The sequence below is a fragment of the Equus quagga genome, chromosome 13 (genome assembly GCF_021613505.1).
Source record: "Equus quagga isolate Etosha38 chromosome 13, UCLA_HA_Equagga_1.0, whole genome shotgun sequence".
In the NCBI taxonomy this organism is placed as follows: domain Eukaryota; kingdom Metazoa; phylum Chordata; class Mammalia; order Perissodactyla; family Equidae; genus Equus; species Equus quagga.
This window is the reverse complement of record NC_060279.1, coordinates 17,225,594-17,297,682: the sequence shown is the minus strand read 5'-3', so window position 1 is coordinate 17,297,682 and position 72,089 is coordinate 17,225,594. Positions and strand designations below refer to the sequence as shown.

At 38.3% G+C, this 72,089-nt stretch overlaps 1 protein-coding gene across 1 annotated transcript; it reads left to right on the top strand.

The window, feature by feature from the left end:
• Positions 1–38,957: 38,957 nt before the first annotated feature.
• Positions 38,958–71,870, top strand: SHCBP1L (SHC binding and spindle associated 1 like). The gene is made up of 10 exons (XM_046680526.1): positions 38,958–39,385; positions 41,414–41,563; positions 50,103–50,317; positions 51,634–51,720; positions 51,792–52,010; positions 57,724–57,829; positions 66,473–66,626; positions 67,835–68,085; positions 69,130–69,252; positions 70,121–71,870. The coding sequence occupies exons 1-10, from the start codon at positions 38,975–38,977 to the stop codon at positions 70,370–70,372; spliced, it is 1,968 nt and encodes a 655-aa protein (XP_046536482.1). The 5' UTR covers positions 38,958–38,974; the 3' UTR covers positions 70,373–71,870.
• Positions 71,871–72,089: the final 219 nt, after the last annotated feature.

Sequence of the window (72,089 nt, the reverse complement as noted above, 5' to 3'; positions counted from 1 at the left end):
AGCTCTGCTGGTTTAGAAGTCTTAGTGCCCAGAAAGGAAATGTTTCCACCAATGCTTCCATTGAATGGGACCTTGAGATTCCCACCTGGCCATTTTAGCCTCTTCATGCCACTGGACTACAAACAGGGGAATTAACATATTGGCTGAGGTGACTGATTATGATTATCACACACTGGGCCAAGGAAAAGTATGTTTAGAACTCAGAGAATCCTCTGGAACACCTCCTGTTACTGCTATGTCTAGTGCTAAAACTTAATGGGAAACCCAGCAACTCAATGCAGGCAGGACTGCCAAAGGTTCAGACACCTCAACAATAAAGTTTTAAGTCACCCTACCAGATGAAAGCCCTCTACCAGCTGAGGGGCTAATTTAGGTCAAAAGGAACATGGATTCTATTTTGGAATAAGGTGGTAATGAATACTAAGTATTCTTCATGATCAGTTACAGAAACTGGACAGCACTCGCTATGCATATTTTCTTCTGTTATGGATATTCTTATAAATAAGGACCAATTTTCCTTTTCCCCCTTTTTCTTTCCTCTGCTATTTTATCTAGAGTGTGTTGGTAGTGGTGAGTTTATTTAGTCCTCATGTCACAGTTTATCAAAAGAGGATTGTGACTGAACTAGAGGAGCAAAGAGCATCACCTAGAGATGGATGCAGTGACCGAGATTTGAGTCTCTTCTTTGGAAAGAGGATAAGGATGATTTCATTTGTACGAAGTGTAGTTGCATTGTGTTAAGTGGGAATGTGTTGTTGTTGGAAGTTTAAGTACAGGAAGAAGAGTGTGTATAGATATTGGGTATCCAAGAAGACTATCGGACATACTATAGAATGGTTTGCACGACACCTATGTCCCCCTAGTCCCAGAATGCCTTCCTATAATGCAGAGGTGGGAAAGCTGAAAGCCGTTCATCCCAGAATTGAGATTTAACTTGCAGCTAAGTTTACAGATTCAGATTAATTGGATTGGGCCAAGCAGATGCATTCTGAAAGAACTTGATTTGGAGCTGAATTACGTGAGAGTAGAGACGGGTTGAGACCGTGGAGAGGAGATCTGTTTCTAGAGCTGGCAGCGATGGCTGTGGCATTCTGATTCCCAGGGATCCTCTGGAGTTAGCAGGAAGCTTTTAGATTCAGCAACTTTGATGTGGCAGAGGTGGCCTGGTCCTGATGCCAGCCATTGAGGAAGCAGCTTCCTGATTCAGCAGCTTCCTGATCACGACAGTCAGCCACTACCTTGTTCTATGACTGATTTTGGGAGAGGTCCTGGAAGCTCGGCCTAGAAATTCTTCCTTCAGCTCTTTCGATGATTGTATAAGTCAAATAAATTTCTTTGGGCTTAACCCAGCTAGACTATATTCTCTAGACTGTTAAGAGTCTACAACAATACCCGTGGGAGCTAGAAAACAGGAGATCTGCTCCAGGAGAATGATAAAGAAATGTTCCACCTTAACAACTACACACCATGCCTAGAGGGCAATTGGTTCATATTAGGGTAGGAGAATGGTGGACTTTGAGACAAAAGTATCCAGCAAAATAAAAATGGAACTCATAGATTATCTGACGTGATTGAGCATTTGGAAAAATAAGTGCTAGGTGTATTAGAAAAACAAATGGTAGGAGCATTTGGAAAAAACTTAGAACTAAGGTACAGAAAAAGCTTAAGCAAATAAAAAAAGGAGGCAATTATCACTTGCAGGAAAACCAGAAAGGATTAGGGAGAGGGCACATAACCAAAGAACATTGTTTGGCTCAATAGTGAACAATATTTATATCATCAGAACAATATATGCATTGGCTGTTGCTTTAACTTTTTTTGAGAATGGAAGAACAGAAGTATGGAGGTAAATCCTCCACTACCATAATAGGTAATCTATAGATTCTGTAAAATTGATAAATCAAGAAACAGCAGGAGCCAGCCCTGTGGCCTAGTGGTTAAGTTCAGCAGGCACTGCTTTGGCGGCCGGGTTCAGTTCCCAGGCATGGATCTACACCACTTGTCAGCTGTGCTGTGGCAGCAACCCACATATAAAGTGGAGGAAGATTGGCACAGGGCTAATATTCCTCAGCCAAAAAAAAGAAATAGCAACATAAGTGTAATTTTAGAACGATAGAGATGAATAGCAGAAGACACAGCTAAAAGAACTGAAAATGGCTAGCCCTAGTGAGTTATATTTGGTGGCACAAAGAGGAGAGACTGCTATTTCTTTCTTTTCTTTTTTTGCTGAGGAAGATTCACCCTGAGTTGTCATCTGTGCCGATCTTCCTCACTTTACATGTGGATTGCTGCCACAGCATGGCTGATGAGTGGCATAGGTCTGCACCCAGGATCCGAACCTGTAAACCCAGGCCGCCGAAGCGGAGTACGCCAAACTTTTAAGCACTAAGCCATGGGCCTAGCCCCTCAGACTGCTATTCTTTGATATAAGTCTTTAGTACTACTTGATAATTTATCTATTTGTATATATTACTTTGATGAAAGTTTTTTAAAATTTTAAATAAAATACAAGCATTAAGTATTCCACTCAAGAAGTTAGAGGAAAATGTAACAAAATATATCCAAATAAGTAGAAAGAAATAATTAATAAGAACAAAGAAATGAGCTGATATATAAGAACTCCAAACCAAAAGTAAAAATGTAATCCATTTTTTTTTAAAGATTGGCACCTGAGCTAACAACTGTTGCCAATCTTCTTTTCTTTTTTTTTCCTGCTTTTTTCTCCCCAAATCCCCCCAGTACATAGTTGTATATTTTAGGTGTGGGTCCTTCCAGTTGTGGCATGTGGGACACCGCCTCAACATGGCCTAATGAGTGGTGCCATGTCTACACCCAGGATCCGAACCCTGGGCCACCAAAGTGAAGCACGCGAACTTAACCACTCGGCCACAGGGCTGACCCCTAAAAATGTAGTCTTAATTGAGAAAACCAAAAGCTGCTTTATTGAAAACACCAATAAGATAGAAAAATCTTTGGTAAAAGACTAATTGAGGGGAAAAAAATTAATAGAAATCATTAAACATCATTAAAAATAAGAATGGGACAAACCGCATGTAGCCAGACTAGACATTCTTAGTTAACATCGTTAATGATTATACAAAATTAATTTGACAAACTATTTGAAATGGATGATTTTCTATGAAAATAGAATATGAATGTTACTTTTGACTTAAGAGGGGGTAGAAACAACAAATACATTAAAACCTTAGAAGAAATTGGAGTCTGTCAAAGAACTACTCCAAAAAAATTAACTAGTTTTATACAATTTCTTGATGTAGTTTCAACAATTTTTGTATTGTAGAAACTGTTCAAGAACATGTGTTTAAGAAAATCTTTCTAACCCATTCTGTGAATCTGATATAAACATGGTTTTAGTTCAAAAATACAATTATAGCACACCAAAAAGAAAATTATAGGCAGTCTCACTAATGAACAAAGATACAAAAATGCTAATTAAATACTAGCAAATTAGATCCTTCAGTGTATTAAGAGATGAATATTTTGCCTAATTAGGTTTATCACAGGGATATAAAGATGCATCAGCTTTACAGAATCTAAGTACATAATTCACTATGTTAATAGATTAAAGTTGGGGCCGGCCCTGTGGCCAAGCAGTTAAGTTCAGCAGGCTGTGCTTTGGTGGCCCAGGGTTTCACTGGTTTGGATCCTGGGTGTGGACATGGCACTGCTCATCAGGCCATGTTGAGGCAGCATCCCACATGCCACAGCTAGAAGGACCCACAACTAAAAAATATATACAAGTATGTACTGGGGGGATTCAGGGAGAAAGGACAAAAAAAAAATTGTTTTTAATTAAAAAATAATTAGATTAAAATTAAACAAAAGTGATAATCTCAAAAGATGACAAAAATGAATTCAATGAGGGGGCCAGCCCTGTGGCCGAGTGGTTAAGTTCACATGCTCCACTTCAGCGGCCCAGGGTTTCATTAGTTCGAATCCTGGCCACAGACATGGCACTGCTCATCAAGCCATGCTGAGGTGGCATCCCACATGCCACAACTGGAAGGACCCACAATTAAAAATACACAACTATGTACTAGGGGGCTTTGGAGAGAAAAAGGAAAAATAAAATATTTTTTAAAAAAAGAATTCAATGAAAATTCCACATCTGTAAACATCCTTAGTGAACTAGGAATAAATCTTGATAAAAGTGATCTACCAGACTCTGTGGCAAACATCATACTTAATTGTAAAACATTAAATGCAATTCCAATGAAATTAGGAAAAAGCAAAGATTAATAGTATTGACATTGTACTAGAGGTGCTAAGCACTGCAATGAGATAAGAAAAAAATTAAGTATAAATTTTGAAATGGGATACACAAATAGTCATTATTTGTAGCAATGTGGACCAGTAATAATCACTTACAAAATGTAATGAAAAAAACAAACAGAGGCAAAACAAATAAACACATAAAAATTCATATAATGCTGAAGATTAAATCTATTAAGACATGAACAAGACACAAGTGAAGACAAATTTTTACTCAAAAACACAAAAGACAATCTGACACATGGAGAGATAGATCATATTCCTGGATAGGAAGACTAAATATTGTGATGGTGTTCATTCGTTCCTTCAAAAAAGTAACCTGCAAATTCTATCAAAGGATATTTAATTTGTTTCCAATATTTCATACATATTTGTGAACATCTGGAATAATCCACTACCAGTCTGATTACTTTTCCTTTGTAGACAAATATTTTTTCCTTTGTAGATAAATATTTTTCTTTCTTGAACTATATAAAATTTCTTTACCTTTGGGGCTGGCCCCATGGCCAAGTGGTTAAGTTTGTGTGCTCCACTTTGGCAGCCCAGGGTTTGCCGGTTTGGATCCTGGGCGCCGACATGGCATCGCTCATCAGTCCATGCTGAGGTGGCATCCCACATGCCATAACTAGAAGGACCCACAACTAAAAACACACAACTATGTATTGAGGGGCTTTGGGGAGAAAAAAGAAAAATAAAATCTTTAAAATTTCTTTATCTTTGAAATTAGTAAGTTTTTAAAAACTTTTATTTATTTATTTATTTGGTGAGGAAGATTTGCCCTGAGCTAACATCTGCGTCAATCTTCCTCTGCTTTCTATGTGGGATGCCTCCACAGCATGGCTGATGAGTGGAGTAGGTCTGCACCCCAGATCCAAACCAGGGAACCGTGGGTTGCCGAAGGGGAATGTGTTGAACTTAAACCACTCGTCCACAGGGCCAGCCCCCTGAAATTAGTAAATTTTATCAGAATATATCTAGGTGTATATCTCTTTTTCAGTGATCCTGACTGCATATCTATTTACAAATTTCTTTTTGTTGTTTTCTTTATTTTTACTTCTCTTCCTTTTTTGCTTTCTGCCACTCATTTAAAAAAATTAGATTGCTTACATCTGGTTTTACCTTTTATCTGATAATTGCTATTGACCTTTTGCTCTCCATTATGGGATAACTGACCAACACTTAATTCACACATTTAATTTTTTATAATTTGGTGCTCATTCAGTCATAATCTGTCTTAACTGGATTTGTTTAAAGAATATTTCTCATTCTTATTCTCAGGTTGCTTCCTTTGAGCAGGAGCAGAGCATTCAGCTACACAGATTGCAATCTCCCCGGAGCCGTTTCCAAGCAGGCTTCCTCTTTGCTGAGTGGTTTTGAAAGCAGGGCCAGGCACAACTTTCCCTGGGGGCAAACCTGTAAAGAGGATTCCTCCAGGGTGGGAGGCTAACAAATATTTGTGAACCAGCCAGTTCTCCTAGAATACGAGTCAAAGCCATTTTCCCTCTCTTTCCCTAGAGAGAATGGGTAAAGCTAACTGTGGACAGGTCGGTGCTCCTCTTTCCTGCTTATGTTAGCTCAGTGAAAATTCCTTTAGTCTTGAGATGTATAGGTAGGACAGGTCTTTATTTTCCAGGGTTAAGCAAAATATATCCATTTCATACTTGCTAGACTATTTCAGTAGATGTTTAGAAAGGAAGGTTATCAAATACATGTGTTTATGTTACTATTTTAGCGTCATCCCAGTAAGAATTTGCCTATCATATAATGTTAATTGGAAAGGTAAGAAAGGAGGATGTACAGTTAGAAAAATAGTAACTATAATTTGTTTTTACCTTTTTTGTTGAAGTATATTATACATGCCAGCCCTGCTGGTCTAGCAGTTAAGATTCAGTGCTCTCACCTCTGCAGTCCAGGGTCTGGGTTCATTTCCCAGTCAGGGAACCACACCCCCCATGTGTTAATTGTCATACTGTGGTGGCTGCATATTGCTATGATGCTGAAAGCTATACCACTGGTATTTCAAATACCAGCAGGGTCACCCATGGTGGACAGGTTTCAGCAGAGCTTGCAGACTAAGACAAACTAGGAAGTACCTGGCCACCCACTTCTGAAAAAATTGGCCATGAAAACCCTATGAATAGCAGCAAGGCATGGTCTGATACAGTGCCAGAAGATGAGAGGATGGTGCAAAAAGACCAGGCAGGGTTCCACTCTGCTGTACACAGGGTCACTAGGAGTCAGAATTGACTTGATGGTAGTAACAACAAAAATGTCATATATACTCTAATATACATAAAATCTTAAGTATATAGCCTGATTAAAATTTTTCTTTTGAGGAAGATTGCCAATCGTTCTCTTTTTGCTGTGGAAGATTGGCCCTGAGCTAACATCCGTGCCCATCTTCCTCTACTTTATATGTGGGATGCCTGCCACAGCACAGCCTGCAAAGCGGTGCCATGTCCACACCTTGGATCCAAACCGGCGAACCCTGGGACGCTGAAGTGGAATGTGTGCACTTAACCACTGTGCCACTGGGCCAACCCCTTAGCCTGATTAATTTTTTACAAATTGAATACACCTTTGCAACCACCAGCCAGGTAAAGAAGCCTTTAAGAGCCCTAGCTGCTGCTTCTGTTGCTCTGGGAATCCAGCCATCAGGCTGAAGGAAGGTTGGGCTAGATTCTTAATGATAAGACACCATGTAGAGAGAGAGGGTACTGCATGGAGAAACACAGAGGAGCCAGACAGTGAGTGAAGCTTTCTTAGAACTTCTAGCCCAACCTCTAGCTGAATGCAGCTGAGTGAATGACCCCAGCCTTTGCTACCTGGAACACAAAAACTGCCCGGCTGAGTCCTGCCTGAATTCCTGACCCAGAGAATTGTGAGAGAGTTCCATTCCTTTTCTTTGTATACATCATATTATTTTCATATCATCTCAAACTTAGAGAAAAGTTGCAAATACCCTACAAAGAAATTTTTCCTAAATCATTTGAGTTGCTGACTTGATGCCCTAACACTAGGAATACTTTATCAATTCATAACCACAATACAACCACCAAAATCAGGAAATTAACACTTATGATCTCCTTGAAACAGATTCAATCCAGAATGACCTACTGCATTTACTTGTGATGTCTTTTTAGACTCCTTCAGTACCGAACAGTTCCTTAGTCTTTCCTTGACTTTCATGACCTTGATATTTTTGAGAATTGCTGGCAAGTTATTTTGTAGGATGCCCTTCAACCTGGATTTGTTTGCGATTTCTTTACAATTCCAGTTATTGCTTCTTTGTCAGGAACATCACAGAAGTAATGCTCTGTTTTTCTCATTCCATCCAATCCAGGGGCACAGAATTTTGATTTGCTCCATTTAACTCTGATCATTTGATTAAGGTGATGTCAGCCAACATCACCTCTGCTTTACAGTTATTATTTTGCCCTTTGTCATTAATAAATATTTTGAAAAGCGGTACTTTGACCACTACGTAAAGTTTCACCAAACCTTCAATTATTTATTTATTAATTTATGTTAGTATGGACTCGTGGATTCATAACCTGTTACAAGCATTATTTTCTTGCTCAAATAGCCCCCATTTTGGCCAGTAGGAACTCTCTTCAAAGTGACTTCTGTGTCCTCTTGACGTTTCTCCATCATTCTTGGAGTATTCCCTTTCTGTCTGGCACAATAAAATATTTCAGGCTCATTTTTTACTTTCCCTGCATCAATTCTGAAATCAGCTGTTTTTATAACGATTCCTTTTAGTGGAGAATGATATTTAGAAGCCAAATTCTGGATAGTTGGTGTGCTCATTGCTATTGGGGGCAGGGGAGCAGTTGCTGCTCTGGGCCAGAATTAGGGAATGTATGTATGTTATATCTATATTAATTTCCAGTTCCAGCTATGTACACTGAAATCCACAATTTCACAACTATACCTCTAATTCCAATCCAATGCAGTGTTGGTTCTAGTTTTCTCCTTTTCCAAATGTGTAACCTCCTTCTCCAAAAAATCAGGAACTGGCATCCATCATCATTAATATATTTTGTTATTTTTGTGCATTATATTTTTATTCTATGTATTATATTTTTATATATTATTTCCCATTGCTTCTGCCATGCTTAACTTGTTCAAGGAATAGCAATAAGTCCAGTATAGCAGGAATGAGGGGGAGCAAAAGGAATGCGATAGAAGCTGAAATCAGCATTATATCACTAGGATCCTAATAGTGAATCTGCATTCTGATTCCATAATAAAACAGAATAGGTATTATATAAGTGTTAGTGGAATTTAACTTAAGTGAAATGTGATCTTATACATGGACTTCATCTTCAGTCATGTACATTTTTTTCTTCCTCTTTTTGTCTTTTGAGTTATTTTTATCTTATTCATCTTTGTATGCTTCATAATATTTACCTAGCATATAGCTGGTGTCCCATATATTTTTTATTATTTAATTTAAATTTTAAAATTTAACAAATTTAAATTTGTTTTTAAAAATATAGTTGAATATTTTTATTTTCTTAATAAGTATTGACTGAATTTTTTTCATAAAGGAAATAATGATTTGCAGTATTTCAGAGGAAACTGGCTTATTTTTATATCTTCTTAAGGTTTCCTTTTTTTTAAGCATTCTATTGTTTTAAATATGTAGCTTAGACTCTACAAAATAACATTTCCTTCCCTTAAATACTAATGTATTTATTTTTTCCTATTTGGCAAACATTGATGTGGGGCTTCTAAGGTTTATAATAGAATGAAAATCAACCCACACCCTTCTCAAGAATGAAAATTAACACACACCTTATTGCATTCCTCTTGTTGGATCTCTTTTCAGAACAACTACATAACATCTTCTTAATGCTATACCTTGGTGAGCAGATGTTTTTTGTAGAGTATAATAATAGGGTCCAGGCACGAAATGGAAACCACCCTAAGATCTATGAACAAAGGGACTTTAATAAAAAGAATTGGTTATGTAGATGACAGAGGCACTGTGAAGCCTCATAAGGATAGGGTGGCAGCCCAGGTATTAGCAGCAGCAATGAGATGGGGGCTCTTACCAGACCCTAGAGGTCAGGGCCAAAAAGCAGGGGGACAGAACTACAGTAGGGAGTGCCCAGTGGGTGCTAGGACCTCAGAGGAGAGGGGTGTCCAGTACGAGCTGCAGCCACAGAGAAGGCACGGTAACTGCTGGAGATGTCACTTGAAGCAGAATGAGAAAGAGAAAAATGCCTTGGCTTCTCCCTTCCTTCCTACCTTCCAATCTTTTGCCTCTGCCTCCCATTTGGATGAACCTGACAGGAGCAGTTAGCACGGGAGCCTGGGAAATGTAATTCCCTGTGCTACAGAGCAGAGCAGGGGAACAAAGGAAAATGGATGTGAGAACAGGAAGCATGTGTGGCACAGAGTGGGTTTCTTAGCTTTTATTTTCAGGAAAATAAATCAATAGTGACTTTATGAAACAATAATAGCGCATCATGAAATTTAAAAATATACCTAGAATTAAAGCACATAATGATAGCAGCACATAAGGCAGTAAGAAGTAAAATGAAGAGCAAGTGTTCTAAGGCCCTTCCATCATCTGGGAAGAAGCAAAAGTTGTGATTTGTATTAGTAACTTTAAAAGGTCAACAAAGGCTCAACATCACTAATCACTAGGGAGATGTTAATCAAAACCAGAGTGGGAACTCACTTCACACCCACTAGGATGGCTGTTACCAAAAAAACAGAAAATAACAAGTCTTGATAGGCTGTGGAGAAATTGGAACGCTGTGCATTGTTGGTGGAAATGTGAAATGGTGCAGCCACTGTGGAAACAGGATGAAGTTTTTCCAAAAAGTGAAAGATAGAATTACTATATGATCCAGCAATTCCACTTCTGGGTGTATACCCAAAGGAATTGAAAACAGAGTTGAAGAGAGATTTGTACACTGATGTTCATAGCAGCATTATTCAGAATAGCCAAAAGGTGGAAGGAACCCAAATGTACATCAACAGATGAACGGATAAACAAAATGTGATATACGCACAAAATGAAATTATTCAGCCCTAAAAAGGGAGGAAATTCTGACACATGCTACAACATGGATGAACTTTGAATATATTAAGTGAAATAAGCCAGACACAAAAGGACAAATATTGTATGCTTGCACTTATATGAGGTACCTAGAGTAGTCAAATTCACAGAAATGGAAAGTAGAATGGTGGTTCCTAAGGACCAAGGGGAGGAAGGAATGGAGTTATTATTTTAGTGGGCACAGAGTTTCAGTTTTGGAAGATAAAAAAGTTCTGGAGGTGGACGGTGGTGATAGTTGCACAGCATTGTGAATGTACTTAATGCCAGTGAATGGTACACTTAAAAATGATTAAAATGGAGTCCGGCGCCACAGTCAAGTTCAGTTAAGTTCACACGCTCCACTTCACCACCCCGGGTTTCAGTGGTTCACATCCTAGGCACAGACTTAGATGCTGCTCATCAAGCCATGATGTGGCAGCATCCCACATAGAAGAACTAGAGTGACCTACAGCTAGGATATATACAACTATGTACTAGGGCTTTGGAGAATTAAAAAAAAGAGGAAGATTGGTAACAGATGTTATCTCAGTGCCCATCTTCCTCACCAAAAAAAAAAAAGATGGCAAGCATTTTTAAAAAAAGATTAATATGGTAAATTTTATGCTATGTATATTGTACTAGAATAAAAAAAATTTTTAAGTCAACAATACATGTTTCAATCCCTAGGACCACCACTGGAAGAATAGTAAAAGAATATAGGACCAGCAAGCTATTTGAGGGGAAAAACAAAAAAAATCCAAAAACATTAATCCAAAAGAAGGTAAGAGAGGAGAGAAAAAGGAACACAAAATAGGTGGGGGAAATTGAAAACAAGTAATAAGATGGTATATTTAAACCCAAATGTAAGAATATTAAATGTAAATTGACTAAATCCTCCGACTACATGGCAAAGATTCACATACTGGATTTTTGAAAAAGTGTAATTACATGCTCCTTATAAGAGACACACCTTAACTATATATGGAATGGTGGAAAGTAAAAGGATGTTAAAAGATAAACCATACACTAACCAAAAGAAAGCTTATGTAGCTATTTTAATATTACACAAAGTACACTTTAAGGCAAGAAATATTACTGCAAATAAAGAGAAACATTTTGTAAAGATAAAAGAAGAAATCCACCCAAAAGATAATACAATTCTAAATAGGAATGTAACTAACACCAGAGCCTCAACATGTAAAAAGCAAAATTTGGGGTAAATAAAAAGAGGAACAGACAAGTCTTCAATTATAATGGGCTATTTTGATGCAGCTCTCTCAGTAACTGGTAGAACAAGCAGGAAAAAAATCAGAGAACGTTTGAACAACACAGCTAACACATTTGACAGAATTGATATTTATAGAGCAGTTTACCCAACAGCTGCAAAATACATTCTTTTCAAGTGCACAGGGAACATTTACCAAAATTGACTATACACTAGGCCATAAAGCAAATCTCAATAAATTTCAAAACTCTGAAATTACACAGTATGTTTTCTGACCATAGTGAAATAATGCTAAAAAATCAATTCCGTTAAGGTAACTAAAAAATTTCCAAATAATTAGAAATTAAGCAATACACTTCTAATTAACTCATGGGTTAAACAAATAAATCACGGTTGAAATGACAAAATACCTAGAACAAACAGTAATAAAAATACCATATATCAAACCTACAGAATATAGCTAAATCCGCGCATGGAGAAAATTTTATATGAGTAAAAGCATACATTGGAAATGAAGAAAAACTGAGAGTTAATTATTTGAGTAAATATGTCCAAAAAACTTTTAAAGTACAGCAAATTAAACCCCCCCAAAATTAACAGGAATAAAATAATAAAGATAAGAGCAAAACTTAGAGAAATAAAAAATAACACAGAGTAGAGAGGGATCAGTAGAGCCAAAGCTGGTTCTTTAACACAATGAATAAAACTGATAAATCTCAGCAAAACTGATAAAGAAAAAAGACGAAAAAGCAAAAATTACCAAGACTGGAAAATGAAGAAGGGATACCAGTATAGATGCTACAGACATTAAAAACGTAATGAGAGAATATTAAGAACAATTTTATGATGATAAAATTTTCACTGTAGATGAAATGAATAAATTCCTAGAAAAACACAACTTAAAATGGTAGTAAAGAAAAGTTGAATTCTTAATTTTTTGGAGTACATTTCTCATTTTAATTATTTAAAAATTCAAAGGCAATGAATGCTCTTGTAAAAATTCAGAAAATATGGAAAGGTAAAAGTTCCCTTTTACTTTACTACTGAAATTCTTCTGACAAGAGATTTTCACATATTGAGGTACATGGGGTAACTATTCAAGTTCAAAACTGATTCGGCTTGAACTAAAAAACCTGATTTACGGCCTATCAAACATATACTGTACCGTTGCTTAACCATCAGAGTAAAGAATGAACTCTCTTAGGAATGCATACTTCCCCTCCTACACCCTATTGGTCACTCTCTATTGGTAACACTCGGATCAGTTTCTTTCCAGACACCACGGTCATGTTGACCTGCTAATTTGTGACTGAATACCGCTTTGAAATTTTAATGAAAATGTAGCCTGGGTGTGTTTATTGTATGTTCTTTGTTCTAAAAAGATATAAGACTGTACTGAAACCCACGCTTCTCCAGAACACCTGGGGTATAACCCTCACTCTGGCTCATAATAAACTCACCCCAATTTTGATTTATAGGCTGGTTATGGGTTATTTGTGTGGATACTTCTCTCTTTTCTATAAGAAGCCACTTTAATTTTCTATGTAGTGGGGAAAGAACAGCATTTTCAGTAAATGATCCTAGGACAGTATAATTTAGGAAAAAGTAAATATTGACTTGTACATTGGATATATACAAAATTAATTCTAGGTGGATTAAAAGTTTAAATATGAAAGGTGAAACAATAAAGTTTCAAGAAAATAACTTAGAAGAATATTTTCATAATCTTAAAGAAATAGTTATTGATTGGGACACAAAATGCACTAACCATAAAAGGAGACCATACATAACTCGGAATGCATTAAAATTAGAAACCTGTCTTCATCGAAAGACAGCATTAAGATGTGGGGGTGGAGAGAGGCAGGCCACAAAATGGGAGGTGATATTTGCAACAGATATACCAACTTGTATCCAGAATATATGAAGAACTACACATCAATTAGAAAGAGAAAGAACCCCAAAGAAAAATTGGAAAGCGATTTAGGACTTCAAAATGACAGCATTCAAATAGCCAATAAACACATGAAAAAGTGCTCAACACTATTAATCAAATCAGGGAAATGCAAATTAAAACCACAATCAAATATCACCATCACCTATCAGAATATCTAAAATTAAAAGGATTGACAATACCAAGAGTTGGGTGAGGATGTAGTGCAACTGAGACTCTCATACGCTACTTACGGTAGAGTAAATTAGTACTACTACTTTGTAAACTTTTTTGCACTGTCTACCAAGGTTAAACATACCCTATGACCTAGCAAATCCGCTCCTAGATAGATATCCAACAGAGATAAATACATATGTACAGCAAAAGACAACGATAAGAATATTTATAGCACCATTATTCTTATTAGCTCTAATCTGTAAACAACCGAGACGTCCACAAAGATTATAATAAATTGTAGTTTAGTCACAGAATAGGATACTATGTACAATTAAAATGAACCAACTATTTCTAGATGCAGCAGCGTAGGTGAAACAAACAATACTGACTAAAAGAAGCCAGGGACAGAAGAAAACTTTCTGTTTAATTCTATTTACATAAAATTTAAAAACAGACAAACAATCTATGGCTTTAGAAGGCAGGACAGTGATTCCTTTTAAGAGAAAAAGGCATTAGCAATTGTGGGCAAAGAGGGGAGGAGGCACATTTGGATTCTAGGCTGTTGTTACTGTTCTTCCTCTGGGTGGCGGTACTGGATGTGCTCACTTTGTAACAATTCATTTATACATGTCTATGTATAATGTAATAAAAAAACCACTGGTAGAAATATATTCAGATGAAAATCTAGGGGCCAGCCCGGTGGTCAAGTGGTTAAGTTCATGGGCTCCGCTTCGGCCGCCCAGGGTTTCACCGGTTCAGATCCTGGGCGCGGACATGGCACTGCTCATCGAGCCATGCTGAGGCAGCATCCCACATGCCACAACTAGAAGGACCCACAACTAAAAATATACAACTGTGTACTCAAGGGCTTTGGGGAGAAAAAGGAAAAATTTAAAAATCTTCAAAAAAAACTACTGAAAATGTTCACTGAAAGTAAAAGTTGTGTTAGGGCATTGAAATTGTGGGTGATTTTTTGGCCTCAGTTTTTCAAATTTCTGTACTACACATATCAGTTTATAATATACTGGTTTGTCATAAAACCACCTCCATCATTTAAAAAATTATCCTTATAAAAGTGACTTACTTTTTCAAATAGAAATCAGATCTGAGATATTTGTGAAACAATTTTTAAAAGAACCACTAACGGAAGCCATAAATTCTATTAATTTAGGAATATTTCAAAACAGAATATCTCTGTTTCTCCTAATCATGCTTTGGTATATGCTCCATTATAGCAAGTTGTACTTAGGAATTTTATTTTATTTTATTTATTTATTTTTTTAAGATTGGCACCTGAGCTAACAACTGTTGCCAATCCTTTTTTTCTTCTTTTCTTTTTCTCCCCAAATCCCCCCAGTACATAGTTGTATATTTTAGTTGTGGGTCCTTCTAGTTGTGGCACATGGGACGCCGCCTCAACATTGCCATGCTCAGGATCCGGAACTGGCAAAACCCTGGGCCACCAAAGCGAAGCACGCAAACTTAACCACTGGGCCACGGGGCCAGCCCCTACTTACACATTTTAGACAAAAAGTAGGTAAAAAGTAGGTAACTCATCTGGGTGATTTACTCATAATACGTTCACTTCCTACAAAAGCTTAACCAATATCTGATCAGTACACATTAATTTCCTACAAAAGCTTAACCAATATCTGATCAGTACTTGGATAAAAATTCAGTCTGTGCATAAACAGGTTGGGTACAAAAGGACAATTTCCTGTCTTGTCTAGTATGAATTCTCTGTTCGTTTTTAGTTGTAACACAAATGTTCAGTTTGTTCCAGAACAAATCCTACTCCGTAAAAAAGCATGTTGTTAATTCTCTTCTAAAGACTGAAAATAACAATGAGCCATGATAGATGATTTAAAGCGTAGCATTTTGTAGCCTTTTTTTCCCTTCTCAATCTAATTCCTTTCTTTTCTAACAATATGTTTTCATTGCGCTGTAAAAAACAGAGCCTTCTTTTACTTGCCCAATCACTTATCAAGATTTATTTTGATGCTATAGTAATTCAAACTAAGAACCATAGGTAAAGAGACAATAGGTCAATGAAACAGAATAGAAAAACCAAAAACAGATTAATGAATATTTGAGAACTTGGTATGGGGTGGAAACAGCTATGTAAACTAATGGAGAAATGATGGACTATATAATAAATGACCTTGGGACAACTAGATAATTCACATTTTAAAAAAAGCTATTATGGAAAGGAAAAATAAAAAAATAAAACAAAAATTAAAAAAAAATTTAAAAAGCTATTAGATCTGTACTTCAAATCTTACACAAAAATCAGTTCCAGATGGATTAAGAGTTTAAATATGAAAGGTGAAATCTTAAAGCTTTTAGAAGAAAACATAGGAAAAATCTTTATGAGCTTGGGAGGGGAAAGTTTTCTGAAACAAGATATGAAAACCATAAATCGTAAAGGAAAATATCAATAAATTTGATTATATAAAAATTAAAAACATCTATATGACAAAAGACACCATAAAGAAAGTTAAAATACAAGTGAAGCCTCAGAGAAGATATTGGCAACACATATGACCAATACAGGATAATTATTCAGAATATTTGAAAACAAACCACCAAATAGAAAATTAGGCAAAATATGTGAGTAGCCAAATCACAAAAAAAGAAACTAAATGGTTAATAATAAAGATGATCAACCTCACTCTCAATTAGGGAAATGAAAATTAAAGTGATAACTCCAACATTCTCTGAGCCGGGTGGGCCAAGGAACCCTTCACCTAATTCCCTGTATTTGGTGTACCCCACCCTCGCGGGGGTCTTGTGTCCCCAAGTCCAGAATTCTGTTGTTGTTTCTTTCCCGTTATCTTTTGTACTTGTGGATTTATGACTTTAAAGTTCATGCGTGTGTGTATACTTCTCTATCACTCTAGTTTGTTTGAGAGGAAGTAGCTGTCAAAGTGCATTCAATTGGCTTTTTTTGGTAAAGATTGGCACCTGACCTAACAACTATTGCCAATCTTCCTTTTTTTCCTGCTTTTTCTCCCCAAATCCCTCCAGTACATAGTTGCATATTTTAGTTGTGGGTCCTTCTAGTTGTGGCAAGTGGGACACCACCTCAGCATGGCCCAATGAGCGGTGCCATGTCTTCACCCAGGATTCGAACTGGTGAAACCCTGGGCCACTGAAGTGGAGCACACAAACTTAACCACTCAGCTACGGGGCTGGCCCCTCAATTAACTATTTTAACTAAATGTTTCTTTTCTCTTTTTAATCCAATTTAGCTCCTTTTTACAACAAATTTTACCCCCAAACCAAGCTTAGTTTAAAATAAAATTAATTTTTACTATAACCACAATACCTTTATCACATATAAAAATACTTAATAATTTCCTAATATCCTAAGTATCTAGTCAGTATTCAAATTTCCAATTGTCTCCTACAGTTCTTAGAGAAGTTTGTTTGTTTGAATCAAAATCCAAATAAGGTCCACATATTGGGATTGCTTGAGATATCTTTTAAGTCTCTTTGAATCTATAGGTTCCTCCTTCATCTCTCATTTTTCCTTTGCTGGTTTATAGTTGTTCTTTTTTTTTTTTTTTTTTTGAGGAAGATTAGCCCTGAGCTAACTACTGCCAGTCCTCCTCTTTTTTTGCTGAGGAAGCCTGGCCCTGAGCTAACATGCGTGCCCATCTTCCTCCACTTTACATGTGGGATGCCTACCACAGCATGGCGTACCAAGGAGTGCCATGTCCGCACCCGGGATCTGACCCGGCGAACCCCGGCCGCCGAGAAGCGGAACTTGCGAACTTAACCGCTGCACTGTTGGACTGGCCCCTGTAATTGTTTTGATTGTTGTTGAAAAAAACCAAGTTGTTTGTCTTTGAGAATTTTCCACAGTGTGGGTTTTGCAGATTGCATCCCTGTGGTGCGGTTTACAATATTCCTCTGTCCTCTGCATTTCCTGCAAATCGGCAGTTGGATCTAGAGGCTTGATCATAGATTCAGGTTTGATTTCCTTTGGCTAGACGTCACAGCTGGTTGTGTTCTTCCCCCAGGAGGCACGTAAGGTCTGATTCTCTCTCTGTGATGTTAGCAGCAGTTGACAAGCAATGCCTAAATCAATTAATTGATTACAGATTGCAAAATGATTATATTTTTTCCTATTTCTTCTTTATTTATTGTCTGGAATAATATAGGGAGAAACTTCCCTTATTTGCTATTTATATAACCAATACTAATAGTTTATATAAGAAAAGTAGATAAGCATATTTGACGTGTTTTTCAATCCATTACTGTATTTATCCTTATGGATGCTCAAACTTTCCTGTCTTTGCCAGAGGGAGCCTCTTCAGGTTGGCTTCTGAGTTCTTTTGACACAACCCTAGCAGTCTAAAATCTTCCTTGCAGTCTAAGACAGGATTTTCTTTCTTTTCTTTTTTTTGAGGAAGATTAGCCCTGAGCTAACATCCACTGCCAATCCTCCTCTTTTTGCTGAGGAAGACTGGCCCTGAGCTAACATCCATGCCCATTTCCTCTACTTTATATGTGGGACGCCTCCCACAGCATGGCTTGCCAAGCAGTGCCATGTCCACACCCGGGATCCGAACCAGGGCACCCTGAGCCACCAGAGCAGAACATGTGCACTTAACTGCTGCGCCACCAGGCCAGCCCCTAAGACAGGATTTTCAAACCTAGTTTTGTATATTCCCTGTCCCATATCCAAACTCGGCCCTTTTCCCAAAGAGTCCTTGTTCTTTCAATAGGAAATAGTTTTTGTAGACCACAGCTGGGTACTAGCGGTGCTCACTGCTTCTGGATTGGTTAATGCATTTAGGCCTATTCAGTGGACAGAGCTAGGTAGATACTTTTAGCGAAATATTTCATATACACCAAAATGTGTATATAACATATATACAGATTAATCTTTGAGCATTTCTGTATATCCCAGGTAACAGCCCTCCTGAATTTTGTGTTTATCATTCCCTTATTTATGTATCCTTAAACAATGTACTGTTTAGTTCATTTTTTAAACTTTGTATAAATGGAATCATACTGCAGGTGTCCTTCTGTGCCCTTTTGTGTCAACATTTTCGTGAGATTTACCCATGTTGGAGCATTCACTTTCATTACTCTTACTATCCATTCTATGAATATATCACAGTTTATTTATCAATTCTCTTAAGGATGCAAATTTGGGTCTTTTCCAGTTATTTGCTCCAGTGAACAACGCAGTTATGACCATCTTGTGTATGAGTCTCTTGGTGCATTTGTGCAAGAGTTTTTTGTTTCCAATAACTGAGGCGTGGAATTTCTGGGTTATAGAGTCTGATCTAGCTTTTGTCCTGTCAACTTTACTGAAACACCCTTGTCAAGGTTACTGAAGGCCTCCATAGTGCCAGATGGGTAATTTTCTGTTCTCACTATACTTGGTTCCTCGACAGTATTCGGTGCAGCTTTTCCCCGTGAAACACTCCGCCCTGTGATGCTCAGGACAGCACTGTCTGCTGACATTGCTCACATTCCAATGGTCGCTCCTTCTTGATCTCTTTTGCCAGTTCCTCCTAATCCCCCCATCCCACTCTCAACATTGGAGATCCTTGGAAGTCCTTCCTGAGCCCTTTCTTGTTTCCTTTCTATCCATACTTTCTCTAGGTAAACTCATCCATTTTCATGACTTTAAATACTACTCTTTTGTTTTAGACCCCAATTTTATTGATCCTCAGCTTTCTTCTCTGAACTCGTTGTATAATTAACTGCTTAGATGACTCAGAGTGATCTCAAACTTAATATATTTAAAGTGGAATTTTTAATTTTCCACCATATATCCTATTCTACTCCAGTCTTCCTCATCCTAATAGATAGCACTACCATTTTTTCAGTCACTAAAACCAGAAGTCTGGGACTGACTCTTGATGCCTCCCTTTCCTTCAGCCCCACCCATCCAATCCATCACTATGTCCTGTTGGTTCTACCACTGAAATATATCCTAAGTCTGAACACATCTCTTTGCCTTGATTGCCACCACCCTAGTCCAAGCTACTACCCTCTTTCCCCTGGGCTTCTGCAATAATACCATAACTGATCCTCCTACTTCATTCTTGTAACCCTTTAATTCATTCTTCCTACAGCAGCCAAAATGATTTCATTTATAAGTCATGCTCCTCCTTCCTTAAAGACTTCCAATAATTTTCCAAACTCTTTACCCTAGCCTACAATAACCTTTATCTGTGTTTTTGCAAAAATCCATTAGTTGGTCAGGAAATCATTTTAATGAGTAATAATCAGCATTTTTAAATGAAATTATAGAACAGAATAGAAAATATAAGCATTACATGTTATATAGGTAGGTTTTCTTTTGTGTAAACATTTTGTTTTATTTAAGTACTAAGTGAGATATAAAATATATTTCTTACTGTGAGACATGGTCAAAAGATCTTGAGAAAAGCTTTCCTACAGGATCTGTAGCCACCTATCTCTCCAACCTCGGTTCATGCCACCGTCCCCTGGTCCTGATGCTTCAGTCACACGGGCCTTCTGCCAGTTCTTTTCTAACACGCCAAGCCCTGTGCCTTGTGGGACCTTTGCGCTTGCAATGCGTCTGCCTGCATTGTCCTCTCACCAAGTTTCCCATGGATGGCTTCTTTCTGTCTTTCAGGTCTCAAGTTAAAAGTCCCCAACTCAGAGGAGACTTCTCTGACCGCCCTGTTTAATTAGTTCCTCTCCGTTATTTTCTTCTCAGTACCCTATTTTCTTTAAACACTAATCATAATTTGTAAAAATATTTTTTAAAAAGATGTTTACAATCTGTCTCTACCACTAGAATATAAGATCCATGAGAACAGCTTTTTTTTTTTCCTGGAAGATTGGCCCTGAGCTAACATCTGTTAGCAATCTTCCTCTTTTATTTTTTCTCCCCAATGCCCCAGTACATAGTTGTTATCACAGTTGTAAGTCATTTTGGTTCTTCTATGTGGGATGCCGCCACAGCGTGGCCTGACGAGCAGTGCCACACCCAGGATCTGAACCAAGGAGCCCTGAGCCACGGAAGCAGAGCGTGAGAACTTAACCACTCAGCCACTGGGCCAGGCCCCAGAACAGGAGCTTTGTCAGTCTTTGCTCTGTTGTACCCCAGCATCCTGCAAAATCAACCACATTTTAGCTGCTGAAACTTGATTCTTGTGAATAAGACCCATATAACATCCTCAGATTTGCCAAAGTGAATAATTTATTGTTACTTGTGAAATGTTCATCACTCTTGACAGTAGATGCCAAGAGAGTTCTATGCATATTGTAGTAAGAGAGGTGAATTTCCTTACTAAGTTCCTGACTCCATCTAGCTTGTTACTATGCTTCCTGAAGGATATTTGGTGGTGGCTTCCGAAATGCCATAAAAGCCTTGCTTAAAATTCCTTCAAACTTTTTAGCTTGGCCACACAGCACTGATCAAAAGTTCAGTCTTGAGGAAATAAGGAAATCCCTTTTTCTTGGCTTGGAGTCCACTTGAACAGCCACCAAGAGTCTCTTTGTTTGGTTGGGTGGGTCCAGGTTTGTGAATGAATAGCCCCTTCACCAACAAACAATAGCATAGAGCTGGGCCACTAACTAGGTGAGAGGTGTTAATCGCCCTGCAGGTAATTATTTCCAGAAATCGAACAACTACCAGAATGTTTCAATTCCTACCGTGTCCGAGAAATTTAACAAACAAAATGTTTTAAAACATTTTAAAGATTTTAAGGTTTTATGCTGCAAACTTTTTAATTTCAGAAATCATGGTTTCATATTGACTTTGTAAAGTTATAAATATTTCACTTGAAATTATTGGGAATTTATAGTTCAGAATCTGAGAGACTGATTTCATTCATAAGTTTGATTCACTTTCAACTCTTAAACACTGGGAACTGATACACTGAGTAAATGTGTAGTTTACCATTAATAGCTTTACCTCTCCACCTGAAGCGATTTGTAAAACCTACAGAGTCGCTGCCGTCACCTGCAAATGTTTGCTTCACGAAGTTAAACATCAGTCCTCGAGCAGGGGTTAATCAACAGTTTATTTCTGGTAGCTTGCTGACAGAGGCAAGCTTCTATGCATGTCTAAAAACCACCAGAGTTGGTTACTTTAACTTCCCGTGAAAACAACAGGCATGCTTTGCCTCCATGACCTGAGAACCATGGAGTCCTTAAAAACCAAAAGTAAACTTTAGAATGAGAAAAATAACTTCTAAACTTGATCTTCCTTTAACATTTGCAGTTGCAGGTAAAGTACACTGGGGCTGCTCCCCACACCTCCTTGTGGATTGGAACATTTCACGCTGAGCAAATTGTGCTCGGTACACCAGACCGAATTTAGCTCATGTTTGAAAAATACCACAACCATCCTCCATTGTTTGGCCGTATTTACTTCTGGCTAGAAAGAACTTCAGGGTTTTCATTCTCTCCGTCCCTCTGAGGCCCTGAGCCTTTGTTCACAGTGGTACAGCTGTGTATGGAGCGACTTACTGAGTTTTGAATGCTGAAAAGACATGATTAGATTTGTCTTAAAGACACTATTTGAGGGCTGGCCCAGTGGCCAAGTGGTTAAGTTCACGAGCTCCGCTTCGGCAGCCCAGGGTTTCGCCAGTTCAGATCCTGGGTGCGGACATGGCACCGCTCATCAAGCCACGCTGAGGTGGCATCCCACATAGCATAAATAGAAGGACCTGCAAGTAAGATATGCAACTATGTACTGGGGAGAGTTGGGGAGAAAAAGCAGAAAAAAAATACCATTTAAAAATACTATGTCTTCCTGTGTCTTGAATTCATCCCTGTCCATTTTTACACAGGATTTCTAGACAAACTAATTTAATGTTTAAGACCTCCTGAAACCTCAGATTAAAAAAAAAAAAAAAAAAGACAGCATAAACCCCCAGCAGCTTGTCATTGCTGATTTAATTTTATTATGGTTTAGATGTCAGACTCATTGGATGAGACTCTTCATTCCTTTGCTTTATCTGTCAATTTTCAATTAAAGGCCTGAACTGCTCCAGGCTCTGAGTTGGTCTTCAGTTTCTCTTCTGGTGATAAGCAAGATACACCTGTTGAGCGATCCTAGCTTCCAACACTGACGTAGGGACAGCCTTAGCTCTCTCATGAGGTACACGGTATCTAATACAATATCAGAATGGCCTTAGGCAGGAGCAGTCCCCAAGAATGGGTTTCCTGATGGGTAACATTTCACTGTGGCATTTCCATCTGTAGTTATCTAATCACATAATTTAATTTTTAAAATCACATAAGGCAATAAAATGTAAGAGTAAAAAGAAAAAAATTGTTTCTGTGAAAACTAAATTGAGTGCCCGGAAACACTCAACATGATCAAATCACTTAAAGTTGCTTAGTTGTTGGCTTAGAGGCGGGTTAAACAATGTTTCGTTTAACTAGCAAAACACCTGAAGCATAATAGAGTGGCCAGTTGCCTCGAGAGTTCATGCTGTGGGCATCACCGGTCAGTTAGGTGGAGGTCCTTAAAAGAGCGCCTTCTTTAATGTTGACTTAAGCCATTATATGATATTCCTTATTTTAAAAATATATCATGAGTGTGATAAAGTGTGCCCCCAAAATGCAGTTGAACAAATGAGGTAAGAGAGACTGATGAATGATTTAACGATGATGATAAAAATAGCAACAAAATATCCCAAAGAAAATGGCATATCACCTTATGATTATAAATAACTTGGAGTTTTTAGTTACAAACAACAGAAGGTGACTCTGGATTTTTTTTTTTATTGAGGTTATGATAGTTTACAACATAGTGAAATTTCCATTGTACATTATTATTTGGCAGTCAGCATATAGGTGCGCCCCTTCACCCTTTGTGCCCATCTCCACTCCCCTTCCTTCTGGTAACCACTAAATAGTTCTCTTTGTCCATGTGTTTGTTTATCTTCCACATATGAGTGAAATCATACAGTTTTTGTCTTTATCTCCCTTATTTCGCGTAACATCATACCCTCAAGATCCATCCATGTTGTTGCAAATGGGATGATTTTGTCTTTTTTTATGGCTGAGTACTACTCCATTGTGTATATATATATATATACCACATCTTCTTTATCCTTATCCAATCATCAATCTTCTTATATATTTTCTTTATCCAATCAATGGGCACTTAGGTTGCTTCCACATCTTGGCTATTGTGAATAAGGCTTCAATGAATATGGGGGTGCATAAGTCTCTTTGAATTGCTGATTTCAAGTTCTTTGGATAGACACCCAGTAGTGAGATAGCTAAATCATATGGTATTTCTATTTTTAGTTTTTTGAGAAATCTCCAGACTGTTTTCCATAGTGACTGAACCAGACTTTGCATATTTAAGCAGTTCATTAAAAAAAGTTTTTAAAGGATATTGGGTTAAAGCAGGTGGATTTTATGGTATGTAAACTATGGCTCAATAAATGTGTAAAGAAAAAAGGATACCTGGTATCCAATGTGTGTTTTTTTCAACACTACTAAGCAATTCACCCAAGACTGTCCCCTCCCCCCGACTTCAGATGCCAATCACAAGTCCAGGTTGTCACCTGTGTGTTTGATCAACAGGCTATAGATCAGAGGTTCCCACGACCCTCTCCTCAGGTTCAGTTAACCTGCCAGAGCAGCTCACAGAACTCAGAGAAACATTTCACTCACTAAATTACCAGTTTAGGCACCGGCCCCATGGCCGAGTGGTTAAGTTCGAGCACTCCACTTTGGTGGCCCACGGTGTTGCCGGTTTGGATCCTGGGCGCGGGCATGGCACTGCTCGTCAAGCCATGCTGAGGCGGCGTCTCACATGCCACAACTAGAAAGATCCACAACTAAAAATATACAACTATGTACCAGGGGGCTTTGGGGAGAAGAAGGAAAAATGAAATCTTTAAATTACCAGTTTATTATAAAAGGATATTAATTCAGGAACAGCCAGATGGAAAAGAAGCATAGGGCAAGAAGTGTGGGAAGGGACATGGAGCTTCCATGCCCTCTGAGCCTGCCATTCTCCTCACATCTCCAAGTATTCACCAACCTGGAAGCTCTCGAACTCTGTCCTTTTGGGTTTTTATGGAAGTTTCATTACATAGACATGATTGATTAAATCATTGGCTGTTGGCTATTGAACTCAATCCCCAGCTCCTCACTGCCCCCTGCTCCCCCCGACCCCTTGAGGTGAAGGAGATGGTAGTAGGGGCTCCAACCCTCTAATCACATGATTAGTTCCCCTAGCAATCAGCCTCCATCCTTCGGTCCCCCAGGGGCTTTCCAAAAGCCACCTCATTAACATAACAAAAGAAAGCTTTATTGCTGTCATCGCTGGGACAAAGACCAGATATATGTTTCTTATTATAAATCACAATATCAAAGGGTGGCTCACAGAAGTAGTGGGAGGAAATGGATAAAACAGCCTTGAGGCTACACTTCCAGGAACAACACGGAAAACCACGGTGCGGTACTGGTCTGATGAGGAACTTGCTGCTGCTGGCCCAGCTCTCCTCACCGTGGAGGGCACAGCAGTGGCCTTTCTGCCCCGGACTCACTTTACAGTGCTCATACCGATGACCAGCACCAAAGCTAACTCCTGGGTGAGAACTCAATCTTACGACCACAGCCGTCCCCTCTGCTTCCGTCCTTGTCTGCAAAATGGGTGTCCTCCGCAGAGCCTGTCTCCTCATAAAGCTGACATAAAGCCTCACATGCCTATGCACTGGCTGCAGAGGGTCCCAGGGAACTGAGTTCTCTGGGTTTCTATCTTGGAGAAGCAGGATTCTTTTTGTTTTTTTTGAGGAAGATTAGCCCTGAGCTAACTACTGCCAGTCCTCCTCTTTTTGCTGGGGAAGCCTGGCCCTGAGCTAACTTCCATGCCCATCTTCCTCTACTTTATATGTGTAACGCCTACCACAGCATGGCATGTCAAGCGGTGCCATGTCCGCACCCGGGATCCGAACTGGGGAACCCGGGGCCGCCAAGAAGAGGAATGTGCTTAACCACTACGCCACCGGGCCGGCCCCAGAGAAGCAGAATTCTTAAGGCCAGAGATTTCCCAGACATAGTGAGAGTGATCAAAAGATGCTGGGCAGCCTGAAAATGTAAGAAATGTCTATTTCAACAGCTTCCAATTTTCAATAGATTTACCAATGTTCAATCAAACTCTCCTAATACATACAATATCAGACTTCTGGAATTCCACACACAATGTGTGGCTTATCAAAGTCTCTCATTTCTCCCTAAGAATACAATAGTTAAGATTAATTGTGATTATATATACATCTCAGTGATTAAGAGCAAGACTCTAGAACCAGACTTTCTGGATTCAAGTCCCAGCTTTGCTGCTTATTAGCTTTGTGATTGTGGGCAATTTATTGTAACATCTCGGTATCTTCCACTGTAAACTGAGAATAATAATGGTAACCTACCTCATAGCAGTGTTGTGTGTTTTAAATGAGTTGATGTATGTAGAGCTCTTAAAATAGTGCTTGAATGAATAAAGGTGAGCTATTACGGGTAGCACATAAATACTATAAGGAAATGGGAATATACTAAGTCTGTGAGCTATGGCAATATGCGCAAAGCTCGAAGATGAAAGAGACATGGCCCTTGCATTCTGAGCCGGAAACAAAGTGTAGATGAAAAACATACAAATAACTATGATACAAGACAGATGGCAATAAGTGCACAATATCGGTGCAAACAAAATACTATGGGAATATTAAAGACAGTGAGATTCTTTCCTGCCAGAAGAACCTTGTGAGGCTTTGGAATATGCCAGGTTTGAGCTATGCCTTAAATGAAGAGCGCAAATTTGGTGGGCAGATACTGAGGAGAGGGAGAGGAAGGGGGCGTTCCAAGCAGGAATGGAGCAGCTTGAATAAAAGCCCAAAGGTAAGAAATGGTATGAAAAGTGTCATAAGTATTTGTATGGAATAAAGAAAGCTTAGCAGGGGACAAGGCTAGAAAAGGAAGCATGGACCAATTTGTGGAGTGGTTTCAATTCTAGGATGGGGAGAAGCACTTAGTTAAGAATGCAATGAAATCTTCAATTGTTTTGTACTGGGGGCGAGGAGTCCCAACTCATCCCAAATCATTCTACCCCAAACCATTCCACTTTTTTCTAGTCCATTAGTTATCCTCTGATGCTAAGTTCTGTAGAAAGATATTAACTTTTCAAGGCTGCAAGATAAAATGAATTACATTTATAAGTCATATTGGAACCTGCTTTGAACTGGCCTTTCCTGGAGTTTGCCAATTCCCCGTTACTATATTCTTCCCTGGGTTGCCTGAAAGTGGTTTTATTATCCAAACAGGCAAAGCCAGTTAAAAGTATTCAGTGATTCAAGTCTTTCAGCATTTATGAGGCAAAGACATGACTGTTCTTTTCATTCAACTCTCTACTAGCCCAGTTCGTTCCTCTTACTCACTCTCTCTGAGATCAAAGAGAAGGGTATGGAGAAATCCTGTTTAAGACAAGCAGTGCCTTATCTCAAATCTAGCTCATTTCCCCTCTCCTTAGTGTTTGGTATGTGTCCTCCAGGAACAGATCCACAGAAGAAAGATGGGTGAGCGACCCTGTGACGGTGCTTGTTCGTACAGTGCCTCTGCCAGCCCAGATCCGGCAGGAGTCCCGGGTCATCCAGTGCTCAGGCACCTCTCACTAGGGTGATTCCTGCACCTGGGGAGCCTTCCCAACCTGCCACCAATATGTTGCCTTATGAAACATGTTCACCAGTAAAACACACTTACGGCTTTGACTTTTAATATTTATGAAATGAATCTGAATTAAAAAGTATTCCAAAAAAATGGAATTCGGAATTCCTAGTGACAGGGAACAAACATACTATGGTTAAAACTTAAGTTTGACTCTGCCTAAGTCCACATTCCACAAATTTGGTTCTATGACTCAAAACCAGAATAGGAAACTTCTACCAAATACCTGTTTGCTTCACAAAGATATACAATATAAATGACCTATTATTGGTTATTTTTGAAAAAGTGTAGTGATTTTTTTAAAAAAAAAAAAAGCTCTGGCTTTCTTCTTTCTGTCCTCATTTGTGCTGGCTTTGTACCCAGGTTGGTTTCCTTCGTGGTTGTAAGAGTGCTCTCAGCCATAAGGCTACTTGTTAGAAAATGATCTTAGGATTTCAATGTAGGTTTAATGAATTGTTTTACGTACTTTCCTTCAAAATCTTGCAGGTGCTGCATTATTACACAAAAGCAGAGTCTTTAACAAATGGTTCTTCAAAGCTCTGAAGTGCTGAAGCACCAAACTTCTGGTACTGGACAAAAGGAGGGGCTAATTCACTGTGCGTGCCATGGATGTCCTCATTGTCCAGCCCACGTGGTCTCAGGTTGGATAGCTCTGTTGGTCACATGTCAGCGGAACATCCAAGCCTTTGCCTATTGGGAGCCCTGGCACTCAGGACTAAGCCTTCCTGCATTACCATACGGCCAGTTTTCTTCAGAGTCCTTCCATCATTGGTTATTTTTAAGGGATTTGCAAAACGAAGCAATGGATATAATAAAATATTAAGATCTATTTCTATGGACACAGAGGAAACCTAAAAAATAATGTGAAAAAATTTTTTCTAATGTATCACTCTCTATTTATTATTATATTTTACTATGCAGGGTTCTATTTCCAGTTCTATTGCTAGATAAATGAGCTAACTTGTATGACGGCCTGAAATGGCACTAATGACATTTTCTCTCTGGTATAGCCTGTGGTTTCCAGTGTGCAGGTGCATATACGTGTGTGGGCTGTGGTGCGGGGGGTGGGGGATGGCCAGGGAAGTAAGCAGCCAGGGAATTAGGTTCTGTTACTGAGCTTAGCAGCACGTGACATCAGCTAAGCACAACTATGTGCCACCCACGGTTTGTGCTTTTCACATACACGATCTCATTTAATCCTCATAACCGCCAAATGATATCATTATTCTCATTTACAGATGGAGAAATTGGAGTTCAGAAAGGCAAATACATTTCTCAACGTTGCAGAGCTAGAATGGGGCTGACTGTTTCCAAAGCCTGAGGGCTAAACCACTAGCCCAGACAGGCCTCCCGTGTTCCTTCCCCTGAACATGCTGCTTGATGCTCCCTAGAAATGTGACAAAACGTGTCTCCCACCTCCACTCAGTGCCCTCTGAGAGGACTTTTCTCGGAGGGTTCCATAGACTTGTGGTTCAGTGTCAGGAATAGAAGGGCTTGCCCAAGCCTTTTATTTCCCCAGGAAACATTTCATTTCCTCTGGTATAATGACCTTCTTCCCTCTTCATGTAATTCACCATGCTTCAAAGCTTAGACAAGGAGCTACTATTTGATTCTTTAAAATATGTTTTTCTGATTGTGAAAGAAATACATGCAAATTGAAAGCTTTTTAAAAAAAGAAAACGTAGGAATATGTAAAGAACTACAGAAAACTCCCTAAAACTCTTAAGATAATGCTGTTGACATTTTTTGCTTTCCTTCTAGTACATACAGCTTCACACTTTTTTTTCATATACGGTTATGTGATGAACATTTTCCCATAATTCTTGAGGGCAACAACTGTTTTTATCTTGATCAACATTATAGTTCCAGGGCCTAGCACAGTACCTGGCATATAACGATTAGCATCTAATTGGTGATATCTAATTATTTGATTTAATAAATATTTGTTGACCGAATGACTGACATCATGTATGCTTCCAAAACTTTTTAAAGGCCAGTTAATTATGAAGCTCTAAAATAAAATGTAACTGTGGAATCACATTAAGAGTGCATAACTTATTTTCGAGATTTCACCAGGGTAAAGGCAAAATGGTGTAACACAAAGAAGCCTGGGGCAGGGGGCAGGCTGGCAGGCTCCAGTAGCTCACACATTGTATGTGGAACAGTGCACACTCCGTTGGACTTCTTAACATCTTGGTTTCCTCACTAGTTATATGAAGGGGTTGATTGCACTGCTTGACAAGAGTCCTTTCTACTTTTACACTATATCATTTTCTTTCTTTGAAAAGGTGTTACTGTAGCACATAAATACATTTTACTTTAAAACTTTTAAGTAATACAGAATTATATGGGGTAAACATGAAATTCCCCTTTTACAACCACCCCCATCCCCAGTACCACTCTCCTCCCTAAAGGTTACAACTAGCATAGTTTGCTGTCTGTGATGTTGCTTCCATCCTTTTTCTGTGCTTGTATATATGTCCAAATACAAATATGCAATTTAAAAAACCATAAATGGGATCATACTATATGTATAATTCTGAGAATCGCTTTTCCCCCTTACTCTATTTCCCTACAATATGTCTTTGGGGCTCTTTCTGAGTCAGTGCATCTAGATTGACTTCTTTTTGACAAAATGGAGGTATCATTGGTTAACTATTCTATTAGTGATAGATGCAAGTTGTTTCTAGTTTTACACTATTACAAACAATGCTACGGAATATACCCCGGACCCCATAGCGTAGTGGTTAGGAGCACGAACTTTGGAAATCAGACTGCCTGCATATGAAACCTGGCTCCACCACTTTATAGCTATTACTTAACCTCTCTGTGCCTCAGTTTCCTCATCAATAAAGTTGGATTCCCTGGGCTATTTTTAGAATTAAATTAGTCAACATATGTAGAGTTCTTTAACTGTGTCTAGCATGTAGGAAGTGTTAAATGCTATTATCATCATTATTATATATAATATCTTTGTGTGCACATAAAGCCTTCCTGCGGAACCGATTTCTAAAGACCGAATTGCAGGGTTGAAGTTAAGCACATCTAAAATTTTTTTTTTTATTGAGTTATTGATAGGTTACAATCTTGTGAAATTTCAATTGTACATTAATGTTTGTCAGTCATGTTGTAGGTGCACCACTTCACCCTTTGTGCCCACCCCCCACCCCACCTTTCCCCTGGTATGCACTAAACTGTTCTTGGTCCATAGTTTTAAATTCCTCATATGAGTGGAGTCATACACAGATTATCTTTCTCTCGCTGGCTTATTTCACTTAACATAATTCTCTCAAGGTCCATCCATGTTATTGCAAATGGAATGATTTTGTTCTGTTTTGCAGCTGGGTAGTATTCCATTGTATATATGTACCACATCTTCTTTATCCATTCGTCTGTTGATGGGCACTTAGGTTGCTTCCACGTCTTGGCTATTGTAAACAGTGCTGCAATAAACATTGGGGTGCACAGGACTTTTGGGATTGCTGACTTCAGGCTCTTTGGATAAATACCCAATAGTGGGATGGCTGGATCGTATGGTAGTTCTATTTTTAGTTTTTTGAGGAATCTCCATACTGTTTTCCATAGTGGCTGCACCAGTTTGCATTCCCACCAGCAGTGTATGAGGGTTCCTTTTTCTCCGCAACCTCTCCAACATTTGTTGCTATTAGTTTTAGATATTTTTTGTCATTCTCACGGGTGTAAGGTGATATCTTAGTGTAGTTTTGATTTGCATTTCCCTGATGATCAGCGATGATGAGCATCTTTTCACGCACATCTAAAATTTTGAAAGTTGCCTTCCTAAAAGTCTTTAACAATTTCTACTTCCATCAACAGTGATTGCGAGCGCCTGTCTTACGCTGTCATTATCAATTTTAAATACATTTGCTCTACTATTAGGTAATCTATGCGCTTTTCAAAATGTAGGCTAATTACTGTCAAGATTGAAATGTTATGAGAGTTATTAAGGCAAGTTTGGGCCGCTAGCTTTCTACCGGGGAGCTATAGTCAGTGGTTTTAGGTCGTGCTTTGTCCATATCCTGGATTGCCTCTCTTTGGTGGAATTCATGTGCCCTGAAACAGGTCAGGTGATTCTTTTCTTTTGTGTGGTTTACGTAAAATGAAATTAAAATCCTGTATTTACCTCAAAAGAGTTAAAACAAAAGCAGACCACAAAACAAGTACCAGGGAGTTCGTACGCACTGTCAGCGTTTGAAGATTCAGCAGAATATCACGTTCGAGGTTAAAGAAGTGTTAGACATTAGAGAAATGTGTCTGAGCTTGTCCCTTAGCAAAGCGCCGTGCAGGCTGCTTCTGAGTCAGGGCTGGAGCTGGCGGGACTGCAGGAATGCTTCAGGCTCCACCCAGCCCTCTGGGATTGGGGGCCCTAAAACAGTCCAAAAGCTCTCCAGTGCCCTCTACAGGCCAAAAAGAGGAGCCACATGCTTCCAAGAGAGCTGTCCCTTCGAGTCCTACGTTTCAGAGTATTTGTTTATAAAGTTAACATCAAAGAGTTAAGGAAGAGGGAAAAACTAGTGTTCTAAGAGAGGAAAAGTTAAAGTATTTGTGAATAAATTGCTTACTTGTTAATATTTACTGATTTGTTCAATTTGAGAAAACCAAAAGGAAAAACAAATACAACTACATTTCACAGCATCCTGTTGTGTGCACTTCCAAAACAATAACAGCCAAATCTCCATCATACAAAACTTCCAAAATTCCTAAATCCCCAGATGTACTCATTTAGTGCTTTCTGACCAATGTGAGCCTTATTTAAATGCTTATTATGTGGGGAAATATGAAAATAATATGTTAGTAGTATTATGGACTTTCTAAAACTGTAGTTACTCCTATTTACCTGTGTGCCTTATGTCTGAAATGCCCTCTGGGAATTATTGGGTGATGGCAAAAGCTTTCCTTCCTTTGCAGCTGTCAAAATCCAAGATTTTCCTCTTGACCTCTTTTAGATCTTTACTCAAATGTCACCTATGGGTGAGACCTACCTTCCCTTCTCTGTATAAAATAGTATCCCCAGCCCCACCCTCCAAAACTCCCCCATCCCTGATCTGCCTCCCACTCATACTCTTATCGTTCTTCATAGCACTTACTACCATTGAATGTACTATAAATTTTACCTTTTCAAATTGAGGTATAATTCACATATCATACAATTCACTCATTTAGAGCATACAGTTCAATGGTTTTTACTATATTCTCAGAGTTGTAAAACCATCACTACAATCAATTATAGTACATTCTCATCACCCCCAAAAGAACTCCTGGATCCATTAGTAGCCAATCCCCATTTCCACTCAAACCATCCCACTACCCAACCTTGTCCTAGGCAACCACTAATTTACTTCCTGTCTGTACAGAATTGCCTCTTCCGGGCATTTCGTATAAATGGAATCACATGTTATGTAAGCTTCTGTGACTGACTTCATTCACTTAGCATGTTTTCAAGGTTCTTCCATGTTGTAGAGTGTATCATTACTTCATTTCTTTTAATGGCCAAATAACATTCCACTGTGTGGATATACCACATTTTCTTTTTATCAGCTAATGGACATTTGGGTTCTTTCCACTTTTTGCTTATTATAAATAATGTTGCTATGAACATTCATGTACAAGTTTTTGTGTGGACATATGTTTTCATTTCTCTCGGGAATTTTATTTAAAAAAAAAATTTTAGGGGGCTGGCCCAGTGGTGCAGTGGTTAAGTTCACACATTCCACTTTGGCGGCTCAGGGTTCACCAGTTCAGATCCCAGGTGCGGACATGGCACTGCTTGTCAAGCCATGATGTGGCAGGCGTCCCACATGTAAAATAGATGAAGATGGGCACAGATGTTAGCTCAGGGCCAGTCTTCCTCAGCAGAAAGAGGAGGATTGGCAGCAGATGTTAGCTCAGGGCTAATCTTCCTCAAAAAAAAAAAAAACAACTTAGGACACAAGCATTGAGAGCCAGCAGTGTGAGGACCCTACGCTGAATAAGTTCTGCAGTGGACATAAAGAGGAGCAGAACTTGATCCTGGGCATCAAGGAGGTAACAACCTAGGGGTGGAGAAAGACAGATACACATTTCAACTCAGAAGTTGGAAAAAATATTTATTGTACCCCTATAGTGGTACTATTCTTAAAACTTTTACTAGTTATGTGCCAAAGATTGTGCGAAGTACTGGGGATAAAAAATATGAATGTTATTGTCCCTGCACATTAAGTGTTTTCAGTGTATTATAGTTCTGTGCAGAAAGTGCTCTGAGAGCACAGAGGAGAGAATGGTTAGTTCTGATGAGGGACACGTACTGGAACCCAGTGTAGAAGAATTTTGACAGGTGGAAACAAGCAGGAAGGGCATTCCACATAAGCAAGGTAGAACAATGGCTACTAGTACCCCTGGGGACAAGAGATAAAGAAAGATATATAGGACTTTGGTTTCTCCAATTCAATTCTGCCATAGCCAGGCCTCTCGCTCAAGGTCCTCGTGAGAAACAAGACAAGACCAGAGGTGTTAGCCACGAAACCCAACGTGGAAACCAGATCATGTATGCAGGGACCGTGGACTCTCCTGTCCCTCTTAGGCAGGCCTGAGCCCTAGTGCCCACACAAGCCCAAAAGCATCCTGCCCTTCCCTCCTGGGGCCCCATGCATCTTACCACTTCAATGGCAAGGAAGAGCCAATTCAAGGAAAAGCCTCTAAGCAGGGGCTGGCCCCGTGGCCGAGCGGTTAAGTTTGTGCGCTCTGCTTCATGGGCCCAGGGGTTTGCTGGTTCGGATCCTGGGCGTGGACATGGCACCACTCATCAGGCCACCTTGACATGGCGTCCCACATGCCACAACTAGAAGGATCCACGACTGAAATATACAACTATGTACTGCAGGGTTTGGGGAGAAAAAGCAAAAAAAAACAAAAAAAGAAGAAGAAGAAGATTGGCAACAGTTGTTAGTTCAGGTGCCAATCTTTAAAAAAAAAGCCTCTAAGCAAAAAGAGGAGAAATGAGTTTTTTTCCCCCCAAGATATAGAACAGAGCTAGCCTCATTAACTTGCTAGTTAGGATCACCAATCAAATGTGAGAATTGTTTTAACTGCTGCGAGAAAGCACAGACTGATTTAATGTTGATGGAGTGTGTCTCAGGCACTACGCTAAACAGCTGAACACCAAGGATACACAATCTTGTTACCACAAACTGTTATTTAAGTCCTATTTTACTGGCAAGGAAACCAAGGCCATAGACAGGAGGAGCCATGGAACCCAGGCACTATGGCCAGAGGACACGCTCTTGACCATTCATTATACAATATAACTTTGGCAAAGAACTGAATTGAGAGAAAGTATTGGAGGAAAAGAAAGCTCAAAGACATGAATCCAATGAGACTGGCTATACAGATGTTCAGACTTTTCAAGTTCTTTGCATGTCTCCATTCCTTAAACCCCTTGAGTCCCAGCCTTAGGGAGAGGGTAACGAATACTATGCAGTCTAGTGTGGTTGCCTAATTTTCCAATACCTAGAGCTAAGATGACTGACTTCTAGACAATAATCTCAAGTGCTGGTACTAATGCTGCCTTCCAGGCCCGTAGCTCAGATGAGTCAGCATTGTCTACTTTTATAGAGTTCTATTCTGTCTTATATCTCAGTTCTGATAACTGCGTGTAGGGCATTCTGTGATGAGCTGCCCCAATCCCTCTTTTAGGACCAAGACATTCATTCTCCCAGCTGCCGGAAGTGTTGGCTGCTAAAGACGCATCTGAATCCCTCTGTGGGAATTGCCATCAGCCAAAGGGATCTGCCACTACTGCACATCCATTAGAATGGCCAAAATCCAGAATATTGACAACACCAAATGCTGGTGAGGATGTGGAGCAACAGGAACGCTCATTCACTGCTAGTGGGAATACAAAATGGTACAGCCACTTTGGAAGACTGTTTGACAGTTTCTTACAAAGGGAGCTGCCACATCAAGGTGATGATCTCTCTCTGTGGGCAGACCTCCAGTAACTGGAAGATGCAGAGATACAATGGGCCACCCCTTGCCTCAACTCTAAAGGGTCATCCCAGTCCAGAGCTTCCAGCAGGAATGGCTGAGGACTCTGTTAGAAAAGTACCACTGTTGAATAGCTCTCTATGCCCATTCTCACTTCCCTCATTCTCTTACAGATGTTGTTCTCAAAAGCACTCCTCCCAAATTCTCTTTATGCAAATCATTGCTTCAGATCCTGTTTCCCAGGAGACCTAACCTCAGACAATTGGTATGGAAGCAGATTATAAAATGATGTTTTGGAGCTGGATCACCTTCTAGCCAGCTGTCAATGAGGACGCTGTCATGGAACGTCAGTGGAATACTGATAGTTCCTAGCATGCTATACAGGTACAATTGTTAAAACTTTTACTGTGGGTGAAAGGGAAGAGAATGCGCTGGTGGAGCAACATCAGGAGTTTGAGAATGTTAATGGAAGCCATAATTATAAGGACTATGGAATCAGATGGTTCTTGCTGAGTCTTATCTATTCACTGGCCATAAGATAAAGAGAGGCTGAGATGATTGATTAATCACCAATTTAAGGTGAAGTCAGACGGCCTTCAACGCCAGAAGGCCTCCATTGCAGCACATGAAGACTCATTTCCTGCTGAAAGACAGAAAAAACTGAGCTCCAAGTGAACTGAGCTCCACTAAAAGTAATGGAGTACCAGAGAAGGTTGAGTTCTCAGCCAGAGCAGGATTGCTAACCCAAAGTCAGGCTCTGACTGGGAAGGAGTGAGATCCTGAGACTTGGGATGGGAACATCTTGGCTGATACATTTGAAAATATTGAATGCCCAGATTCCCCTGAACCCTCTGAGCTCACTTCTCCCCATTAAAGGCTAAAGTCCCTCCATGTTTGGAGATGATGCATAGGCTTCTGCCTTGGAAGACTACACCCACCACTGCTGAGGATCTACTCCATACTCCCTTCTGGACACCACTCCAACAAATAGGGTTAAGACACAACATGATCCAGCCAGAGAAGTACGGGGTCAGCTAAGGGAGGACGAGGACATTGAAGGAGTAGCCAACATGTACTGGCAGGAGCTGGGAAAGTTTGTTTGGGAATGGATACCGACAGTGCTGGATCAGAGAGTGGAATATAAAGTTGGATAAGGGAGAGTTTATCAGTATGGCAAGAATTCAATCCCTTATGTGCATGACGTACATGACCCTTTGGATATGGATTTGCATGTCTCTCCAATCTGAGGTTTTGTCCCAATTTGCCCCCTCTATTCCAGCCATACCAAGCTACCTAGATCAAGATTTCTTACCCCTCTATAAAACCACTAACAACTCACTGCCTGGAATGTTTACACTCCTCCATCTCCCATTCTACCCCCGCCTTAGGTGCCTATAGCCTACTTCTATTTCATAACCCAGCCATCCGGGAATTTTATCTGCCAACTGAAGTAGAAATTAAGACATCCTTTTTGGGGAAAAATTTGGCAATACTGAGAGCCTTAAAATGTTTACACATCTTGACTCAGGAATCTCACTTTTCCCTGAGGGGAAAAATCTGAAATATAGGTAAAAATTTATGCACAAAGACACCAAGAACGGTATATTTATTATTATAAAAATTAATGTGACCCAAACATCTGAAAGTATAGGTTTACGGAAATTACATCCATACAAAGAAAATGTATGCAGCTGTTGAAAATGATGTGTTTAAATAACTTGCAATGATAAGAAAATGCTTATGATATACTAAATAAAAAACAAAATTAAGAATTTAATACAATCTAAACTTTGTAATAACGTGATAGGAACAAATATTGAAAGAAAATACTCCAAAATCTGAGAGTATGTAGTTATGGCCAGGCATCGGAAGTACAGCTGATTTAAATTTTCTTCTTTCTTATGCTTTTCTGTATTGTCTAAACTGGCTCAGGGAACAGATATTGCTTTTACAATCAAGTCTAAGCTTAAGTACCACTTCTTCTGGGAAGAATGGTCCTTTTTTCCCACAACATGGATTAAAATGTATATATATCTCTATATCTATATCTCAATTTTTTTTTATCATGGTCCTTACCAAACACAATCATCGATTGAGCCATCTGCACCCTTCTCTAGGATTATGAGGATGGGAATTTTGTCTTTTATTTCTATGTCTTTGGTATCTATGCATCGCCTGGCACATAGCAGTTTCCTAACAAATACTGGTTTGCATTGTTTTTTTGAGGTGGACTGCTGTTTTTGAACTTTTGACTAGGACAAGCTGTCTCTCATTCTGAACCTAAGAATAAAAACCCTGCAGTTTATTAAAAAACAAACTTTTTGAAGAAATGCTAGACTAATGGATTTTACTTTTGGTGAGAGAAATCTTTAGTTAGGTATCATTTTAAGCAAAGCCCAGGATTCCTGACAGAAGGAATAAACTTAGAGTCAAAACATGATGAATATTGTAAGTATTCCCTGAACTATAGTAACACAACATTCATACTAATATTTTCCTCAAAATAAACTCCAAACCTAACACTGTGTCCTTCCAGATGAGTGTGAGGGAAGGCAGGTGTTTTCCCAGGGCTGCTGTTCTCCGTGGGAGCCGTGAGCCCCAGTGCTTCACAGCTAGACGGTAAACAAAAGTTATTCCAATTGGCTCAATGGACTTTGAGCAGTAAAATAACAGGGAACGAGTGGTCTCCGTTCTTCTCCAAAATGTATTATCCTGAGCAGACTTTTACTGTGAAAGTGTTCATAGTTTGCACACATGACTCCCAGCTGGAAATTTGCGTCCAGTTTAACAATTACATAATATAATCTTCTATGTGAGAATTTTGAGCAGCACAACAGACACATCAAAATGGACTAACCTACCCTTCTCGGCAGAAAGCGAGCACCTTTTTTAAAATGTAAAGGAAATTTTATTTTGGGAACCGTGTGAATAGGTTGGGGGAAAATCTAGGTCGCTGCATTTGTCTCCAGAGTTTCCTCTGCTAATAACCACAGTGTTCCAGTTACCATCGCCTCCCAGTATAAAAACAAATTTTCTTTCAGCCTGGGTTTGCGCAGATACGCTTGTGTGGGTGGCAGGTGGCGCATTTGGTAGGGCGCCATGACCTGGAGGGTGACTCACAATTACCCTGAAAACGCAGGAGGACGGCGAGGGAGAGAAAGCCGTATCCGGCGGTGCTGAGGAGAGAGGGGTGGGGTTAGAGAGCGCGCCCGGGGCGTGAGCATCACCTCGAGGGGGTATCTCGCTGACCTCCACACGCTCCACCCCGGCCCCCATTGCCCCGCCCCTACGCCGCGCCCCACAACACCACGCCCCTCACTCACGCCCCGCCCCAAACCCTGCTCCTCGCCCTCACACCCCGCCCACAACAGCCCGCCCCGCAGCTCGCGCCCCGCCGCAAGACCCCACCCCTCGCTCTCATGCCCCGCCCCCAACACACCGCCCTCGCGCCAGGCCCCCCAACATCCCCCCGCTCCCTCCTAACGCCCCGACCACCCGCAAGGCCCCGCCCCCAGCTCAGCCCGGCGGGCCGGCCCTCGAGCCGCGGTGCGCGTTGGGCTCATCTATTGGCCGGCGCGGCTCAGGGCGGGAAGCGTGGCTAACGGCTGCCGCGGGCCCTCGGCGCGCTGAGGAGATGGCGTCGGGGCCCAGCGCTGTGGTGCCCGAAGACTCAGTCCGAAGCCTCAGCCCCGGCAGGCGAGGCGAGAAGGTCTCCCCGCCCGCCCGGGGCTCGGCGGAGCCGGGGCCCCTGAAGGGCACCCGGAGCACCGCGTCCCCGGTGCGGTCGGTGATGGCCTCCCCTCGGCCCGTGAAGGGGAAAGCGGGCCGGGAGGCGGCCCGGCGGCGGCTCCAGCTCCCACCCGCCTCTGAGGCCGAGGGCCCCGGAGAGGGGGCCGGGGAGGAGGAAGAGGAGCCCCTTCTCTCCGTGCCCGAGGAGGAGGAGGAGGCGCAGCCGCTGCCCCCGCTCTCCGTGTCCCCCATGAGGGGCATGTGGCGGGGCGAGAAGGTGGCGCTGTACTGCGACGAGGTGCTGCAGGGCTGTAAGGTGAAAAAGCGAGCGGGCGGGCGCGAATCGGGCGCGCGGTCCTCAGGGGAATCGGCCCTTCCGCTCAGGGGGACGGGGACACAGGGCACCGAGAAACCTGCATTTCCAGAAGTTCAATTTACTCAACTCTTAGGGGGCTTCCACCTGACTAGAGGCGCCCAGGCCCTGTCCTGAAGGAGTTTCTGCTAGATTTTCCGTGAGATGGAAAATGTCAGGCGTGGGGACAGCTCTGCCCGTGTCTTCCTAGCGCTCCTAAAGATGGGCATAGACGGGCTTGATCAGTCCCCGGGCATGCGTCTCGGTGTTGGCATCTGACACTTCGTGCCCAAACCTAAGAATAAGGTTGCTGAGGTTTGACTTGTCTGCCGCCATACTAAAAACGTCTGCACTGTAGGACTGGTTCCCAGACGGCAGTCTCGGCTACGGAATGAGGTTTTGTATAGAAGACGCGTGCCTGGTACCACTGAACAGACCCAATGTCGTAGGCTGCTAATCTGTTTGGTTTTAGAGAAGTTGTAGCAGAAGAATGTTTGTACGAGCATATTCATTGCAGTGTTATTTAAAAATGAAAAATTAGAGACTAAATTTCCAACTATGGGGGCAGTAAAGGGCTTGTGGTGGCTTCACATAATGGAAACCAGTGCAGCTGTAAAAATTAAGTTTTCAAGAGCTATGGATATGCTATAATGACAAGTAAACCAATCAGAAAACAAAACATATGGTTCGTATGTATGGGTGAATGTATGCATAGAAAAAAGACTGGAAGGAAATACACCAAAATATCAAAATGGCTGTTCTGGCTGCCAGGAGTAGGGGTGATTTTTGTTTTCCTTATATTTTCTGTATTTTTAGGATTTTCTGTAGGTTAACCATATTTTTTAATCAGAAGAAGATTTTATTTTTAAAAGCATTGTTACCATAAAACTAGGATAGTATTAATGACCAACTTATATCTGATATTGAAGGTTGGGAGGATGTGAGGTTTCTGAAAGGCAACTGAAAACTGCTTTTATAAATTGTTGTATCATTAATCGGACAGGGTCTAATGACTGAGTTTCATAATAGCTTAGATTATTAATCATCCCTCAGGTAGCTGAATTTAAATTTAAAAAATCTAATGGGCAAATATGTGTGTGTATATATATATATATATATATATTTTTTTTTTGCAGAGGAAGATTTGCCCTGAGCTAACATCTGCTGCCAATCTTCCTCTTTTTCTATGTGAGCCACCACCATGGCATGGCCACAGATGAGTGGTGTAGGTCTACACGTGGGAACTGAACCCAAGCTGCCAAAGCTGAGGGTGTGGAACTTAACCACTAGGCCACTGGGGCTGGCCCATCAAATGGGCAAATATTTATTGAATGGAGTGCTTTTTTTTTTTTTTTTTTTGGTGAGGAAGATTGGCCCTGAACTAACATCCATTGCCAATCTTCCTCTTTCTGCTTGAGGAAGATTGTTGCTGAGCTAACATCTGTACCAATCTTCCTCCATTTTGTATGTGGGATGCCACCACAGCATAGCTTGATGAGCGGTATCCAAACTCATGAACCCTGGGTCACCAAGGCAGAGTGCACAAACTCCACCACTATGCCACCAGGCTGGCCCCTGGAGTGCTATTTAAAATTTTTATGTACTGAATTTATTTTAAATAGGTCATTACGTCTTTAAAGTTCAGGAAAAATAATTACTATGTTTTTTAATATGATAATTACAGTGTCTTTATATCTATAATTATGGTTCTTTCTGCTCAGTTGATAAATAAAACAAATTACTTAAAACAAATAAGTTGATGTGTCATCTCTGAATTACTCTATGGAGTGAATAGATCTCTTTTTAGCTTTAATTTTTAATGTTTCTAATGTTTTCCATTAAATATAGATTCAGTTAAAACCTATTATTTTCTGGATATTTCATTATTTAAGAGTATATTGGTTCTGTATTTAAATAGAAATCAATAAAAATATTTTTATATAAATATATAATTTCATATATTTATACATATATATTTTTTTCTTATGCTAGGCAGAAGATGCTGATGAGGCTATGAGTAAATATCTATCAGAAAAATTAAAATTGAAAGACAAATGGCTTGGAGTCTGGAAGACTAATCCTGAGTTATTCTTTGTGAAATATGAAGAAGCTTCTATCCCTTTTGTTGGTATACTCGTTGAGGTAAATAATTTTTACCTGATCTTTGTTCTTTTGGATGAAATTGTCAGTTTTTTTTAAGACCAAAATATGTCCTTATTAATTTGGGGCTTTGACACTTAAACAGAAGTGGACAAAAGTTTATGTCTATTTTAAGTTTGTAAGCAAATTAATGGCATAAAAAGAAGATAAGGAGGGATATTAGCACCCATTTACTTGTAAATAGTTATCATGAAGTGGGATCTAGTAGTATCAGACAGTATTTATTAACCTTGTTCCAATTGCTCAAATAATATAAAAACAACAAAAGTAGATTTCTTAAAAATTAGTAATTTAAGCTTTAACAAACTTATGGCTTCTTTTTTCATCATTTCCCTTTAACCCTTTTTTCTTTTTTTTGAGGAAGATTAGCCCTGAGCTAACATCTGCTGCCAATCCTCCTCTTTTTGCTGAGGAAGACTGGCCCTGAGCTAACATCTGTGCCCGTCTTCCTCTACTTTATATGTGGGACGCCTGCCACAGCATGGCTTGCCAAGCGGTGCCATGTCCACACCCGGGATCCAAACCAGCGAACCCCTGGTCGCCAAAGCGGAATGTGCGAACTTAACCGCTGTGTCACCGGGCCAGCCCTCCCTTTAATCTTCATTTATCTAAATGATGAAGTTTAGTTAGATTAAGAAAAAATGAAATTTCTAATTGAAATTTCTTTAGTTAGAAAAAAATGGATCAGAAAGCTATTAGTAAAATTTGAAATTTTTTCCTATGAAAAGTACCCTTTTAGTATAATACATCAGCTTCCAAGTCTTCATCTGATAAGATTTTGCTTTTTGAGGTTTGTAGGTTAAATATTGTGGCATATTTGGTGTTATAAATTTGATTCCTTTAAAGGTCAATTATTCTTGTATAGAAATTAATATTTACAGTCACAAGTGGTACCCCTGCCTCAGATAGATATTTCAAATCTGTAGTTTTGGTCACAAGAAAAACTTGTATTTGAAACTCAATACATTGCACACCACCTGAAAACAGTTCAATTTTATGTCCTATGGAAAAGTAAGTATTTCTATAAAAAAAACAAGTAAAAGTATTTTTATAAAGAATGGCATATTTTCAATCATAGAGACTACAAAAGAATGTGAAAGAGTCTTGGGATTAATTTTTTAATAATACTCTATTTTTAGTGTTTGAGGTTTGCTCAACCTCAGATTTTGAGTAGCTTTTGCCTGGAACTTTCATAATGTCTCTGGACTTTTTTCATGTGGATAACATAAGAGAAGGTGGACCATATCAGTGTCTTTAAACATTTTTTTTTTAGCAGTATAAGTTTGGGGGTTTTCTTTGGTCAAATTTCATGTGGAAGCCCAGCATATACAATACATTAAAGCGGAACATTTCTAATCGAAATGAGAGGATGAGAGGTAGTATCCTAGCAATTGCTTGGCTTCAACACCTCATAATAGCCCCTACACTCCTTAAAACTTTTAAGATTCCTAAAGTTACTGGAAAGTCACTGGATTAGTTTATCTAAAAATTCCATCAAGTTTTAAGGTTTTACATATAACACATTATTTGCTGTCTTCCTTATTCCAAAAACAAACAAGATTACAGATAATAGATTGTTTAGAATCCTCTAGGGTCTGCTAATGTTCTTTAAACCTTATAAAGGTAAGGAGAAACGGGAGAATGGGAAAAAGTAGAATAGTATGTTGGCCATTCTAATTCTTTGAATTATGTGGCACTGAGACTAGCTCTTGGGACCTCTTAAGGCAGTGCTGCACAATTCAGACTTCGTTTTGTCTGCCTCTGCTTCTTTAGTCTTACTTAGACTGAACTATCAACAGTGCTATGTAATGCTCCTTTGTTCTGAAGTCACAATAATTTATTCCCATGGACCTCAATCTCTGTCTTTTTCTTTAAATAATATATTAGTTTTCTATTACTTCTGCAATAAGTTACCACAAATTTGGTGGCTTAAACAATATAAATTTATTATCTTACAATTCTATGGGAAAGAAATCTGGCATGGGCCTAATTGGGCTAAAATCAAGGTGTAGGCAGAGTTGCCTTCCCTTCTGGAGGCTTTAGGGGAGAATGTTTTTCCTGCCTTTTCCAGCCTCTATAAGCTGCCTCCATTCTATAACTTCTGGCCCCCTTCTTCCATCTTCCAAGTTCTTCTCACACTGTATCTCTCTCGGACTCTGCAGGCTGGAAAGGTACTTGCCTTTTAAAAAGACTTGTGATTAGAATGGGCGCAACTGGGTAATCCGGGATAACTTCCATATCTCAACTCCTTAACCTTAATCACATCTGCAAAGTCTCTTTTGCCATGTAAATTAATATATTCATGGGTTCCAAGGATTAGGGCGTGGACATCTTTGGGGGCCATTATTCTGCCTACTACAGATTGACACAACAACAAACAAACGAAAAAAAACTTGGAAACAATATTTGACTGGAAAGAAATCTAGCATATTCTTAATCTTGGTTACAGAGTGGTCCAGAAGTTAAGGAAAGTTTTAACCTCTGTAGAAACTAATTTGGAAAAATAAATTAAGAATTTTAAAATAGTTCACTCATTATATGTCAGTCGTATCTCAATAAAGCTGATGTTGACCTTAAACAAATAGCCAGTTATTTCTATACCAAAAATGCATTTATTCAGGATCAGCAAAGAATTGCAATTCTAGGTCTGCAACCATGGTGAGGGCCACGTGCAAGTCCCCCAGCAGCAAAGGAGGAGAAACTCTTACAGAGGGGAAGAGGAAGTTGAGAGGGCTGTTGTATTGGAGGGATTGAGAGTTCTGTGTGTACTGGTTTTTCATTGGCTGAGTTGTGCCAGTGTGTCATTGGCTGAGCTTCTTACCGTCAGGAAGAGGAAGTCTTTCTTCCTGTTGGGCTCTGCTATTGATGTAGGGTGTGAGAGCTCCCCCTTTGCCTCCCAACTCCAATTTAATGAGGTTTCTGTTTATTAATTTGACACTGGGGAAAAATTTTAAAAATAAAAATAAATAAATAGACCCCACTGCACAGTAAAGTAAATTAAAATTAAAAGGTTCACTTTATTTCTAGAAATGTATTCTATAGAAATCAGAAATGCAGAAAAAAGATGTATGTATTAAGGTGACCACAGTGATATTTATGAAATAAAAATTTGGGAATACCATAAAAGTTTAATAATAGGAGGCTGGTCAAATAAATGATAGATCTATCCATGAGATAGAATATTATGTAGTCATAAATCTTAGATTAACAAAAACACTTGTAATGATTTAGAAAAGTGCTCATTGTGTATGTAAAATAAAATAGATGACACAAAGCTAGTTATACAGTGTGATCCAACTATGTAAATTACATAAATACTTAGGAGTAGAACTGGAAGGTAAAGAGCAAAAAGTTAACAGTGGTTGTCTCTGGTGAAAGGATTATGGTTGATTTTAAAAATTCTGTACAAAGAGCATAGCTAGTCACTATCAATAAGCTTTTTTGTTGAAACCCATCCCCACTTTTTTGTCAACATGCTTTAGAATTTTGCTTAAATCCCTTGATCAGGCTTAGAGAATCCTTAATTTGGAGTTGTTTAAGAGAAGTCTCAGTGGATTCTGGAAACTGGTTGTTTACCAGATTCTACTATATGATAGTTCTAAAGAGGGAAATAGTCACTTTGAGCTGCTCTCAACATTCACATCTTACATCGTGGCTATTTCCACATACTTCCAACTCCAGTAATAGACTTCTTGGTTTTAAAGCCTGTTCTGTAACTTGCTTTCTGAACAAATTAGGAGGCATTTAAATTCACATTTTGGACTGCTTGGGACCCTTCTCTTTCCTCTAGCTGCTGCTCTGTCTCTCTCCTTTATTTCATTGTAAATGTCCCCAAAATAGTAGTTTATATTAAATTAATAGCCTCAATTTCCTTACCTTCTGTCTATCCATTTGTTATTAAGTGTTTTTAGTTTTATCAGTGTTACTCATGCGCATAATTTTTAGAGTCAATAGAATTACAACTTTTGTTATGAAACAATGCAGTCGCCCAACCTCTATCCACCTTTGCTGTCATTTCCTATATTTTCCAGGTGCAGTTTCAACCAGTTTAGTTAATTATTATAATTAATTCTCTATCTCCAAGTATCATGCTTATATTGCTACTTCTTGATTTCTCTATTTTAGCTTTTACATATAGCCTCCTACTATGGAAAATGGGGATTTAGATCTTCTGTATATGATCACCACTACTATTCACTGTTCTACCTCATAGTCGTATTTTCTACATGCTCCCATCTTCTCAAAATACTTAAATAATAATTTTGATTTGATCAGATACTGAGTGTTTACCTTCATAGATAGATAAAATTCACTTCATAGATAGATAAACTAGTGTACTATGGTTAATTTTCCTTTCCTAGACATTTAAAAATTTTTTCTAGAGTTAATAACCTTGTTTTTTCATTGTGTTAATTTTCTCACTAGTTTATCCCAAAATTTTTCCTCAATCATGTAAATCTTCTCACTATATTCAGACATGTCTGTCAGTTTTGTCTTCTTAAATAAGTATCTCTTGCATCCTTCTGATCTACAATGTAGATTGGTGATCTCTAGACCTGTTAGATAGCTATCCTTTTGAGATCTCCCTCCATCATCATCCTAGGAATTCCTTTCACCATTCTCTTCTGCAAATAACCTATTTCCCAGAATTCCTGTCTTTCTTTTTTCTTAGTTTATGCTCTCAGTTTGGCCAGGGACCTTATCCTAATAGCAGATAAAATTATGGCAATCTTGTGTGCTTAAAAATATCTTTACAGTATTTTCCTATTTATTTGGTAGATTGACTGGGTACATGAATTCAAGGTTCAATTTCACGCCCAGAATTTGGAAAATACTATTTCATTGTCTTCAAGGTTCTGGTGTTGCTGGTTGAGGAGCCAGCATCATTGATCCTTTGATAATACCTATATATTTTTTTCTCTCTGAAAACTTGTAGGAGCTTCTCTTTGTCCCCAGAGTCCTCCACCACATGACAGCAAAGAAATTTTTATTAGTTTTTTTTAATTTTTAATTTTTTAATTTTTAATTTTTTCCGACGAAGATTAGCTCTGAGCTAACATCTGCCAATCCTCCTCTTTTTTTTCCTGAGGAAGACTGGCCCTGAGTTAACATCCGTGCCCATCTTCCTCTACTTTATATGTGGTACACCTACTACAGCGTGGCTTGACACATGGTGCCATTTCCGCACCTGGGATCCAAACTGGTCAACCCCTGGCCGCTGAAGCAGAACGTGCGCACTTAACCGATATGCCACCAGGCTGACCCCAAGAAATTTTTAAAAAGGTAGCTGAGGACAAGAGATGGGAAAGGAGGCAATAGCAACAAAATTTAGAAGGCATAAAACAGATAAATAAGTGGCAACTGACTTAGAACTGAGAAAGTTGACTTCTAAGTTTGTAGTAGGGAAAGCTAAAAAAAGCTTTGATTTACATAGCATAACTCCAAAGGCTCAGGAATTGACTGTACTTAGAACTCTAGAAATAGGGTTGAAGATGGAGCTAAGAAAGAATAATTGCTTGAAAGCTATTTGGGAAACAGGGACTTCCTTTTCCAGGAAGATGGAGTGGAAATACTTTTCTCTATTCCTCCTACCAAGTACAACTATAAACCCTGGACTGGGGCCAGCCCTGTGACATAGTGGTTAAGTTCGGCATGCTCTGCTTCAGTGGCCCAGGTTTGCGGGTTTGGATCATGGGCATGGACCTACACCACTCTTCACCCATGCTGTGGCAGTGACCCACATACAAAGTGGAGGAAGATTGGCACAGATGTTAGCTCAGGGTAAATCTTCAGAGTGAACAACAACAACACACCTGGATTATATATATAAAGCAAACAGGAAGACTCTGAAAGGTGGAGAGAAGGCAGATTGGCTAGGGACCTTGTGACCCAAGGAATTACATGACGGTGAGTTTCCTGGGCTTTGCTTCGTATATCCCAGAGGAGCTGGCAACAGGGAAACACCAAAGAGTGTAGAGCCCCCCCAGAAAAAGTCCCCTCCAAAGCCTCCTTTCTCTAGCCAAAGGACCTGGAAAGGGGCAGCCAATAACTCAGGAAAAAACTGTTCCCCCTCCCTCTCCTCTGCAGGAAAAGACGAAGTGAAGAGCTTAGACTTCCACCCTTGCCTAGTTATAACAAAGCACACTAACCCCACTGCCACAGTGGTGTTAGAGAAGACCTAGTGGGAAGAAAATGGAGAGCTGAGTGATAAGAAACTTCCCCAAGCCCCATGGTGTCAATGTAGACTAAATGGGAAGCCTAGACTACCACCCCCACCTGTAAGGAGAGACTCCTTCCACTCCCTATGGTGTCAGAAACAGTGCAGCAGATAACCAGAACTTTCACCACCACTGCATGGTGTTAGTGGAGACAATGTGGGAGCGGTAATGAGGTACTCCTCTCTCTCCCAGCCAGGGTGGTATCAGTGGAGTTCTAATGGGGAACCTGAACTCTGAAGAGCAGTAATGCATGTATAATACTGATTTAAAAAATAAAAACTAAAATTTTTTTAAAATATAAGGCTCTATCAAATTTTATATTTACTTTTGGGAAATATGTTTTTGTTATGCCACTAATATGGATTGTAGATCACTTATATTCAAACACCCAGCTTTAAACTGTTATTCTATTTTTCCTACTTTTTTTCTGTCCCATAACTTCCTTGAAAAATAAAATTATATTAAATTGATATAAAATTTGTACTTCAAAGTTTAGTTAGGGATTTGAGGATATTTCCTATATTTAAATGATTATTGTCATATATATTGATGCTGTAACAGTTAGTGATATATAAAATGTTTCTTTACCTAAATTTTCCTAAAAATACTTTTTATTGGACATGAACTTGAAATTTTACAAAATTGATTATTGGAAATGTTTGTGTAATTTTTAGTTTTGTATTAATATTTAATATAACATTAAATCTTTTAAAGACTTTATTTTTTAAGAGAGCTTTAGGTTCACAGCATAATTAAGAGAAAGATACAGAGATTTCTTGTATACCCCATGCCCCCACACATGTAAGCCTCTCCCATTATCAACATCCCCTACCAGAGTGGTACATTTGTTATAACTGATGAACCTTGAACATTGACACAGCATAATCACCCAAAGTCCATAGTTTACATTAAGGTTCACTCTTGACGTTGTACATTCTATGGGTTTGGACAAAATGTATAATGACATGTGTCTATCATTATAGTATCATACAGAGTATTTTCACTGCCCTGAAAAGCCTCTGTTCTCCACCTATTCACCCCACCCAACCTCTGGCAACCGCTGGTCTTTTTACTGTCTCCATAGTTTTGTCTTTTCTAGAATGTCATATAGTTGAAATCTTATAGTATGTAGCCTTTTGAGATTGACTCCTTTCACTTAGTAATGCGTAAGATTCCTTCATGTCTTTTCATGGCTGATGGCTCATTTCTTTTTAGTGCTGAATAATATTCCATTGTCTGGATGTACCGTTGATCCATTACCTACAAAGGATGTCTTTGTTGATTACAAGTTTTGGCAGTTAGGAATAAAGCTGCTATAAGTAGCTTTAGGGTAAATAGCTCTATTAGGTCAATAAAAATAAAGAATTTTATTGGACATGTACTTGAAAATTTTCAAAATTTATTATTGGAAATGTTAATTTTTTTCAGCTTTATTAAGGTATAATTGACAAAATTGTAAGATATTTGAAGTATATAATATGATGGTTTGATATACATTGTGACAATATTTCCCCCATTGAGTTAATTAACACATCCATCACCTCACATATTTACCCCCTTGTTTTGGTGAGAACATTTAAGTTCTCTTTTAGCAAATCTCAGTTATATAATACATTATCAACTGTAATGACTATGCCATACATTAGATCCTCAGACTTTATTCATCTTAAACTGAAAGTTTGTACCCTTTTACCAACTTCTATTAATTTTTAATTTTGTGTTAATATTTAATATAATTTATCAACTTCTAAAACAGTACTGTCGACTCAGTGGTTCTCAAGCACTGATTTTCAGACAAGTGCTGGAGGTTATTACTATATTGTGATGAAATGAGACAACTAAACACAATATAGTATGTTGTTTACCAAGCAAAATTTATTCAACTTAAGGACTTTACTCTTTGATTGTGTCCTTGCTACTTTTTTTTGGTATTTGGATAGCCTCCTTTATTTACAAATGATGTAATATAGATAGTAGGATTTTTTAAAACATACTTTCATGGCAAAGTTAGTCCAAAATTAAAAAAAATACTACTGTTCTATAAAATCCAAAAGTCTGGCACCTCAAACTTAAAAATAAATAATATGTAATTCCTCTCGTGAACCTTGAAAACTAATGTGTCTAAGAAGTAGGGTTTGATAAATTATGTTGAATTTTATTTCATATTGACCTCTAGTCTCTATGTTGTTAGAGAAGTCATAAAAAATTTAAAAGAAGAAATTTTATAAGTAGCTTATATATGAGAAAAAATCTTTGTGGTATACTTTCATTTGCAATTACAAATTTTATCATATTCATCTTAGGTAACTTGTAAACCACGCCAAAGCGTATCATCTTGTTTCAAAGTTACTGTTTCTGTTGCTGAGCCCTTTTCTTGTAACATTGCAAATATTCCAAGGGATTTGGTTGATGAGATTTTGGAAGAACTCGAGCATAGTGTGCCTCTCTTGGAAGTGTACCCTGTTGAAGGACAAGATTCTGATATACATGATATTGCTTTGGCCTTGGAAGTTGTAAGGTATTAGAGCTTTTTACTTCTGAAAGTTAAAATTATCATATTCAAAAAGTTAATTTAATATGTAAGTTTTGTTCATACAAACACTTTATAAATATTTATTGATTTTTTACTCACTGCTGAATTCAATTTGCCCATTTGTAATGAACATATTTGTAATTCTTTTAAACGTTCTTTTGCAAAAGGATTATATGTGGGCAATGAAAAGTTTACCTTTTTTTTTTTTTTTTTGAGGAAGATTAGCCCTGAGCTAACTACTGCTAATCCTCCTCTTTTTGCTGAGGAAGACTGGCCCTGAGCTAACATCCATGCCCATCTTCCTCTACTTTATATGTGGGACGCTTACCACAGCATGGCCTTTGCCAAGTGGTGCCATGTCCACACCCAGGATCTGAACTGGCCATCCCCTGGCCACCAAGAAGCGGAACGTGCGAACTTAACTGCTGTTCAACTGGGCCGGCCCCAGTTTACCATATTTTGATCTTGCATTTTACAAATTAAAAACTTGTTGAATTAAAAAAAATTCTAGAGATAAGTAACTTTAAATTCTGTTTATATTTAAGCATGTTAAATATATTAGACTTCATTTTTCACATTTAAGGGCATTACAAATGCTAGATGTCATTGTCCATATTATGATTGCTTCTTACAAGTTGATACAATTTGAGAGAAGCTATCCAAAACCATAATGCAGAATATTTGAGGGTATGTTTTTGTTTTTCTAATGCTTCCCCTCCTCAATATACAAATTTAATTATAATCTTAAGTATTATTTCTTGGGTAAACAAAATCAAGAGCCAAAATCTATGAAATTTGGAACCTGAATTCTATAGTCCCACTTCAAGAAACATTGTCTTATCTGTAGTAACCTCAAATAGAATCTAGATCATCTAATTGTTACAGTTTTACCTTTAATATTAGTTCACTGAAAGGTCATTTAAAAATATTTTTTTCTTTTTTTTAAAGGGTGAATTTTTTTTTTTTTAAGATTTTATTTTTCCTTTTTCTCCCAAAGCCCTCTAGTACATAGTTGTGTATTTTTAACTGTGGGTCCTTCTAGTTGTGGCATGTGGGATGCTGCCTCAGCATGGCTCGACAAGCGGTGCCATGTCTGCGCCCAGGATTTGAACCAGTGAAACCCTGGGCCGCCAAAGCAGAGTGCCCAAACTTAACCACTTGGCCGCAGGGCCAGACCCTAAAAATATTTTTCTCAAGAATTAAGATTCATGTAAAGAATTCTGACATGAGAATGTCTTTTTAATTCTATACATGATACTGACTGTTTTTGATCACTTTCATGTTAATTTGATTTATCTTAGGTTTTTTTATGACTTTCTTTGGAGAGACTGGGATAATGAAGAAAGTTGTGAGAATTATACTGCTTTGATTGAAGAGAGAATTAATTTGTAAGTATAGTTAAAAACTTATTGAGCACATTATATGAGATAAACATTGTAACTATATTGATACTTTTCAGGTGGTGTGATATACAAGATGGAACGATACCTGGTCCTATTGCACAACGTTTCAAAAAAACTTTGGAGAAATATAAAAACAAGCGTGTAGAGCTCATTGAGTATCAGAGCAATATTAAAGAAGATCCATCTGCAGCAGAGGCTGTTGAATGCTGGAAAAAATACTATGAGATAGTAATGCTCTGTGGATTATTGAAAATGTGGGAAGATTTACGCCTCCGGTAATAACTTGTTCTATTTTAAATGGAAACAAAAAGATTACATGGTCATTCTTTTATCCTGTCACTTAACTTGTCATATGTTACCCTGATTGAAATAGGTTATAAAATTAGATGTCCAATTTATGAGATAAACACAAGATCCAACTACCAATATTGAAAATTATTTTTCTATTAGCTGAATTCACTGAAATCATTTTTTAATGCAAAAAACCTCATAAATCTTGTCCTATCCTTATCTTTCATCTTTACCTTCTTGATTTTGACCAAAGCATAAGAAAAGAGGAGGTAGACTTCCTCCACATACAATATGCAAAGTAAAGAGAGAGTTAATGAATTTGGCTGCCTCATAACTTCTGCTTTTCTGACCAACATAAGTTGATAAGTTGTTTTGATGATAAATAAAACCATGTAGATTTAACCAGCATCATTCTCCAGAATACTTCAAAATGTATTAAAATATTTTTACATACTGTGCAGTAAAAGTATATGTTTCTCTAAGATTCACAACCATACACTGAAGCTTTAAAAAAAAAAAGTATATATTTCTGTCTTTGTTTTAAATAGAGGGGAAACAGGACTTCTTGCTCATGTTCCCAAAATTAATGGAAAATCTTGAATGGAGCCAGAGGACTTCTGACTATTTCATGCTAAATTGTTAAACTCCTTCCTTTGTGTTCTACCTTTACTCATTCTTTGCCTTAGGAATTCTGAGCCATATTTTACTTGTCTAACAATTAACTGTTAGCCTAAGTATTTTCTTTTTCTATTTTATTTCAAATTTGACCTATTTTTTTAATCACTAAGAATCCTATTCTAGTGCCTATTTTTGATGTTTCGTTGTTATTGGGATCCATATAATTTGGAATTACTTTAGGAAGTCAATATAGATAATATTTTTGAAATTAATTTATCTAGAAATCCAGATTCAACTACAGTTGGATTTGAATACAGGTTATCATCACTAGATTTTAGATTCTAATGACATAGGGCATCACAGAGTTCTGTCATCTTAGTTATAATCACAGAGAATCTAGTTCTGGGAATGGTGGAGTGATTCAATTGGTAAAACCCTTCCATGGATAACAATCATAAAATCTGGACAAAATATATTAAAAGTATTCAGCTATTTGAAAGCATTATGAAATGACTAAAAGCAGGCAGCAACCAGAAGAGTTTATCCTTGAAATGAATTTATCCTTGTAATGGGTAAGAAATGGGAATTTGTGGCTTTTTGTTCTGAAGGTGCTCACCAATTCTCATAGCTCTGGCAGCAAAAAATGCAGTCTTTCAAGGTGACAAAGGACAGAGTTCAGGGCTGGCAGAGCAGCTGGAAATTTAGGTGGGATATCTTGAAAGTAAGAGAGCTGCAAGAGGAATGACATCCAAAATCTGAGCATAAACTCTGTCCATATCCTTGGCTGACCACTAAAGTATGCTAGCATTGATGGGGAAGAGAAATCTGGGAACCATGCTAAAAAAGGAACCCTGAAACTGAAGCATGCAAGTTGAGAGAACTGAGCAGAGATGTCAGCTGCCACATACCTCAAGGGAAACATTTTAGATTTTGAGGCCAGGCTAGTGAACTGCCTTTTAGAATACAAGACTAACAGTCCTCAGAAGAACATAATAGAATCCAGAATTACTAGAATCCATTATCCAAAATCTTCAGCATTCAACCAAAAATTATTAGACATGCAGATAAACTGGAAAAGTAGATCCATACTCAGGAAAAAAGGCAGTTAATAGAATCTGATTTTGAGTGGACCCAGATGTGGGATTTATCATACAAAGACTTTAAAACAGCTATCATAAATATGTTCAATGAATTAAAGGAGAACATGATTACAGAATTAGAGGAAAATATATTGTTAATAAGTACACAGAATATCAACGGAGAAATGGAAACTATAAAAAAGAACCAAGGACTTCCAGATTCAGCTCTGACATGTGAAGAGCTTGTGAGCTATCACTCCCATCCTTACAACAAGAAAACGGCTGAACAAACTGAAAATGTCTTTCTTAGACCGATCAGAGAACTGAGGTCACAGGGCAAATGGCCACCCTAAAATCTGGAAAGATAGGTAAATTCAGAGTCACAGCCAAGATCAGCTTACCTAGAAAGAACCTGCTAGAGCCATAAACTGTAATAACCCTTAAATGATAATTTTGATAAATTGCTGGAGTCTGAGTATAGAAAAGCATGAGAGTGAGAAATTCCTGAGGGGCTACAGTTCTTAGACTCCACACCTTTGTGGGTTTTTATCTCCAGGAATCTCACGAGGTTCTCAGGTGAAGAGCCAGGAAAGATCCCATTATGATTCTGGCAGGAAGAGGGGAAAGTAACCATTGTGAAATACACCCAGACTATCCTCCATGACAAAGATCTGCTCTCCAGGGGCAAAGACTACCAGAGCCTTTTCCCACCTAGGGGAAGGGCATTTCCCTGACTCCAGCCCCCTCTAGCCTTCCTGTCTGGTCAGGGAGGGGGACTAAGCAATGCATGTGAAGGTCACAGTCCAGGAACATAGACCCACTAAAAGACTAATATTTAGTCATAAGATTATAGAACCCTTCCTCTCCACCATACCTTACAGCCACACCAATAGGGCTCCAGTTTAATAACTGGATTATAGCTAAAAGAGCTGCAAACCACAGCCTGTCTAAAGAGGAGTCTTTAGGGAGTCCCAAAGACAACAGAGGAGACAAAAATATGGAAAGTACAGGAATCTGAAGTCTCTGACACCTACAGCTACAGCAAACATTAAACACAGCCCATCTCCTGGCCAGGTTAATATAGAGCTTCACACAAAAGACCTATTCACCTCAGTTCCTATTAGGCAATATGTCATGCCTGGCTTTCAACAAAAAATCACAAGACGTGCTAAAAGGCTAGAAAAAACTAAGTCTGAAGAGGGAGAGCAGACATCAGAACCAATCTCAGGTATGATTTTGGAATTAATCAGATAGGGAATTTAAAATAATTGATTAGTATGTCAAAGGCTCTAATGGAAGAAAGTACATAATGTGCAAGAACAGATGTAATGTAAGCAAAAGATGGAAACTAAGAATGAATTAAAAGAAAATGCTAGAAATCAAAAACACTGTAAATAGAATTGAAGAATACCTTTGATGGGCTCACCAATAGATGGGACACAACTGAGGAAAGAATCTGAGCTTGAAGATATATCAATAGAATTTTCTCAAACTGAAATGCAAAGAGAAAAGAAGAATGAAAAAACAGAACAAAACACACAAAAACTGTGGGACCATTTCAAAGGGCATAGCATATGTGTAATTGGAATACCAGAAAAGAAGAAAGAATAAATGCTGTACAAGAAATACTTGAATTAATAGTGAAAATTTTCCAAAATTAAATGTAGACACCAAACCACAGATCCAGAAAGCTCAGAGAACACCCAGCAGGATAAATACCAAAAAATCTATACCTAGGCATATCATATTCAAACTGATGGAAACCACAGATAAAGAAAAAGGCTTGAAAGAAGCTCGGGGAACACCTTACCTGTAAGTGAGCAAGAATAAGTATTACAATGGACTTCTTATAAGAAACCATGCAAACAAGATGAGACAGGAGTGAAATACTCAAAGTGTTGAAAGAAAGAACCACCAAGCTAGAATTCTAGATCCAGTGAGATTATCCTTCAAAACTGAAGAGGAAATGAGCTTTCTTTGACCCCCCTGAAAAAAAAAATGGAGGGAATTTGTCACCAATAGCCTGGCCCTATAAGAAAGGTTAAAAAAGGGGCTGGCTCCATGGCTGAGTGGCCTAGCCCTTTAGCGTGTCTTTAGAGTGGTTAAGATCATGTGCTCCACTTTCGGGGCCCAGAGTTTTGCTGGTTTGGATCCTGGGTGCGGACATGGCACTGCTCATCAGGCCATGCTGAGGCAGCATCCCATATAGCACAATCAGAAGGACCTACAACTACAATATACAACTATGTACTGGGAGGCTTTGGGGAGAAGAGGAAGGGAAAAGAAAATCCTATAATGACGTACTGCTCAGCAATATAAAGAAGCAAATTCCTGATACCCAAAATAACATGATGGATCTCAAAATAGGCTGAGTGAAAACAGCCAGGTACAAAAGAGTACGTAGTGTCTTATTCCACTTTAAAATTCCATTTAAAAATTCCAAGAAAGGGAAATCTGACAGAAAGCAGATCAGTGGTTGCCCGGGAGTGGGTGTGGAGCATTGACTGCAAAGATGCATGAAGGAACTTAGTGTGATGGGAATGTTCTGCGTCCTGATTATTGTGACTAAGCTAAATGTGTATACATTTATGAAACCTCATGAAATGTGGTTCACTTAAAATGAGTGTTATGTAAATGATGCCTTAATAAATTTGATTTAAAGAAAACCACTTAAATAGACCTTTGATTTTAAAACTAGGCTTGCATGATAAACTACTGTATTTCCTAAACATAGGATGCTTTACTCTTTGAGCAGCTAGTAATCAGGTATATGGTGAAAAAATGTGTGAGTAGTTCTCTTTCTCAAGATCAAAACCACTTGCTTAAATTGGTATAAAAAAAATGTTGACTGGGTTTGATTTTTTTTTTTAATTTTATTTTTTTCCTTTTTCTCCCCAAAGCCCCCCAGTACATAGTTGTATATTCTTCACTGTGGGTCCTTCTAGTTGTGGTACGTGGGACGCTGCCTCAGCGTGGTTTGATGAGCAGTGCCATGTCCGCACCCAGGATTCGAACCAACGAAACACTGGGCCACCTGCAGCAGAGCGCACGAACTTAACCACTCAGCCACGGGGCCAGCCCCTGACTGGGTTTGATTTTGAAGTGTTAAATGAAACTTTTGCTTTGGAGGGCATTGCTAATATGTTGGAATTCAAATTTTAATAACTTGTATGGTAAATTCTTAGAAACAGTTTCCTGAAATTTTAAGCTTCACAAAATATTTGGTAATTGAAATAAAGCTGAAAAATATTGGTACTAAAGGTACATCCCATTAGCATCAAGCAATAAAGTGCTGCAGAGAATGCAAAAGATTACATCTAAGGTGAATACTGGTAAATCTATATCTACTGGAAAAGGAATGTCCCTTTCGGCTGACAGACAAAATGATAAAAGTTACACTCAAATTTGTTTTCTTTCTTTCGATACAATGAAATGATTAAGGGAGAGGAAACAGGAACTGTAAAGGAAAACAGAAAGAAGAGAAAGAATGGAATTAATTAGAAATGCTGAACAATGAACAATAAAAAAAACATCTACGAGAGAAGCTAAAATTGTTCTGCTGGGAGGCCAGTTGCCAACTGTATCTCTGGAGATTGTACCCTTTGAAACAAAACAATCTGTTAATTGAACGTAGTATCTAAAATTAGGCATATCCCCAAACATTCTTATGCCTCAGTATCACAAACATAACCCACCTCTGCTTTGTGTTGACTCTATAATTTCATGGATTATGATTGTAGTGGGTTGCATGCAGATTTCCAGGTACAAACCATTAAAATGAAAAGATTTTAGATTTCAAGGGTTTAAACACTCAGTTATCTAAAAGATTTTAATCATTCCATTGCTCTCAAGTTGCTCATTGCTCTCAAGGAGCTTAAAATTAGTGAAACCTACTTCTCAAAGATGCTTAGTACCAATTTTTATTTTCTATGTAAGTGTAGTTGTCTTTTCCATGTTAATTTAATGTTAATTTAAAATAAATAAATGTTTTCTACTCTAGAGTTCATGGACCTTTTTTCCCAAGAATTCTGAGGCGTAGGAAAGGAAGAAGAGACTTTGGAAAGACTATAACACATATTGTAGCAAAAGTGATGACTACTGACATGGTAAGAAATACACTTCATTTTTATTCATTTAAGTTTTAGCTGCATATAATCAGAAAAGAAGGTCTTTGAGGGTAGGGTTCTTGTCTGGCATTAATGCCTTATTTCCTCCATTACATCCACCTCAGTGATTGGCATATAATAAGTACTAATTAAGTAAGTGTCAAGAACTATTTACTCATACTAACCTTGCTGCTAGGCACCATGCTAGTAGCTATGGGAAGGATGGGAGACAAATATGAGAAAGACTGCTTTTGAAGGAGATAGAATTTGGTTTTTTTGGAGGGACTGGTTCTTTATTTCAAAAAGACACATCAATTTTTAGTACCAAAACGTTGCACTATTGGTTTCTCTTTCTCCCAGTTGGCCCCCAAAGAAACCACACCAAAGGAGAGTACATTTTAAGCCAATAAGCTGCAGGAGGCACACCTGATAGCGCTCACAGAAACCTCCAAAAAGGGAGGATCGGGTAGGGAAAGAAACTTCAGAAGATCAGCACACTGCCAACCCTCAGACTGTAGAGAGCTCTCACAACCAAATGGAGTGGCCAGTGTGCCCCAACCCCAAAGAACCAATGTTTCAAAAGAATATAAAATTTTAAAACAGTTTTGTACATAAGCTATTCAAGATTTCTCCAGCACTAACTGATAGGAAGCACAATGAGATGACACTTTTAGAGACAGCAGCTTCAGACCCAGAATAGGGTGATGAGATGAGTTTCACATGGCTAAATCAGTGGCAAAAACATAATTTTGAAGGAGATAGAATTTTGAACCAGACCGACATGTGGTCTGCTTTATACATTTGACAAGTTTGAGTTATGGTGGATGAGTAAATAGGCAGTTACAGTTACCACACAAAATGATAAATACTATGATAGGAGTATGTACAGGATGCACATAGGACAGGTACATAGCCAGAATTAGGAATTCTGACAATGCTGGCTGGAAGAAATAATTCACCCATCTGCTAATTACAGTTTTCTGAGAGTTATCCTAATCACATCCCTCATCACCTTCATATACCCACTTTCCCCCCTCTCTAATGCCACATCCTGGTGTACACCATATTGTTTCTCAGAGCCGCTGCACATCCTTCAGGTCTCAATTTAAATATCATTTCCACAGAAAAAGGCTTTCTCAGCCTTCCAGAATATGTTAGACTGCTATACTCCTATAGCACCCTGCACTTTTCCTTATCGACTGTATTTAATAATTTTTGTGGTTATCTATTGAATGTTTGTCTCTTTTACTAGAATATGAGCTTTTGAGAGCAAGGGGTGTGTGTTTACCATTCATCCAGTCACCTAGCATGATGCTTGACACATAGTAGGTGCCCAACAGATTTTGTTGAATTAGTAAATGAGTGCTTGACAAGACAGTATAGTATTTAGGAGGAACTGAAAGAAGTCCAGCAAGGACTCACCTAAGAGGAGAGCAGAGAGAGATAAAGCTGACTTATTAGACTGGTCTTGTCTGCTATCCTACCCATTTTTATTATTTTCAACAAAATTTAATATTCCTTTTAATTACTTATTGGATCAGATTATTCAATAATATTAATTTTTCTACCAATTATCTTTGTAGAAAGTAAGGATATAGATTTCTTTTTATCTCCAGCCTTATTTTATCATTTTTATTTTTACTTTTTTGTTTGTAAATCTAGTTTTGGCTTTATTTTTCTATGTGACAGGGAGAAATTTCTTTGATTTTTTTTTGTTTGTTTTAGGTTTTTTTGTTATTTTTTGAGGAAGATTAGCCCTGAGCTAACATCTGCTGCCAATCCTGTTCTTTTTGCTGAGGAAGACTGGCCCTGACCTAACATCTGTGCCCGTCTTCCTCTACTTTATATGTGGGATGCCTGCCACAGCAGGGCTTGCCAAGTGGTGCGTAGGTCCACACCTGTGATCTGAACCAGCAAACCCTGGGCCATTGAGGCGGAACGTGTGAACTTAACCACTGCGCCACCAGGCTGGCCCCTCAACTTTCAAGATTCTTTACTTGGTATTCTTCCTGCTCTATATTCTCTCCTTAAATGGTTTCATCCATTATGTTGGTGATCTTCCCAAGTAGTGTAGTGAAAAGACATGGACTTTGTAGATAGCTAGCTCAGTGTATAAATAGCCTGTCTGAGACTGCTTAATAACTTGTAATCTAGGGCAAGCTGCCTAACCTTTGAACCTCAATTTCCTTATTTCCTTATTTGCAGAGTGCTTTAAATAGAGAGAGAAAAACCATGTTGGGGCCAGCCCAGTGGCATAGTGGTTAAGTTCATGTGCTCTGCTTTGGCAGCCCCAGGGTTTGCGGGTTTGGATCCCAGGTGTGGACCTAGCACTTCTCATCAAACCACACGGTGGTGGCATCCTACATACAAAATAGAGGAAGATTGGCACAGATGTTAGTTCAGCAACAGTCTTCCTCACAAAAAAAAAGGAAATGAAGTTAAATTGTTGATATGAGATCTTTCTTTTTTAATATAGGTGTTTATTGCTATAAATTTCACTCTGAACTCTGCTTTTAGGATCCAATAAGTTTTGGTATGTTGTGTTTTCATTTTCATTCATCTCAGAGCATTTTATTATTTTCCTGGGTTTTCTTCTTTGAACCACTGGTTATTTAAGTTTGTGTTGTCTAATTTCCACATATTTGTGAATTTTCCAGTTTTCCTGGTTTTATTGATTTCTAACAATTTCATTGTGGTCAAAGATGATACATTTATTGAGACTTGTTTTGTGGCTTAACATATGGTGTATCCTGGAGAATGTTCCATGTGTACTTGAGAAGAATATGTATCCTTCCGTGTTGGGTTCTGCATATGTATTTAGGTTTATTTGTGTGTGTTAGGTCTAGCTGGTTATAGTATTACTCAAGTCCTCCATTTCCTTATTGCTCTCCTGTCTAGGAGAGTGACTAGATGTTCTAGTCACACTGAAAGAGGAGTATGGAAGTCTCCCAACTATTACTGTAGAACTGTCTATTTCTCCCTTAAATTCTGTTAATGTTCGCTTCCTATATTTTGGAGCCTCGTTTGGTGCATATATGCTTAGTATATCTTCTTGATGAATTAAAAATTTTTTGTTTGTATATAATGTTCTTCTTTGTCTCTGGTAACAATTTTTGACTTAAAATCTATTTTGTCTAATATTAATATAGCCACTGCAATTCTCTTTTGGTTACTATTTGTATGGAATATCTTTTTCTATCCTTTCACTATTAAGCAATTTGTGTCTTTGGATCTAAAATGAGTCCCTTGTAGACATCACATAGTTGGATCATGTTTCTTTATCCATTCTACCAGTCTGTCTTTTAATTGTGATCTTAATCTACTTACATTTGAAGTGATTACCGATAAGAAAGGACTTAGTTTTGCCATTTTGCTGTTTGTTTTCTATATGTCATATTCTCTTGTGCTTAATGAAATTTTTCTAGTGTATTGATTCACTCCTTATTTCTTTTCTGTATATTTTTTAGTTATATTCTTACTGGTTACCATAAGGATTACAATTAATTTCCTAAATTTATAACAATCTAGTTTGAATTGATACCAACCTAGCTTTAATAGCATATAAATACTCTGCTCCTGTACAGCTCCATCTCCCCTTCATGTTGCTATTGACACAAATTACATCTTTATACTTGCCCATTAACATGGAGTTTTAATTATTATATACATTGCTCTTTTAAATCATATAGGAAACAAAAAGAGGAGTTACAAACCAATATTACAGTAATACTGGCTTTATATTTACCCATGTAGTTACCTAGAGTTCTTTATTTCTTCATATGGTTTCGAGTTACTAGCTAGTCTCCTTTTCCTTCAGTCTGAAGGACTCCCTTTAGCATTTCTTATAGGGAACATCCAGCCTTTGTTTATCTGGGTATGTCTTAATTCAGTTTCTTATTTTTTTTTGGAGGAAGATTAGCCCTGAGCTAACGTCTGTGTCCATCTTCCTCTATTTTATATGTGGGATGCCTGCCACAGCATGGCTTGATAAGCAGTGTGTAGGTCCGTGCCTGGGATCCAAACTAGTGAAAACCAGGCTGCTGAAGCAGAGGATGTGAACTTAACCACTACACCACTGGGCCGGCCCCAATTCTTCTTCATTTTATTTTATTTTTTTTAAAGATTGGCACCTGAGCTAACAACTGTTGCCAATCCTCTTTTTTTTCGCTGCTTTTTTTACCCTCCCCAAATGCCCCCAGCACATAGTTGTGATTTTTTAGTTGTAGGTACTTCTAGCTGTGGTACGTGGGACGCCGCCTCAACGTGGCCTGACAAGTGGTGCCATGTCTGTGCCCAGGATCCAAACTAGGCAACCCTGGGCCATGGGAAGCGGAGTGAGAACTTATCCACTCAGCCACAGGGCCGGCCCCTCTTCTTCATTTTTGAAGAATAGTTTTGCTAGATATAGAATTTTTGGTTGACAGTTTTTTCCTTTCAGCATTTTAAATGTCATCTCACTGCTTTCCGAATTCCATGGTTTCTGTTTAGAAATCAGCTGTTAATATTACTGCCAATTCCTTGTACATATTGATTGCTTCTCTCTTGCTGCTTTCAAGACTCTTTGTTTTGACTTTTGACAGTCTATGGTTTGTGTTGGTGTGGATCTTACTGGTATTCTTGACAGTACACCACTGGTCTCTTCAGATTTGTTTTTTTTTCTTTGTGCTTTTTTCTTTCTGCTCTTCAAACTGGATAATTTCAATTATCCTGTCTTCAAGTTTGTTGATTCTTTCTTCTGCCTGCTCAGATCTGATGTCAAACCTCTCTAGTGAGTTTTTCATTTCAGCTATTGTATTTTTCAGCTATAGAATTTCTGTTTGGTTCCTTTATCTCTTTATTGGTGTTCTTTATTTGTCCATAGATTATCCTCTTGGTTCCTTTAGTTCTTTGTCCATGGTTTCCTTTAGAATATTGGCCCTAAGCTAACATCTGTGCCAGTCTTCCTCTATTTTGTATGTGGGACGCTGCCACAGCATGGCTTGATGAGCAGTGTATAGGTCCGTGCCCAGGATCTGAGCTGGTGAACCCCAGGCCTGAAGTGGATCATGCGAACTTAACTACTACACCACTGGGCTGGTCCCAAGACAGTTGATTTTAAATCTTTGTCTGGTAAGTCCAAAGTCTTGTCTGGACTTCCTCAGAGATGGTTTCCATCAGTATATTTTTACCCTGTGAATGGACCATAGTTTCCTGTTTCTTTGTATGTCTTGTAATTTTTTGTTGAAAACTTGGTATTTTGAATATTATAATGTATCAACTCTTGAAATCAGACTCTACCCCATCCCCAGGGTTTGCTGTATTGATTGTTTAGGGCTGCAGTTGTCTAAATGTTGAGTGAATTTTCAAAACTATTTTGCAAAGGCTGTATTCCTTTTTGTGTGTAGCTACTGAAGTCTCTATTATGGTATCTCAGTAGTTAGCTAGTGACCTGACAGAGATCTCCTTAAACACTTGAAACTAAAAAGACAAAAAAAATACTCTCAGATTTTGCACTTAGCCCTGAGCTGAGGCACTCCTTCAAAACTAAGCCAGGCTGCCTACAACTCTGCCTTAGCTTTCACCTCCTGCTTGCACAGGGTCCAACGATCAGCTGAACTCACAAGCCTAGGGGTCCTTTTAGATCTCTTCTGTGCATGCATCCAGCCCTGAGCATGTGCATTTCACTGGAGAGTACTCAGTATATGAGGTAGCCCTTACTCCCCCAAGAATCTTCCTCCTCAGCCTCCCCCCCTTGCAGGCTTTTCCTTGCCCCTTTCTCCATCCTTTGCCCAAGGCAGCCATGGGTAGTGTATGTCTTTAAATGCTTTCATCAGATGCAGCCTGCAAAGCTGCTCCATCCTGAGAGGGCAAGGTCAGCTTCTTTGCCAGTCCCTCCCCTGAGATAACTGACCATCAGACAGATCAAAATGAAAAACCACAATTTTTTGAGAATAAGGTCCTATTGCCCCCACCCAACACCAACCCCAGCACCAGCAAGCCACACCAGAAACATGGTTTGTTATTTTCACAGCTGCTGCCAAGCTGGAGAATGGGGAATGGTAGGCAGGTAAGCAAAACCACCACAATACTTTCTTACTGAATTTTAACAGCCTCTTCATTAAGCATTCCCTTGGTTGCTATGTTTGATTAGATTCAAGTTCCAAAAAAGTTGATTCTGTCATTTTTTTGCCAAGTTACTGTTTGCTTCAGTGGAAGAACCAATTCTTGGAGCTCTTTACTCCATTTCCATGATGTCACCTCTTTCTTGTGTCTTCTTCTTTACGCTCTCCTTTCTGAACACATTGAGACATATTCAATTTTGTTCTATCTTAAATAACAAAACAATATCTACCCTAAATACTTCATATCTATCTCTTGCTTTGTGGAGCAAAATTTCTTGTACTATTTGTCTGCATTTGTCTTTGCTTCTTTCACATTCATGCCTCTATTCACTATGATCTGGCTTCTGCCTCCAGAATACTAGTGAAAATGCTCTTGTGGTTATGTGGGACAAAGCGGTGGTAAAATGCAGTAAGCACAACTCAGGGATTACCCTTTCATTTAATCTTTCAGCAGCATTTGACATTATCAACTGCTTTCTCCTTTTATGACCTCTTAGTCTCCTGATTTTCTTACCACCTCTTTGGCCACTCCTCAGCTTTCTTTGTGAGATCTTCTGTTTCTGCCTATCCTTTAAATGTTATTCCTTGGTGCTCTGTCCTAGGGTGCTGTCTTTCCCTCTTTACACATTCTTGGAGCTAATCTCATCCATTTCTATGCTCGAAATATCATATAAGTTAACAACTCCACGATCTCTATGCCTAGTCGGATCTCAGTCCTATACTCTAGACCCTTGTGTCCAGTCTACTGATACCTCTCCTTAGCAACTCCACTGGTACCTCAAATTAATTGGCACCAAAATTAAACTCATTGCCTTCCCCCAGCAAATGTTTTTTCTCTCTCCTGTGTTTCCTGTTTCAATGAATAAGAAAAACATAGAAACGAATTCTAGAGTTCTTCAAAATTATTTATTTACAGAGGTAATCGTGGTACTGTCTGCCTCTAAAGCATTTAGAGATTGCGATATGTAATACCAGCACAAATGAATATAGTGGTTTGCTGATTTAGTGAGGATTATAAAAGTTTCCTATGTATTGGGAAAAAAATGTTCATTCATTCTTGCTTATCAAAGGAATGGAAATTAAAATAAGGCAGTGAGGATTTTTGCCTATTAAAGTGGCAAATATTTTATAAATTTTTTTTCCTTTTTCTCCCCAAAGCCCCCCCAGAACATAGTTGTATTATAGTCTTCATTGTGGGTCCTTCTAGTTGTGGTATGTGGGACACTGCCTCAGCGTGGTTTGATGAGCAGTGCCATGTCCGCGCCCAGGATTCGAACCAACGAAACCCTGGGCCCTCTGCAGCAGAGCACGCAAACTTAACCACTCGGCCATGGGGCCAGCCCCGGAAAATGAGTTCTTAAACCAAGCTTTAATTGGTTCAACTCTTCTGGAGGGCCCTTTAGCAATATGTATCCAAGAGGCTTAAAATGTTTTATATTTTTGACTCAGGAATTCCCTATCTAGTAATTTATCCTAAAGAAATAACTAGAGGTGTGCATAAGCATTTAATTTTTGTAATATTTTCATAATATTGGAAATTTGTAAACCATCTAAATAAGAGTTAGAAATTAGTCATATAATTATAATAAACTATGATACATCCATATGATGCATTACTATGTAACTAGTAAAAATTAGGCTTTGCAAAAATATTTAAAGACATGGGGAAATGTGATCTAATGTAATGAAAAATCAGGATTTAAAACCATATACATGTATGGTATATTAGTATTATGAATAAATGAATATATGCATGTGAAAAAGACTAAAAGGAAATATCTATATAAATAGATTTTACTTAGGTAAAAATTTATACGTTAAAATTTCCATTTTTGTTATGTTTTCATTTTCTATGTTTTTTAATAACATGCAAATTTTATAAGAAAAAAGATATATGAATGATAATGCCATTTCTATTAGGATAAAAGAGTAGGCATTTTTTCAGAATGTATTTTTAGTTTCCAAGTTTTATATTAAAAGTTCCTCACTCTTCGGTTACCACTCCCACTGCAAATTGCTGGTACTGCTTGTTTTTAGTTCTAGAATCTTTAATATATAAAATGTTGTTGATTTACCAAAATTACAGGGTCAGTATGAGTTAAAGAAAACAAAGTAGTATGTTAGAAAGAGATCTGGTGTCATAAAGACCTGGATCACCACTCACTAACTCTCTGTCTTTGGGCAAGTCATTTAATCTCACTGAATTTCAGTTTCCTTAACCTTATAAGGGGATAATACTTTACCTCAAAGAACTGTTGTGAGGCTTAGGAGGTAATATGTAAAGCTTAAGATATGACTTCTGGCACACAGTATTTAATAGCTGTAAAATTGTTAGTGATCGCAAAGAAAATATCATTTCATCATTCTCTTAATTGATGGATTGATACTTTGAGCAAAGAACATGAATATACAGTGTTTGCAGTGTTTTACCTACGCAAGGTAAGTCTGGGAAAAGCACGTCACCACTAAGTTAACTGATTAAAATGACCTGCGTCAGTTTCGGTTACTGTTGAAGGTGTACTGTTTTATTTCTTCTTTTCAGGTGAAGGACTTATCTTCAGACACACTTCTCCAACAGCATGATGATTTGGATTTGGCTTTGGACAGCTGTTATAGTGGAGACACAGTAGTTATTTTTCCAGGAGAATATCAAGCTATAAATCTTGCTCTATTGACTGATGACATCATTATAAAGGGTTAGCAGGGCATCCTTTGCAGTCTTTTTATAGCAGTGTATGCAGGACAAATTTATATATTATAAACATGGTTAATCAAATTACTAGAAATCAGAACAGAGTCTGTTTCACAAAAATCCCTTATGTGCTCTTTACATAAGATTTTCTCATCTGTTCATATTATCTGTGACCTCATTTGGACATACTGCACCAGAGCAAACCGATCTGGTATTGTAGCACAAGCACAGATTCTAAATAAATGATCAAAAGCAGAAAAAATTAAAAAACCAGTTCATAATATTTTCTCCTAGCTCCCTCTATATTTTTACTCAAACTACTTTTTTTCTCAGCTATCACCACTGCTCTTCAGATCACTTTAGTAGGAGAACCCAAATGAAACGCTATAGTAAAATATACTCAGCGTTGTCTCAAAAAGGTTAATTCAAGTTTGCTAATTTAGCAAATTTGCTAAAATATAAGTAGAAAAGCAGAGTTTACTAAATTTCTTTTAGATTCTGAACATATTTAGTAACTTTTATCCTCCCCTTTTACCTTGAAGTAAGGGTATTCCCACTGTCTGGCTAAAGGAAAAGAACAGGTGACTTAACCTTTGCCTGTCAATTCAAAATTGAACACAATTTTCACTCGATTTTGATGACTGTAATCAGTAGTATTTTGCTGAGCTACATGTGGGTAATAAGGATCCTATTTGTAATTTTAAATATTTTTAGTCTTCTTGAAGCTCCAACCCCTTATTTTTGGCTTGATGTTAAATTTAGACAATTAGTTTTACTACTCTAGAGCAAAATTATGGATACGATTACATTAATCTTGTAACCTAATTCAAGAAGCTCTGCCAGTCTTTTTCAGTTGTGGTAATTTATTATGGCTTTGAAACCAGGGTATGGGAAGATACTTTTTCTATCTTAGACATTTTGTAGATGACTGCTGCTTATATAATTTAGGGAAATATGTAGTGGAATGAGTATGCTGACTAAATACCATAGGTACATTTAGATTGATTCTAAACCCGGATTCTTCCATCATGGCATCAAAATAAGAACAAAAGATTACATTATAGTTAAGTATCTAATTAGTTAACAACTGAATAATTACATATATTACTTATTAAAAATATGTGAAAAGAATAACAGTATTATTGAATGACTAAAAGGCTTTAAACTTTGGGATTACTGATATAATTATGTATTTTTATCCCTATTAATCAGGAGTTGGAAAGAGAGAGGAAATTATGATTACTTCTGAACCTTCTCATGACAGTTTTGTGGTGTCCAAAGCTGATAATGTGAAATTAATGCATCTATCTTTGATACAACAAGGGACAGTTGATGGTATTGTGGTGGTGGAGTCTGGTCACCTGACTATAGAAAACTGTATATTAAAATGTGAAGGAACAGGAGTGTGTGTTCTTACAGGGGCTGCTTTGACAATTACAGACAGTGAGATAACTGGTGCCCAGGTACTTCATTTTATAAAAACTACAGCTTTATATGACGATAGATAACTTTAATCTTAATATGCAAAGGGTAACAATTACTTGATCTTTGAATTGAATTATAAGCAAGCTTAGAAACTAAGAAAAATAAAATGAGAAGTACAAGAGTGTTATAGTACACTTAGGAAAAATGGACTAAGTCCAAAGTAGGGAATTACTAGCCTTAAGCGTGATTTAAAAAAATCTAGGGGGGCCAGCCTGGTGGTGTAGTGGGTAAGTTCGTGCACTCCACTTTGGTGGCCCAGGGTTCACGGGTTTGGATTCTGGGTGCAGGACCTACACACCGCTCATCAAGCCATGCTGTGGCAGCATCTCACATACAAACTAGAGAAAGACTGGCACAGATGTTAGCTCAGGGACAGTCTTTCTCTCACACACACAAAAAATCCAGGAATCAGTGGCAATAAAACAGATGAGTCAGTTACTTGATGATTTATTTAAAAAGAAAAATAAGTACTTATAAGCTATCAGACATTGCTGTAAGGTATTATGATTAGTTCTCTGACAGCTTGAGTCTTGAGCTAACTAATCAAAAAGATCATTAAAGGACTGGAAAATTGAATGAAAAAAATTAAAGGAAGCAGAAAAATAAGAGGGTCTTTTTATAGAATGACTTTTTCTTAATTTCCACTAAAAGGAGGAAATAGATTTTAGCAGCATTATGAGGGACTTTGTGTTTACATAAATAAATTTTTGAAACTATTGAAAAGAACTGCTTAATTTAAAGGGATTTTTGACTCCCTTCTGGAGACATCATTTGGGTGGGAGAACAGTGTAATGGACTATATGACTTCAGCCTTCCTTCTAGGCCTAATCATTCTCTAACAGATATAGTTTTCAGCATTTTTAAATATTATCTCTACAATAAATTGTTGCATTCACTGTCAAATATTTTTATATAACTTAGCGTGTTCAGAGTGCTAATACAAAATTACAGTTTTCAAATATAAAGAAAATTTTGGAGAGGTATGTGTTTTGTAGACTGTTTTATTTGCTTTTAAATTACAGGGTGCTGGTGTTGAGCTGTATCCTGGGAGCATAGCCATTTTGGAAAGGAATGAAATTCATCATTGTAATAACCTCAGAACCAGTGACAGTTCAAAAAGCACCTTAGGTGGAGTTAATATGAAGGTATTCTCATATTTCTTAACATAGAGTCATTATGAGTTATAATTATTAGAAAGATATTAAAAGATTAGTTTTAGTCTTAATATTTAGTCTAAATGTTATCTGATTTGGAAAATAGTACAAATAATTAAAATATGGTTTAAATGATGGCTGATAGGGAACAAATTTAGTCTTATAATTTAATAGTTTCAACTTAAATTCTTAGCAAATAACTTCAAATATGAGAAAATGGATGAGTTTTGCTTTTATAAAAATGTTTGACTTTCACTTGAGCAGATCTGTAATACATTTTAGAAAGTACAGCAAATTAAGAGAATAATACATTAATAATTTGTCTTACTTTCAAACTCTGTAAAATCATTTAAGCTCACCAACTAAAGTATATAGCAACATCTTCTAAGTGAAATGCTTTCCCATTCCGACTTTCTTCTATAAATTCTGCCTTTCCAGGTGCCTCTCTAGACTCGTGTAGTTAATGAAGTTTTTCCCTAGAACTCTAGTTTAGATATCATTATTTGAAATTATTTCCATGTTTATCATTTTCATTATCTGAAATTATTTATCTTCATATCGATCATGTAAAAGTCAACTTCATGGGACACTGCTGTAACCCCATACAGAATCAGTTATGTTTATCAGTAACTGATAAAAGTAAATTAAAAACATTTACTATTTCCTCATTACACATTTTTGTAGTTAATATAAAATTAATCAGTGTAAGGAAAATAACACTTGTTCAAAACTGATTCAGTTGTTTTAAAGAAATGTGTAAACTCAAGAATAAGTTCTAGAGTTTATGACATGTTCATTAGTTCATATTTTATTTTTATAGAAATTATTGAAAAACTGATTTCCTTGAATAATTTAACAGGTTCTTCCAGCACCGAAATTGAAGATGACTAATAATCATATTTACAACAACAATGGCTATGGAGTAAGCATTCTCCAACCAACTGAACAGTTTTTTATTGTAGCAGAAGAAGCCCTCAACAAAGGGGCTGCTTCAGGAGATAAAAAAGACGATAATATGCTCTCCAAAGTAATTCAAAATCTGAATCTGGAAATGAATAATAATAAAATAGAAGCAAACTTAAAGGGGGATATCAGAATAGTCACAAGTTAAAGCATCTGGATTTATGTTGTTTTATATTTCAGATATTTAATAAATCTCATATCCCACAGAAATGGTAGTTTTAAATTTAAAACAATTAAAAATATTTAAACATTTTAATGGTCTTTGAGTGATTCATTTAACATGTTTTTAAAATAAAATTTTGAGATGTGTCACACATAAAAATCACCCTTTAACATATGTAATTCAGTGGTATTTAGTCTATTTTTAGTACATAGTACTACCATCATCACTAATTCCAAGAACAAATATGGTTTTAAACATTGTTTTTAATACTCTTAGTCCAATAAAGTAGCATTGGGTGTTCTATGTAGAGAACAGAAAAAGGTAAGATAGCATGATATTCTATAGGATTAGGTTCGAGCTGCAGGAAACAAGGTACTCCAAAACTGAGAGGTAAACAATCTAGCAGTGTACTTCTCCCTCACATTCAGGAAGCCGAGAGGTCCCCTATAGGGCTAGTAGAGGTTTCACGTTGGTACTTGGCGTAGGGCTGGTAGGTAGGTGTTCCATGTTAGAAATTCAAGCTGCTTCTACCTTGTTTTACCATGGTATGGTTTCCATTCAAAACCACCAAACGGTCCAAGATAGCAGTTGTTGCTCAAGCCATTATGTCTAAATTCCATCCAAACAGAAGGGACGGAAGCTTTCTACAACGTTGCACACATTATTTCAACTTTCATGCCTCCCTCCAGCTAGAATCTAATCACATGGCTACACCTAACTGCAAACGGAGCCAGGAAATAGAATCTTTAAATTGGATGGCCATGTGTCCTTTACTAAAATAGTTCAATTCTAAGATACAGCTAAACATTTCTTCCACAAAACGGAACTTATATTGACTTTAGGATATAGAAGGAAATAAGCACTCAGGCTTAAACTTTTCCTTCCTCAATTTGACTTTTACTTCCTGTTACCTGTAACCTAGTAAAGGTGACCCCGTGTCACCATGGAGAATCTCTTAAAGCTGAGTTGAATAAGGCTGTTCTTTAGTGTTTCACTGTCTAGTCTTTTTTTTTTTTTTTACACCAGGTCTTGTTAGCTGGATGACACAAAGGATGGTTTGAGGGAATGCCCATGCAGGCCTTAACAAGAACAATGTTTCTAGAGTGAATTCAATGAGCTATAATGGTGGGGATTTTCCTTTCCAAGCCTCTTCCTCCACCTGTTTTTGGCCTCAGGAAGAGTAGAGAATGGACAGACAGGATCTTTTCAGAGTGAGCAGAAAGAGCAATAGCCTTGTGTGAGCAAACTGCTCACTCGCTGGTTATGTCTTCTTTCTCTTGCTGCCATTGGTTTCTAATTTCTCTTTTCCCAGGCCCACTTCAGAATAGTTTATATGTAGTCTCATAACCCTAAACCATGCATGAAGCCGCTTTTTTTTTTTTTTAAAGTTTTCCTTTTTCTCTCCAAAGCCCCCCAATACACAGTTGTATATTTTAGTTGTGGGTCCTTCTAGTTTTGGCACGTGGGATGCCACCTCAGCATGGCCTGATGAGCAGTGCTAGGTCCGTGCCCAGGATCTGAACCAGCGAAACCCTGGGCCACTGAAGCACAGCACGCGAACTTCACCACTCAGCCATGGGGCTGGCCCCAACAAAGCATTTTTAAGACTTTGTAAAAATTTGATCTTTCATAAAGTTTTCTCCTTCCTTTACCTTCCCACCCCTATTTCCCTTCATCATAACAAATCACCACAACTAACACC

What these genes read in the sequence shown, in the direction of transcription:
- SHCBP1L (XM_046680526.1), top strand. Translation starts at nt 38,975, where the DNA reads ATGGCGTCGGGGCCCAGCGCTGTGGTGCCCGAAGACTCAGTCCGAAGC. An exon ending in TTGTTGGTATACTCGTTGAG is followed by an intron (nt 41,564 to 50,102) that starts GTAAATAATTTT and finishes TATTCATCTTAG; the next exon opens with GTAACTTGTAAACCACGCCA. An exon ending in AAGTGATGACTACTGACATG is followed by an intron (nt 57,830 to 66,472) that starts GTAAGAAATACA and finishes TCTTCTTTTCAG; the next exon opens with GTGAAGGACTTATCTTCAGA.